This window comes from Lycorma delicatula, chromosome 1 (genome assembly GCF_047948215.1).
Source record: "Lycorma delicatula isolate Av1 chromosome 1, ASM4794821v1, whole genome shotgun sequence".
Taxonomy (NCBI): domain Eukaryota; kingdom Metazoa; phylum Arthropoda; class Insecta; order Hemiptera; family Fulgoridae; genus Lycorma; species Lycorma delicatula.
This window is the reverse complement of record NC_134455.1, coordinates 226,161,420-226,221,991: the sequence shown is the minus strand read 5'-3', so window position 1 is coordinate 226,221,991 and position 60,572 is coordinate 226,161,420. Positions and strand designations below refer to the sequence as shown.

The following is a 60,572-nucleotide window of genomic DNA, read 5'->3' as shown; positions in this document are numbered from 1 at the left end:
TCTGAAAGTAAACAGTTTTTGTGTGATCTCTCGTGAGGCAGTGTATGGGCCGTTCCTTTTTATGGAAATGACAGTAACCGCATGATATACCTGGATATGTTACAATTATGGCTTATGCCTCAGCTATTCAACGACTTCATTTTCCAGCAAGATGGTTGTCCTGCCCATTTTCATAACGAGGTTCGACAGTACCTTAACACAACATTACTTTGGCGCTGGATAGGACATGCGTCTGAAGAAGACCAACACATTATGCTGTGGCCACCAAGATTACCAGACCTCACGCCATGTGATTTCTTTCTCTGGGATTACATGAAAGATAACGTGTTTATCCCACCAATGCCGCACGATATCGCTGAGCTAAAAGATCGCATAATCAATGCAATCAACTCTATCAAAATGATGTGTTAGAACGAGTTTGGCAAGAGCTAGACCTTCGTGTTGATGTGTGCCATGTCACCAGAGGAGCACACATTGAACATTTATAAATTTTAACAATGAGTCCCTGCATCACCTCGTACAACTTTCATTTAGGTAAGTGAAATACTTTTTGTGTACTGAATTTTTTAACTCCTAAGAACATTATGAAACGCCCTGTATTTTGTGATGGAGTTTGAAATGGAACTTACTGAACAGAATTATGTGAATTTTGTTTAAAATGAATATCTATTACTGTTCAGAAAAGTATAGTTATTTCTAATTCCATTTTCTGTCACCTATCTTTGTGAAACTGAATTATCTGCTATGGTGATAGAATAAAATAAATTTTGCAATAAAATGAATCTTGACCCAAATTTGCAGTTAAAATTAAGTTCAACTGAACCAAATATCTCCCACTTATTTCAATGATGCAGCACCATCCTTCTCAATGAATTTTTAGTTCTCAACAATTTTGTAATCAATAATGAAAGTAAATGTATAATGTAATATTTTTTTGTTAAGTAAATAATTGCTTTTATAAAAAAAAAAATGATAAAAAAGAATGATATAAAAAAATTGTAAGATATAATTTTTTTAATAAAGTAATTACATACTTTAAAAAAAAGGAATTTTTTATTGCTTTATTATTCTGAGATATAACTGTATTATTATCCTAATGTCATATAACATATTTCATAGTTCAATGGTAAGCTATTGATCTGTAATTCAGAAGTACGGTACACAAAAAAAGTTTGAAAACCGCAAGTTATAGTAATGGAACATTACATCAAGGTCTGTCATTTCTTGAACCATCAAGATTGAATTTAAGTTTGTCTTATCTCTTTAGGTAAAATTTCAGAGATATTTTCAGTAAATGGGCAATTAATTGCTTGCTATTAATAATATTAAGGAATAAGTAATAACAGTAAGGAATAGTATGCAATAATAATGGTAAGCAATAACTAGACTTTAAACAACTTTTTTTAAACTTTTTAACACTTTTACCTTTTTCTGTTTCTTGATTACCTGTAAACACTTCAAAGTGGAATAACCAACTCCTTAAAATTCAAAAACTTACTTCAGAATACTTTTTTACTTACAAATCATAATTTTCCCTAGGATAATAATTTAACTTAATAAATATTTAAGTACTCTTAAAAAAACAAATAAAATACATAATATCAAACTAAAATATGTACAATATAAATTAAATTTTGTTACATAAAAATGCACAAAAACAGATAAATAAATATATAGTGGTAAAAATAAACAAATAGGACTACACTTTCTTCTTTGCTCTTATAATGGAGATATCAGGACTATGGAACAAATAATGTTGTTCTTTTTCAGGTACACTATAATAATCAAAATCTTTATCAAGTAACTTTAAAAAACTGTTCCAAATAGCTTTCTGCTTTTCACTATCTCTTTCTTCCTGGCATAATATTAATTCAGTTTTTTCACTACACAATTTTAAAGCTGTAGCAAATAAATCACTAAGAGACTGTAAAAAAATCACAAATTCAAAATATTACTGAGTAAATAAAAAAATGTATAAATATCTAAATTTAAGATTACATTAAAGAAAAGGACACTTACATAAAGCTGATAATCAATCAAATTCAATAAGCACAAGAGCTACAGGTAGTGCATACAAACAACTTATGGATTATTAATAAAACTATATCAGTAAGCCAAGTATAAACTGTCTTTTTAACCCAGAGTGTAATTGGATGAGTAATACTAATGAACCTTTACTAATGAGTCTTTTGGATGATATTCTGAGCTAATATCTTTGTAATAATTCCAGCATTTAACTCTTTAGAGATATTTAATATATTTTTTTTGAAAATTTATAATTTTTTTTAGGTGGTTGTGAAACAATAAATGTGTATGATTCTGTGGAAAATAAATTTTCACATGTATTTAAAGTTCATATCAATTCTCCAAAACTAATAAAAAAAATTACATTTTCCAGTAAAACATGTCCACATTGCTAACTGCCATCTTGGAAATACTCATGTAATTTCTAGGAGGAGTACAATGCTTGAAAAAAGAGCGAAGTGTAGTTTTCAAGATTTTTACTTCAATAATTAATTAAAAAAATATAAGTAACAAAAATCAGTCTGTAAACATGTAAATAAAATCAGAGTTGTAAGCTGGTTGCATGCATTATTAACATACGTTTTTGAAGAATAAGGCATTATAAGGCTTAGAGAGTGTTTTTTTTTTAAACTTACATTCTAAAAGTACAATTTTGACTACAAAAATTATTTACAGAAAGAAAATATGTAGTTAGCTTAGTTGTCTTGAACAGGTGTGAAACTGCTTCAATAAGTTAGTCTGTATAATGTTATTGAATAAGTTTGTTTGTATTCAGTAAGAGAATTTATATACAGGAACAATAAATATGATTGCAATGTAAAATAAGATTAAAAACTACCAGTAACTCTACCATTTGATCAAAGTAATATAATTAGCCACAGCAATATTTTTGAAGAAATTGAATTTTTTTTTTTTTTTTTTTCAACAGTCTGCTCTGATGTAAAATGATAAGCATTACAATTTTTATAACTTCTGGAGTTATAAATAAAATGCGCTGTCTGTTGTTGTAACATATGAGCTCTCATCTAACATTACTGGAATAAAACAGGGTCTACATTGGGTTCATTACAGCATATTCACTTAAATTAAATGAACGCTTTCCAGACATTCTAATAATGCAGATCACTTAAAAAAACAAATTAATGAATCTTCAAAAAAGTTGGGGGGGGGGGGGGGGGGTCAATTTTAGAATTTAATAATAAATTCAAAATCCAGACATTTGAAAAATAACACACAACCAAAAATACTAATTATACAGTTAATTTAATATTTTGTTCAACATCTACCAAGACTCATTCTATATAAACAATAATTTGTAAATTAAATAATAGACTATAGAGACCAGCAGAATGGTCAGAAAACCATAAAATAAAGTTCATTAAATAGCATCTGATAGCATTCAAACTGATTAAAAGTTACAAATAGCTCACTATTAAATTACCTGAAAATCTTCTTCCCATTTTCAAACTATTTACACAACTAACTCAATGGGTGCTGCTACCCTCCTCTCAAGGAGGAGTCGCATAAGATTCTTGGAAATTTCATTTTTGATGTTGAAAGTAAGTTCTTTATAATTTTTATTAATTTTAAAACAATAAGCCATTAATCAAACATAACTACTAAGAGCATGTTTGCACAATATGCAAATTCTACACAAAGAAAGTAAAAACCTTGAATATAATACAGTTTAAAAAAGGGGGAAAATATACACAAAATTTTATAGAGCAGTATTCAAATAAACAAGCAAAACACAGATCAAATATACTATTTAATTAAGCACTGAAAGATCTAGCTGCCTTAGATGAATACTGTCTGCGATAACCAAAGAAATAACTGGATTATATTCCTGCAAAGATGTGAAAGTTCATTTCCAGGTAGAAAAAAGAATTTTAACTAATGATTAATTATGACTAGAAAATCAAAAAAATTATAAAAAGAAAAATATGTCTGGTCTAATAGTAAAGTACCAAAGAGACCATTATAAATTGGAAATGAAAATTTTTTGCTGTTCAAAAAACTACTAAAGTAATAATTTTGGTAAAAAATCATGAATTCATAAGTGCTTTGTAGCAGATATATTCTGTCTCCAGTACAGAAAATGGAGGGATTTGTTTTATTTTTCCCCTGGCAAGGTTAAGAACAATGGTCTGTTCTGTCACCTATGGCTAATACAAAATAATTTTAAAATATACAGATGTCAGTTTCTGCTAAAAAAAAACAACCAAATAATCATTTTGACTTTAAAGAAGTAATAAAAAATTACAATATTTAAAAAACTAAACAAAATTAAAATAAAAACATTATTTAAATACAGAGATGTTCATAAATAATAAAATTATTGATAGTTATACAGATGTAGTCATATAGTTAATTATTGAGAGTATATCTTGGTAGTAACACTTTAAATGAATTGTATTTGGTAAGTTAATATAGTGTGGAAAATAGTGAGAAAACTATTCAACCTTATATACTGTTAATATTAATAAGCAGGACTCCTTCAAGGTTTTTTCTTTCTTCAACTTTCTTTTTAATTTTCTATAGAAAGCAGTGATGTACACATCTACTGGTAAGGTGAAAGTATACTGTATCTTAACATCTTGTGCATGCTGCAGTTTTGGCTGCATTAGTTCGGTATAAACTGCAATTGCATACATAAAGGTAATTAGAAGAGCCTTCATGAGATTCTATTTATCATCAAACGAAGAATTATACATCATCTTCTTTAACTGACCAAGTCTTCAGAATACAATGTGGCTTACCTAGATTATTTCCTTGTCCCAAGAATAGTCCAGAACCAATAAACCGTCCTAAATTCTTTGCCTGTTACTAGTACAATACTAGATCCTTGAATCATTACTGAAGGTATATCAGAAAAATTGGTTTAATAAAAATTCAAGGATTATAAACAATATAACTAATTATACTAAGCAGAACTGAGAAAAAGGCAGTGATTATCATACTAAATAATCAGATTTTCAGTTAGACATTCAGTAAGCCAAATGGTATATTAAAGCTTTTTAACTTTACATCTTGATACAACATGTAATTACAACTTTACAAATTAATTATCTTGTTGATATACAAAGGAAAATAGCACTGCTATCCAGTTCCTTAAGATACAGTTTCATTCAATTACATCAGATTCCTCGCTTAAAGCCATTCTTATTCTTTTGTAAATGATTAGATATATAAGCAAAAATAAAAAAAAAAACACAAGATCGGTCACATTTTAAATAATGCTACCCTCATCAAAGAATTCAAAGATATTAAGATGGCAACAGAAATTGTAAGGAAATGAGTTGAAAAGCATGTTGATGTTAATGGTGGGATTTTCAAACATTTATTGTAAATTATTACAAAATAAACCGCAGTGAGTAGTTTTTTAAAAGTAAATTTAAAGTATTTTAATTTTTCAAAGGTAAAATATTGTACTAAAAAAAAGTGTTTTTAATTTTTACAAACTCATAACATTTATCTATTAAGTTTTGTTTTTAATAATAAAAGTTGATTTTTTTTATAGATTTTATTACATCAATATTCTCAAAATTAAATTCTAAACAAGTCTTGATATAAAATTTACACATTTATTAATCATTTAACAGATTTATTGTACTTCAAATCTAAAAAAAGTGTGTTTTTCATCATAAATTTTTTCTGTTTTATGTTGGATATCTTGAACACTACAAGAAATACAGTTCTGAGACCTGATTTATTAGATTTTTCAGATCAAAAACATAAGACAAGTTTACCCCTTATATAATACTTTAAAAATTTCAGTATGACCTCATTTCACCATGGACCTGACATTCAGACAAAATTTTTCACCAGCTGAAACTTGCTAACAAAGTGTTTTCAGACAAACTCTTATGCTTGTAAGAATTTTTTTCTTAGTTCAAGCTCTACAGTCAGTTCCCAAATTATTTACCTTTCCACTTGAATATACCCTGTATTTAATAATTTTATCGTAGACAATCATACCTACACTTTTTTCTAGAGAACATAAAAAAATTAATAACTGCACTGCAAACACTAAGCCATTTTTCAGGGATACATTAGAACTAATTTTTATAAATTGAAATAAGCAAAACTCTTTTATATAAAGTTATATACAAGGTTGAGTACAAAAGAAAGGTTGAATTCACAAGCAAGTAAAGCTTGGCCATTTTTGGTGAAATTAAATCTATCCCAGCTGCTGATGAGGGTACTTAGCAATTGTGTTTTCACTTTTTAATAAGAACAATCCAAAAAGTTGTAAGATTTATGAGTTGTTAACAGTATATTATAATAATAGCGTATTATATTGCTTGAAACTTCTGGGTTGTAATGCTCTACAGAAATAGGAATTTAGTTTCTTCAGTTCAACAGCACGCAAAGTAATAGAGCTAACATTTTTCCGGTTCTTGTGACCAAATTTCTTCAAAATTTTTTAATATCAGAGGAGAAGCAAAAGGAATTTATCTTTTTTTTTATAAGTATCAATATCTTTTCAGAGTAATTTCCAGTTTGCAAGGTTTTTTGGTTATTTAAAAAAAAAAAAAAAAAAAAGAGAGAGAGGGGAGAGAGAGAGAGAACTCACACTACTGAATTACAACTAAAAACAAAATGGTATATTCTATTCAAAAGAACATGAAATTAGTAACTAAATACTATATTAAAAAATAAATCTCTTTGCAGCCTATGATAATAAGTATGAGACATCATCAATATATGAAATAAATTTTGCAGCCAAAATAAATAACCTTTGATAAGTGAGCCTTACTAATCTTTATATATAAGTTTATACTTTCCTGCTACAATTAGACACATACATACTTAAACAAAAATTATAAGAGTTAAAATAAAGATAATTACGCTGAACTAAAACCTGACAGCAGGTGGTTTAGAAGCTAGCTTTCCATACACCAACTGACTAATCAATTTAATTTAAATTTATACTACACATGGACTCATCTTTTCAGTTAAAATAGTTACTTTATTTGCATTATTAGATATGGCAACAAATCACATAGCTTACAGAATAACATTTTCAGAATCTGAACTATTGTAATAAAGACTGGAGATTTTACAGATTAATAAACAGAATTTGTTCCTTAAGTTTATATTCTGTAATGAACAGAAACATAAGTATAAAAAATAAAAAATGGAGATTCAACAGATTAAGCAACAGAATTTGTTTCTGAAGTTTGTATTCTGTAATGAACAGTAACATAAGTATAAAATTAAATATAAGCCTTTTACATGACATTAATCACAATATAGAAACTTTAAATGCAGCTCATAAAAACCTTAATCTCTACACACTTAAAATGAAATTTACAAACATATTAAATATGACAAAAACAACATATTACACAGAACAACATATGGTATTGAATATACAATTCAGTACAAATCATTGTTAAAAACTTCATGGCCTAGAATATGTAATGATTACAAGGAAGAAGACATATTTAATGGTGATGAAGCAGGACTTTTTTTAACATGGTTCCTGATAAAACATTAAAATTCAAAGGAGAAGAATGTATAGGTAATTTACGATTGAAAATTAATAGCAAATTAAAACTTATTATTAGAAATTTAATAGTCTTGAACAATTTTCATGAATCGCTGTATGGAGAAAAGTATGCATATTATTAAATAAATTTAATTTGATAAGGAATGATTTATGTAAAATTAAAAATGTGTAAACTGTTATGTATCTTTATTAAAAAAAGAAACGTGTTTAAAATCATAGATTTATAAATTTTAACCAATATGTATGAAGAGTAAGACAGTTATATCCAATTATGATACTGTTCCACAAACAGGTGCTGCTGCCCTAAATGCTGATAGATTAGTCATACTCACCAATTTGCTTAGAGAATGAAGCAAAGTTCACAGATATGCATGATAAAAGATGTAAATTACAATATTTTCACATATTTGCAAATATTCAAGACTGAAAAGTAAAATTCTTAAATTTAGGAAGTATTTATATACACACACACCTCTGAATAATATACACAGTCAGCCAAAAGCAGTAAGTCAGGTTGAAACCAATCATCCACTGAAAAGTTATGGCTCCATTTCAATGGTTTTGACACAGCTTTGCCACCTTTATTCTGCCATAAATCTTTATTGGCCATGATATTATATTCCAGTAAAGGCAATATCTCAGGTAAATCTGTCATAACAACATCAGCGCTGTAAAAATTTTAATGATAAAATTTAAATATTAAAAAGAGTAATTTTAAATGTGGTTTAAATTTTGTATTTAAAACTTAAGTAAATATGAATGATATTTTGTAAATTTTTGTATAAAAAGTTAAGATAACAAATTTTTTTTTACATATGAAAACCTGGGCACATAATAAAATATTACTTATGGTTGGTATTCATCCATAAATAATATTTTATTCCAGCATAAAAAAATCAAAAAACGATAGATATATAATATAACAATAAATAAAAAATCATATATGGAAATAGCGCCACTGAAGAAAATCCACACAACAATCAACTACACTTATGAAACATATAATGAAACTAGTAATCAGTTACAAACAAACAATACAAAAACATTTTTCATGTTTTTAATAAGTCAATTCACTATTTTTAACAAGTGAAATATGTGTTGAAGTGATACAGGTATATGGTTAGAATCAACCTTTTGTTTGGGAGTTTGATAACTCAAGTAGTAGTCAAATCAAGTTAATTTAAACCTAATAGTTTATTGGTACCCCAATCACCATTCGGTTGTCGGGTTCTAATTAATAACATATTCAAGACAAGCAATCCATGAATGTAACAGTTATATAAACAAATGTTACCCAAATAAGGGGTAGCAGATCCCAAAAGACCAAAAATCTACAAGTTGTACTTTATATCAGAAGACTAGATAAATTTGCTTACCTAAAGACACTGAAGACATTAATCATTCAATAAGTGTAACATACAAATTATAATTTTGTTAATGAATTTTAGACATTTGTAAAATGCAAATTTATGTCTTATACAGCTTTAAAAAAATTTCATTTTTCTTTTAAGTGAGACACTGAAAGTGTAGTATTTCATACCTTGTCAGCAACACAGGCACATAAAACATTTTTTCTTATTGAGGAGACTATCATAGCACTAAAATACATTATTAAACAATATCCATTTAAAATGAATTTTGGTGAAAGTATTTCCATTACTAAATGAAGTAAGAACCATACAACACATCATTTCCCACAAAAAAGAAAACGCCAATTTATATCTTTACACTGTCTAGTGTAGATGAATGTAAAATATGAGGTATGAGTGACATTAGTTAATTATAACTCAAGAGTTAATTGCTTTGAGGGTAATACATGTTTATTAGACACCCAGTCCCTGTGATTCAAGAGTGAGAATTTCCCAATTGTTGGGTTAAATATCAAGTAATATTAATGCAGTAGCTGTGATTCACAGGGCTTGGCGTTATGCAACATAATATTGTGTTAGACTCGTTAATGGGAAAAACATTTCAATTTTGTTGCCAAGTTTTGCAAGGCATGCTTTATTATTATTAAACGGAATGAGTATGCTATTTTCACGAGTGATTTATCTCTTTTGTAAGGTCACCCATGACTGTTGAATTATGGCACCCAACAAACACATCTGCTTTAATAAAATTAATACTGTAGGTGTTTCATTGTTAATAAGTGCCTTAGATAGAAGTCCTAACACTTTTCTATACAAAAACTAGATTTTGCCTGCAGCTTTGCTCATGTGGATTTTGGATTTGTACCTAGAATAAGTTTTCAAAACAAAAACATTAGACTTTTATTAAAATTCTATCATAATTTAGAGGTTTATTTTTAGTGGGCATACTGGCAAATTGGTGTATTTACATTGGTGAGGATTTTTGTCTTGTCAAACTGTTTCTAGTGGTTGGTTTTATCCAGCGAATGTTTATACATTACAAACTTTGTTGACCAGTGATGTTTAACATTCAGGGACGATGGGCTCTTTTAGGTAGGTGGAAAACACTAAAAAAATTGAATTCAGCACTTCTAAGCAAAAACTACATTAATGGTTCTCCCTTCAAGTGCAAGAATGAGAGTTAAGAGAGCTCACTCTTGAACAGGCCACATAAAACTGTTCATGAGTAAAGCAATATTCCTGTAGGTAAATTCCTACCAGCTGGTACTTGATAGTTATGGAAAAACATAGCTTTATTGAAAACTGAAGTTGTTTGAACTTAAAAGGATATTTTGATGCTGTAAGAGGGGTTTTCAGAATAATCACAGGCCCCTCTAAGTCACAACAACTTAGCTGTGTAGCCTTGATCACATTTCTACAGAGGGCTTTTACTTGTAATATGGTGCCACTGCACAGTTTTGGTGAATTGGGTTTTTGAAATGGGGTAAAATATGTGCCTTTTTGTTTACAAAGGAAAGTCTAAATACCAATTTTCCCTACTGCAACACCTTTGGCTTATTAGTTTCATGAAAAACTTGCACCTCTAAATTGGATTTTTGAAAAACGATGAAATACGCACAATTTTATTTTTAAAAGCCTATATAAATATTAAATTTTACAACTGCAACACTTCAGTTCCTGAAATATAGAATTTTCATAAAAAAACTTTGCCTTTCCCTTTGCCATCACCAAATATATAATTTTTCTTACATAGCGAAATGAAACTTATTTTTTACATAAATGCTGACCCATTATTGTTAAAAAAACAAATAATTTTACATTATCAAACTAAAAATTCTGTTGAGCCATATTTTATGTTCTCTAGTCAAAGACTGACCAAAGGAATAATTAAAATGATTTCCTAATTTGATATGAGCTTATTTTTATTTCATTTTATTAATTTATGTAGTTAACAAAATATCTTGAAGTAACCTGAAACTTCATTAATTTATAAAATTTAAGAGTGTAATGTTTAAAAAAAATCGAGTGAAACAAGAGTAAGTACTAGCCAATCATTTTATATTACAAACTTGGGTAGAATCAATTGGTTTTGTTTAACAATTTGTCCTTTCTACATTTAAATATTTAACCTGTGTGCAAGCTAAATCAATACCTTGCTAATGTATATGAAGTTCCAAGGTTTTATTAAGACCTGAGAAAAAATAATACAATTACGGTGCACTATTTTCTAAATATCTTTAATATAGTCTCAATACACAGTAATTATATGTATATATATATTCATAACTAAAATGGTAATTTCACTGGTTTTTAAAACTATTACTATAAAAGTAAAGAATTAACCAAACCACTATAATTTCTCAAAAAAACTTGTCATACTTTCCAATTCAACTTACCCACAACAAGCAGCTGTCAGACCAACACAACCTAAACCAGCACCAAGCTCGATAACCCTCATTCTCTTTAAATTAAGTTTATTTTTATTTGATAATGTTTCTATGTATTTTGATAAGACAATTGCAGCATCCCAGACGACACAACCAACATCGCCCATTTCTTTCTGGTGGATTCTCAGGGTAGTATTTATTGTTTCCAGTTGAAGTTCCCTTATAAAATCTCCTGTCATGACAGCAATTATCGACAAGGATGTAATTATTTAGTTAAGTAACAAAATAAGTTAGTAACAACAAAAAATTATTCAGATTAATATGTACGTTGATCTGATTTTAATTGTATAAACAATTTACTAATTATAATAAAGTACACCAAGTATATGAATTATATGATTATTTTATAAAATAATTCCTTAAAATGGTCAATTTCACTTACAAACTGTCGGACTGTTGCCGGTATTAACTTTAGCCATTCCGATTAATAAGGTTATGTTTATTTGGGGTCAATGTGAGAGCTTATTTGACAAGTCCACGTGTAGTGTAATATCCATTGAAATGTTAATCGTTGTGTAAGTGCTCCTGAGATAGTAGTGCATGTTTGCGTGTAATTTATTTCAATGCTTGAAGGGGAAGAGATTTATTGGCCTTTGAATAACCGAATATGTTTAAGTAAATCGTACATTCCAAATTGTTTTGGCATATTGCTCGTATTTTTTTTTTTTTTTGTGTAAACGGTTGTTGATGTAAGTAATTTTGATTATTGTTTGTATTAACATGATTTATTTTAGCAATTTAAAATAAATCATACCTGTACGTTAATTCATTTTTGTGATTTCTTAGTATAGCGTTAAATATCTCTATCTGATTTGTTTTTATTTTTTAATTTATTTACCATTCGTAATTTTTTTATATAGTTAAAGCTGAATTGTAAGTTATTCATAATTATGTGTTTTTTTAGGTGGCAGATTCCTTGCTTCATTTCTCACTATTCGTTTCTATTTCCAGCTCAACTTTTGAGTTCTTAAAAGTTCCCATTTTCTTTTAGATTGTCTATAATTTTTAATCATTTCTACCCTTTCTTCCAAGAATTTTCTACTGATTCTTCAAACATTGTTATGAACGATACTTTTCTTCTCACTATATAGTCTAACCATTCAACCTTCCCATTCTGATGAAAAGCCCCTATTCTAGTTGTTTTTCTACTTGAACATATGACAGACACTAACAAACTTTCTTTATCCTTTTATGCAGTGTTCATGTTTTATATCTGTAAAGATTTATTCATTAGCTGCAGTATTTTATAGTACTATTCTAGTATAATCATGTTGCTGTTTAATACTATCCTTTTTATTAAATACGTTCTAAATCACTGTTATTCTGAATTTTATTAACCTTTCACATTTGCAATTATTGTTTCATGCTTCCTAAGAGTTTGAACTGTTATTTTTTCAATTCTTAATTTTTTGTGTTGACATTAATTGGCTTATTGCCCCCAATATTCATTGCTTGTTTTCTTAACATTCACTTTCATACCATTTTCTGCCATAATTATCTTCTAGAAGTTTTATGTAATTTGTTCAATATTCAGTGATTTGATTTTTTAACAACACTGTATTATTTAAAGTTATTTTTTTCTTTATATTATTGATTACATGATCACAATAAATTACAATAGATTTTCCAATCTATTTGGTTCTTTAATGCTTCTTTTAGTGTATCCTGTTTGATGCAATTAAAACCTTTATCACTTATTCCTTTATCTTTTTCTATATATATCTGTTATCAAGTTATTAGCTGTCACATTCCTTGCCTCATATGATTTCATATTGTTTTTCAATTATTAAATATTGATATATTTTACTTTAGCTTAATATTCATGAGAAAAACATTTTTGTTTTGTGATACTTGTTAACATGTAGTAGTAGTAGTTTCTTATAAGATTTTAATCTCTCTTGATCACTGCTACTAATAACTTGGTTTAGGCAATCGTTTAAATATAATGAAGAGTACACTTAGATAACTGAAAATGGGTTTAATCTTAATAATGGAATGAAGTTAATTTATTAAGTTTTTAAAACCAGATTTAGTAATTACAAACTGCAAATATAGAGAAGGCTGTTAAAACTGCCAATACAGATAAGTCTGTTAAAACTGCCCATCATTTTGAAGCCATTTTTTTTTAAACTTTAGTGGTTTTTAGGTTCAAAGATTTATCTTTTAAACTTTATTTGAAGGTGGATAAGCAGCATGATTCAGCATGTAAGTTCTAAGTAAGGAAATTATACTGAACCTATTATGCATTGTGTGTATTAAAAAGTAGGTGTATGTTCTTAAATCTTTACTTTTTTTTGTAAACATAAAATCTTTATCTCTTTTCTGTTTAAGATAATAAGTTCAAAATGATGCTTTATTGTTTTGTTCAAAATTATCATTGGGGAAAAAAAGGAAGAAATAGTGAAGTAGCACTTTTGGCTGAAGGAAATAGAACAGATCTTCAAATAGATGAGGAAAAACCATATGCTGAGCTGTGGATGGGAACACATCCCAGTGGTCCTTCTGTTATTGTGGAAAGTGGTTTATTATTGATTGATTGGATTCAGAAGAATCCTAAAGTACTTGGAACAGATGTGCGTGCAAGATTTGGGCATCTACCATTTTTATTTAAAGTACTTTCAGTTGACCAAGCTCTGTCTATACAAGCACATCCAACTAAGGTATAAAAAAATACATAACATTAATAGTTAGCTATGCATAAAATACATGTATGTATTGTATAATACATGTATGTAAATATATGTATGTCTGAAAACCTTTTACATCACTAAAGAAATAAACACTTTTTACTTATTTATTCAATTAATTGCATATTACATTTTATTGGAAATAATTTCATACTTCAAAATCATATTAGAATTAGCTACATATACATGGTGTATATATATATATATATATATATATATATATAAATTTTTCAGACATTTTATTTACTACTATATCTAATAAAATAATTAATGGTTAATAAAGTTGATTGGTCATTCTTTTTAGAAGAATGCATCATTACAAAACACTGGTTATACAGACACAAACTGTTGTTTTTTGTGATTCAATTGAAAAACCTTCAAATGAAAATGATTTAAAATCAGGGACTAGCTACCATCTTGGATGCCCAAACTTACCTCAATACAACTTTTCAGGACACTGAACAGTCAGCATAGTCCACTACCTTTGCTATGATAATGTGAATCTGAAATAAATCCACTATATTTCTTCTTCTGGAGCAATATTGAAGTCAGTGTGCACATCTCCACTTACAGTTAAACACCATAAGAGATAGACCATTGTTATTATTGCAATCATCTGCTGAAGATGTTAGTATAGATAGAGTGTTACAACCACAAAAATTCTTAGGAAATTGTGGTTGTAATCATGGAAAATGGTTTTTTTTAATCAGGCAATGTTGTTTTAATATTTAAAATGATGTTTTTATAAAATTTAGTGAGTTGTAAATTCACTATTATTTAAGCATGTTGAGTTCCTTACTTTTTGTTGTGTGTATAAAATTAACATTTTTTTAATAATTTTTTTTACACTTAGCTGGGTTAATTTCTAGATTTTCAAGAGTTAATTGTGTTGTAGTGTTTTTGGGTGATTGTTTGTATAGTGTCTGCTCAATATAGAACGTATTGCAGTGACTGCTTTTTAATTTGTATTTTCACAGCTTCTATTAGTTTTATTTTTAGCCATAATATATTTTTAATTTGCATTTTATTTTAAAGCTTAACAAAGCATTTGTTCTATAAAGTTTTAACAATTTTTTTTTATGTTAATGTTTGCTGGTATCTTATTTCATTTTTCCTCCAAGGCGTATTTTTTATTTTCAACTGTACTTATGTAGCGTATAATCTGTAGATGTGCTTGTGTAACTTATAAAATACACTATATAATTTGCTGTGTTGTCAATTTCTTCATTGCAGTTATCAGCTGATGTAAGTAATAGATAACTTAGTTAAATGATAATGTTTGTACTATATGACATGATTTATTATGCAGTGTAATTAAAGTTAATACATTTTATTATGAAGTGTAAATTTTAATAGATTATATTACATAGATTGCCTTCTTACCTCCTTAACATCAGTTTGCATACATTTTGCTTTTCAAAAGGTCATCTTCAGTTATGCAACGCTTTTAATTTAAAAAAAAAAAATTAAGTTTTGTGTATGTAGTAAATGGTTTTGTTATATCCGTCAGAAATATTGGATCACTTAAGAATTCTTCTGTAAACTAAGCTACTTGTGTAATCAAATATGATTGTTGGACTGGAAAATAGGTTTACTACTTACTTAAGTAATTGTTTTATAGATATTTTTTGGTTAGTAGTACTGCTTTATTTATGGTATTCTTTTAAAGAGCAAAAGATGTATTTGTTAATGTTGAATGAGTTAACAAAATATAATATTTTAAAATTAGTTATAAGATTGTGCTAAGTAGCAAAACAAAAATGTGAGTTAGTTAATTAAGTAAGTTTTAAGTTATACATTATAATGACATTTATTAATATTAATTAGATGTTAAGTTTTTTAAATACATTTTAAACAAATTGTTTAAAGATTATAATAAAAATTTATTGTCTTACAAATTTAACAAAAATAATTTATCAATGGATTGTTTCCCAGTTACCTTAAGACTTTATTATTATTATTACTTGCCATTAGAAAAGTTCTGCTATTGATATAAAATTGATGGCTAATTTTGTTATTAACCAGATTTTCTAAAATAATTTCTCTCTTTTTTTTAAAAATTAAACAGTACAGACTTATGATATTTTGAAAAACTTATTAATAAATAAACCTTATGGTTTTAGGACAAAATTGCCTAGTGATACAATCATTCCCCAGTTTTAGAAAATATTTTAAGTAGCAGAGATAAGAAAAAAAAATTGTGTTTTGTTTGTTTCCATTTAATTTACTTATGCACTTTTTACTAATGAACTGCAATAACAGAGGGTGGGTGCATACAAGAGAGGCTTTCAGCTAATTAAAAATCCATAGCTTATTAACCATAAACAATTTTAATTAAATTTCAGCTTTAAATTTTTAATTTCAGTTTTCACGGAGAACGCTCATATAAAATGTAGATTGCTATAGAAAATGTTGGTTAATTGCACTATTTGTTAATAAAATACCTCAAAATCTCAAACCATTTATTGATAATCTTTTCACAGATGAATGGAGAAATCACTTATGATATTCATTTCTGAAGATAACTAGAAAATTCTTATTTAGTGGTTCAGGAAACTATTTTGTTATTGGATTGTAACTGTGTAACTTTGAATGTGGTTGTAATTGTTTTATTCAAATTACTATTGCAGAAAAAAAACAGAACATTTTTCATACACATTTATATGAAAAGAACTTTAGTATATAAGAAAAGTATTAAGTATATAAGAATTATGTTCTTTTCTTTTTTTTCTTTTACATGCAGAGTTATCAGGAGGAAAGGGAAATAATTAATAATAATTTGGGAGCTGATTATAGATCTTGAAATAAGGAAAAAAATTTGTATAAAAATTTGAAAACACTTTATTATCGAGTTGTGGCTAGTGAAAAATTTTGCCTGGATTTCAGTTCCCCCAGTGAAATGAGTTTATACTGGATTTTTAAGGATTTTTATATAAGGGGGTAAACGTAATAGATTTTTTTGTTGTTTTACTTCTAATAAAAATCTAATAAAACAGGTCTGAGAACTGTATCTCCCATTGTTTTCATGATGTCCAATGTGAAACAGAAATATTCAGTGATGAAAAAAGTTTTTTTAGGATAAGAGTACAATTAATTTGTTAAATCACTAATAAATACACAAGTTTTATTATTAAAACGTGTAGAGAGCTTAATTCTGAGAAGATTGATTTAATAAATTCTATGAAAAACCAAAAAAAAAAAGAACTTTTATTATTAAAAACAATCACTTTTTTCTAAAGGTGCTTTGAACAAGGTTTTACCAGTATAAATTTTTCTCAGTTATTTGTAGAGTTACATCTATTTCTGGCATGATCTATACTATCTATTATTATGTATTGAAAAAAATATAATATTTATTTATTTTATTAGTTGTTTTGTAGATAAGTTTGTTAAAAGGTTGTTAAAAGGTTTCTACACATTTTGGAAGTGTACTGATTTCTTATGGTATGGTAAGATTTATGAAATTGAATGATTTATTGTTTTTTTTTTTTTTTTTTATTCTATAGTGAACTTTAGATAATTTCTGTAGTGAAAGTTACAGTATAATTTATTATTGAACTTCAACAGTGTTATACTTTGTTTTGTGATGTCTTCATCAGGAGTACCATAATGCCAACATACTATCAGTGTAATGTTTGGCTCAGTGTGTGTGTATGCATATATGTATACATGTACAAAACTGAAAGGTATATATATAGATACCTTTCAGTTATGTACACGTTTTTCTAAATGTTGTAGAAGTACTTCAAACTAGAAACTATAAAGTATCATTGCAAAATTTTTAAATATTAAACATTATACTTTTAAACCAATGGAATGTTTTTTATCGGAGGCCTTTCAAAGCTCCTTTTTCAGTGGAATTCTAATTGCACTGTTGCACAAATCTTCAAAGGTTTAGGATGCATCTCCATGTATAATTAAATATTCTATTAACATATCTTCAAAAGTTTAGGATGCATCTCCATATATAATTAAATATTCTATTACTCTTTGGTAGGGTATTTTGTTTGATATATTTTTTTCAAATTTAACCAGTTGAATTTCCAAATGCAATTTTTTTTTTGTTATTAGTCTTTTATATGTTTTATGAAACATATTGCAATATGTTCCTGCTTTTTATTTACTTGTTTTTCTGTATACCTCTGAACTTATAAAGGAACTTGTTCTGATTGACTGACATTCATCAATGCCCAGCAAAAACTACTGAAGATAAGTTGATGAAAATTTTATATTTCTTCTTCTTATGGTGTAAGTGCACACTGAAAGGATTTTTTTAAATTCTGAGATTAAAGGGTTAAAATGGAGTGACAATGAAATTTACAATTTTTTTTAATTTCTCTGAAACAAATGAAGATATCAACTAGACTTTTGATGTGTATAATCTTCACGTGAATATCTATGAACTATTGTCCTGATTTTTTTTGAAATTCTGAGTTGAAAAAGTTAAAATGCATTTTGAATTTTTTTTTTCAATCTCGGCTATTTTTTTAATTTCTCTGTAACAAATGAAGATATCAACGTAATTATTGGTTTGTGATATTTTCATTTAAATCTTTAAAAACCAATTTCTAGATTTTTGAAATTCGACCTTGAAAGGTGGTGAAGAAAGGTAAAATACATCTTATCCTGTACTTTGTACGGTAACCTGTTATAACTATTATTTTTAAGATGGAGGCCGACGAATGTAGGTTTTGAAACTCACATTCTTAGCTCAAAGTTTTGAGCCCTATATTGAACAATCTAAAAGCTCTGAAGAAATTACAATACACAGATTTTTATAAATTGAACAGGCTTTAATTTTTATTCTCACAAGCATGAGTTTAATGAACACAGCAGAGTCCAAGGAGCAGACTCCCTGATTTGGTGGGAAGGGTGAACGAAGCAATCTGTGACTGGCCAAATATCCCCTGACCGTGATGGGAAACGCAAGTAATTATAAAGCATGGGCGAAGCTGCGAAGAGGATGTAGTTAGTTTATATTATTTGGCTGATGGTAGCCATATTTATATATCAGAAAATTTAATGATTTTATTATTTTCCAATTCAAAGGTAAAGATTTGATTTATTTAACATTACAATGAGTTTGTTTACTGTAACAGGATTGTAAAAAAATACCAAAATGTTACATACATATCTAAACTGTAGAATGTTATGTGCACATTCTATTACTGTTTTTCTTTTTCAAAATTTAGCTTGTATATTTCTGATAGTATGGCTTTCTTTTTCCTGTTTAGCCTCCGGTAACTACCGTTCAGATAATACTTCAGAGGATGAATGAGGATGATATGTATGAGTGTAAATGAAGTTTAGTCTTGTACATTCTCAGTTCGACCATTCTTGAGATGTGTGGTTAATTGAAACCCAACCACCAAAGAACACTGGTATCCACAATCTAGTATTCAAATCCGAGTAAAAATAACTGGCTTTACTAGGACTTGAATGCTGGAACTCTCGACTTCCAAATCAGCTGATTTGGAAAGACGCGTTCACCACTAGACCAACCTGGTGGGTTTCTGATAGTATGGCTGAAATTCGTGAACCTCACGCTGTATGTAATATTTACTATTAAGAGAAAATAATTTGATTAAAAATATTTCTGTTTATTGCAGTTATGTTGCTAACGAGGTTAATAATGTTTTTGGGATTTTTGATTGGGTTTTTATTTACTGCATGTTTTATTGAAATTTTCAAGTATATATTTTTACATCACAGCCAGTCTTTGTAATTTGTATGATTTTAATTTCTGTGAAACTCATTACCATTTTTTGTATTTTATTTGTTTTTAATCCGATTTTTGTTTGTGATTTTGACAATAAAATACACAGAAGCTGTTACAGTTTATTAAAGAATGTAGAAACATTTAATTTATGTATTAAAGTAGACCAATAAGTTTTGAGGCCGATGGTCTGTTTGGGTGTAATTTGGTGTGATATTTTCAGTTTATTTACACTTAGTTGCAATAGCTATTAATTTTTACATTTTTATTATTAACTGTTATTATTATTAACAGTTTTACCTTAACTGTCTTGAAAACATTTATCATAAAAGAATGTATGTCATAAAAATAAAATACTAGTCCTCATTATGTAATTTTTTGTTCTTTTAAATACTTTTAATGTACCAATATTCTTTAATGAAGTAAGCAGCTTGTTATACAAATTTACTCCTTTATAAAGTAGTGAAATACAATTTTTCTTGTAATAAATATCCATGTCATGCATGATATTTGTAGTATTATAACTATGTATTTTTTGATTTGTTATTAAATCCGTATTCAATTTTAGGGTAGTAGACTAATAGATAATTTTTGTATAAAAATCAGAACACTCTAGAGGATAAAATCTCATAATATATAAAAAATCAGTTATTGAAGCATTTAACCTGCATGATTAATAAGATGGATCTTTGTAGATTGTAAAAGTATACTTTGAAGTAACTGTAAACTTTCAATTTGAATATTATTAAATAATGCCAAAATTGAAGTATGTACTAAAATATTAATTGTACTATTACAAGGTAATTTTATTATTCTTTAGGCCTACTATAATTTTATTTTAAATGCATTCATATTTTTCTCTAAAGTCATGACTTCCAAGTATTTAGTAATTCCACTTTAATGCTCTAACTACATTTCCAGCTTTAAAGTTCTTAGTTTTTGTCTGTCACTTTTCTTTGTAATTATATTATTTGATTTGATTACTTTTTTTTTTTTTTAGAATTAATTAAATTATCCAACTCATTATATTCATTATAAGTGATTTATATTATTGGTAATTAGTAGAATTATTTTATTTTATATAATATAATAACCATTTTATGTTATTGTTACAATTAAGAATGCTTTTATGTATTAACAATAATATTAATGAATTCACAGGAAGAGTACAAGGAGGATATTTTTTTTAATTAGCAGGGTAGTATTAACATGACAGCAGCACTATTTTAATCTGATAATTTAGTTCTATTATATGTAAACTTTTGACAAAATAACATGGTTAATTTAAATTTTAAACTGTTATTTTATTACTCATGTTATTTTCTAAAAATTTTATATTTTAAAAAGTTTATTATTTATCTAACTTCAAAAATACTAGCAGACTACAACTGACTTGTTGTAGACTACAACTGGAACTAGCAGTTAATGATGTTAAAGAACAATTTAGATTCGGAGTAACAGTACAAGGTGAAAAGATAAAGATGCTACGATTTGCTGATGATATAGTAATTCTAACCGAGAGTAAAAAGGATTTAGAAGAAACAATGAACGGCATAGATGAAGTCCTACGCAAGAACTATCGCATGAAAATAAACAAGAACAAAACAAAAGTAATGAAATGTAGTAGAAATAACAAAGATGGACCACTGAATGTGAAAATAGGAGGAGAAAAGATTATGGAGGTAGAAGAATTTTGTTATTTGGGAAGTAGAATTAGTAAAGATGGACGAAGCAGGAGTGATATAAAATGCAGAATAGCACAAGCTAAACGAGCCTTCAGTAAGAAATATAATTTGTTTACATCAAAAATTAATTTAAATGTCAGGAAAAGATATTTGAAAGTGTATGTTTGGAGCGTAGCTTTATATGGAAGTGAAACTTGGACAATCGGAGTATCTGAGAAGAAAAGATTAGAAGCTTTTGAAATGTGGTGCTATAGGAGAATATTAAAAATCAGATGGGTGGATAAAGTGACAAATGAAGAGGTATTGCGGCAAATAGATGAAGAAAGAAGCATTTGGAAAAATATAGTTAAAAGAAGAGACAGACTTATAGGCCACATACTAAGGCATCCTGTAATAGTCGCTTTAATATTGTAAGGACAGGTAGAAGGGAAAAATTGTGTAGGCAGGCCACATTTGGAATATGTAAAACAAATTGTTAGGGATGTAGGATGTAGAGGGTATACTGAAATGAAACGACTAGCACTAGATAGGGAATCTTGGAGAGCTGCATCAAACCAGTCAAGTGACTGAAGACAAAAAAAAAATGTTGTTACGAGGAAGAGGAAGAATAAAATAATAATTTTTTTAAATTTATAGAAAAAGATCTTTTATAAGTTGTTGGAAATTAATATGTAGATTTTTCTACTCTAATTCTTATTTCTTATATGAAATATCATTCTTTTTTAGGAATCAGTAATTTATTAATAGTGGTTATTCTGCTGACAACATAGTTTTCTTATCAGTTACTTATTTGTTGCAATAGAAATAATAAACTACCTTTATTTTATTAGTTATTTATCTGTGTTTAATGCCAAAGGTTGTGAACCAGTTAAAACTGAATATGATTGCTGATGTATTTATGTTGAAAACAAACTGAAAAATAGAGCAATATGTATAATATGATTTATTATTTTTACATCTGTTTATTTGATGTTTATGTATTTTATTAATTATTTGTATTTTAAATTCAATTAATTTATAGAATCATTTTTGGATGTAGATGAGATACCCAGCTTAAGAATTGGTAGTTATTTTAAAGTCAAATAATTCGTGAAGTGATTATTTTAAAAATACACAATTTCTTTATATGAATTGTCATTTAGTGACAAAAAGTTTTTATAGAAATTGTGTATAGATAATTAGATGAATTATTCTGTCACTCAAGGAAGCTCATTATCCAGAATGAAATAAAAATTTGTCTGAAAAAATTTGTTTTTGCCATACATTTCTGTCTCTATTGAAAATTGAAGTACTGTGCTAAAATCAGAATCCTTGTATCGTAGTTCAAAATGCTAAAAAGTACGTAACACCTTTATATTATTGTTATTTCTATTTTTAGTATTAATTTCTTAGAGTCTAGAAATTCTGTGAAGAATCTCCTGACATTTCAAAGAGGTTGGATAATCGACCCCTGCCACAGTTGCTTTCAACTCTTAGATTTTGAATTACAGACCTGAATATAAACATTCATTTAAATTGAAAGATTTTGATTAAATTGTGAAAAAGAAAGTTGCTGGTTTATAGCTGATATCATCTGAGTTCCTTATCTTAAATAGATATTATCAGCATTGATTTAATCCTTAATTTTGCATGTAAAAAATATTCTTTTCGATTGATTAATTGATGTGTATGCATTATCACTTGATGTTAAAGCATCTAGCAAGCTTGAGCTAATAAAAATGTATTTATTAGAAGGGATTTGACAGTAGATGGATGTAAATCTTATGAGGATAACAATTTAAATTAATTGAAAGAGGAAGAATTAAAACTAGTATGTTTGAAGACAGTGGTGACATTCGCTATCACTTCCACTGTAATTTTGGATCAAGCAGCAAAATTCAAAATACCAAAGAAGCGGTTGATGTTCCAGAAATCCTTTTTAAATCTAAAATCACAATTAACACTGAGTCATATAAATTTATATGCAATTAAAAAGAATGATATAAAAAGTAAATTTCAATTTTTATTTTTTATAACCTATTTATAAATTTCAACTTTTGCAGCTTAAAAAAAAAACAACAGATGATCATCAGTAAACTTTCTTTAAAACATTAAATATCGAGTGCAGTTGTTTACTTAAGTTAGATACTTGTATTTATATAAAACATATAATCTACCTAAGAATATTTCAGGTTGCAATTTTTATATATTGGAAGTAAGCATTCTTACCAATTAACCAATAAATAGAAAAATTATTAATTAAATAACTCTTACCTTAATCTAAATAGATTAACTCTTAGTCTCTTAATCTAAGAGATTAACTTTTAGTATGCAAGTCAGTTTTATGCATATTAAGTAACAATCAGTTAAATGTGAATATTAATGATAAAGGATTATAAAGAATTTAAAAACACTCACTTTTTTAAATTGTTTGGGATATATTTTTAGAACTCTGGTACAGTTTCTTCCCATTAATGATGTCCATGAAGGTACAATTGTTAATGGAGGACAGTTAATATTCATCAACATGTGAGTGAAACGGAGCTCAAATTTTCCATTTTTGTAACTGAATTTTTCTTCATCTACATTTTATTGAGAGAATGCTTTATAGGATCTTTATTTGATCTCCACTAAATTCGGTTAAAAATAAATCCAAGAATATCGAAAAAATATATATAATAAATAGTAAAATTGTTTTGATTATATAATAAATAAATAAAATGCAGTAGAGTACAAAGGTTTAGCTTATAATAAATTAGTCCACAGTATAAGTAAGGAAATGTACAGTAAGTTGAGAGTTGGGTTTTGGTATAACCTTTATTATATTAGTTTCCAACATTGTAGCTGCAATACAATCTTTGGAATAATTTGATTTTGAAATTCAACTTTTTCATGTAGGACCTTATTTATTTTTAAAATGGCCATTTTATCTATTTGTGTCTTTTTTGTGTATATTACTTTTAATGTATGCAATATCAATTGTCATTGACACAATCAACTGAGAGTGTTTACTATTTTAATTTTTCAGGAACACGCTAAAAAGTTACATTCATCTAATCCAGATATTTATAAAGATCCTAACCATAAACCTGAAATGGCAATTGCATTAACTCGATTTGAAGCACTTTGTGGATTTAGACCTATTAATGAATTAAAAAAATTTTTACAAGGTTTGAAATTTTTATTTATTTGTACTTTTCTTTTTACTTAAATTTACTTACTTTCATGTTTTTGATTAATAAGTTTTTATTTTTTTATATTAATTTTATTTTCTTGAATATATTTTTAAATTAATGCTGTAATACAGTTTATTTGAGGAGTGCAGGAGCAAGGGGAAATAAATGTCCAAAATGGGGAATTTTAATGTTAAATTTCTGTGTAGTTAGTTAATACCACAATTATAAAGAATGCCAATACTGAATTGTGATCATTTTTTACACTTGGAGAAAATCCAATTGTATTAGTAAAGTGTGATATGGTGTTATTTCAAGTAGAAATTATGTTATTTAAATGGTTAAATTCCTTGTTAAATATTAATAATATTTGGACTTTCCATAAGCATCATATTAAAGTAAGTACCATATAAAAATTATATTAATATATCTCAACTATATTTTATTATATATTAACAAAATGAATGACTATTACACAGCAAAAATCAATTAAGTTTGTCACTATTTGAACTTTGCATTTGCAGTTGCCAACCTTAAAGGAACAGTGAAGTAATTTTCCTATCATAGACTATAATGATGGAAATTATTGGTTTGTCCCCTTCCATTACTTGTAATTTAGCATTTGATCATCAGATGCAATTCGATAACATCACAGTAATGGTGTTATCTTATTCTTTCATTTGTTTGAAGATATTAATGACTGAAAATAACTACTTGAACAATTGTTGATTTCAAGTAAGTTATAAGGCTAGATGGTAAATTATTTAAAGTGTACATATATTATAAGATATGCTTAATGATTGTTATCGTGTTTGATAACTTGATTTTAATAATAAATATATTGATAATAACAATTTATACTTATATATTTATATAAGATTAATTATATATAAGTTTATATAAGTATAAATATACTTAGTATCTAATGAATAATGTAATTTTTTAGAACTACTGTAAATAATAATTATTGTTTTGGTTAACTGATTAATTTAAATTAATTATTTAATATAATAATTTTTTTCTTTAAAGAAAAGTCTCTTTTAATTGTATATTTTGAATTTGAATAAGTCATTGATTGGTCTTTAAAAATAAAGAAGGGGTAAAATGTTAAAGAATAAATAAAAGGAAAAGTTAAAATATAAAAAAAAACATATTTTATAAAGTAGTTGTAATATATTAAAATATGAAATTATTGGAAAAAAAATTCTTTTTCTATAAAATGTTATAAGTAAAAATATTGAATAAGTTAATTGCTATTTTAAAAAGCAAGAACAACTCACAAAATTATCATCACATCATGTGGTATTCTGCCTGTTGGCAGGTTCCTGGCACCACAGTTAAGTAATTATACTAAATAGACTTGTTCAAACAGGAAAAATGAAAGTATGTAAAAGGCGATTTTTAACAGTCTGATTAATTTTATGGGACAGGCTATGGAAACTTGGATGGTATGGAATTTTTGGACTTTAAAGAAACATTTGGTAATATAGATTAGAATAAAACATTTATCTTAATAGAAAAATTAGTTTTAAATGTAGAAAAAGAAAATCATTATAATAATCAGGTAGTTGACACACAGAAGTTGAAATGAGGCAAACTTCTATATAAAAAGGAAAGTAAGATGAGGATTTGATGTATTCTCTTTCATTTTAAACATGAAATAATATTAACTCTTTCCAACCAACTGACATTCAGATGTGGCAGTTAACCGGTCAACACTCATATGTAGAAAACATGTTTATATTTTACATTGAAATCATTGTTTAAAATTTGTTGTCGGATTGTTGAGATGTGATTTTCATTATTGAATGTACTTTTTTTAAAAGCAAAAATTTTCCTAAAAATTATTTATTTCATGTTTCAGTATGTTAGTGATAATAATATTTAGATTAAGAATAGAATTTTTGAATTAATGCTTATTGACACTACATCCGTATTGTAACTGTTAACATGACATGTATGTATACATATTACATTAATCCGATCAACCTAAGTACAGAATTAATAAATAAATAAATAAGACAAAATAGGATGACACCTACCTTATTCTAAAATTCATGCAAGAGCGCTTTTGTAAGTTACTCGCATATGATTTTTTCAAATTATTCATATCAAATTACATAGTAAAATTGAAATTAAAAATCATCCTATACTACACTTAAGATTTAAAATTTAAAATTATTAAAAGATCCTTTTGTAAGTTAAAATCAAAAGAGAAATAAAACTAAAAATTAAAAAGATTTTTTTTTTTGTGATATATAATTTGTTATGAATGGTTTAAAAAAATGATATGGAACACCTGATGATGCGAAAACTTGTGAAAGTGCTCTTGCATGAATTATGGAATAAGGTAGGTGTCATCCTATTTTATTTTATTTATTAATTCTGTACTTAATTTAATATTTAAGTATATAATTTAATATTAAGTAATATTTTAATTTTATTCGGATTAATTTAATTTGTACAGTGCAGAGGAATATGATTCTTGAAAGGACGACTTCAGAAAAATATAAACCTATATATAAATAAATCTCTATTATCATGGTATGTTAAAAAAACTAAAGTCCATCCAAAAATAATTGAAAGAATTATATTACGTTATTGAAAAAAAATGTTTTAATATAAAATCATTAATGATCCAGAAATTTGTAGTCTAAATTCCTATACTTAACTATCACTTTTTATCTTCAAAAAATAACAGTACTATTACAGTGTAAACATTTAAATGTGTACAATATACTGGGAAAGTTCTACATATGTGTGTACTCATGTATGGGTACTTTTTTTTTTTTCCCCCCTATTCTCCCCGATCGGATATCTATTTAAGTATACTCAGTCGGGGAGAGTGTCCTTTTACTCTAAGGGAGTGTCCCCCGCCCACCGGTTGTACACCCGGCACGGCAGGTTAGCTCCCCTGGTCTCGAATCTTTAATTTTATTTTATTCGCCTGCCTCTAATCCCCTGCCTCAGAGACGGGGTATGGCTACGCCACCTCCCATCCCCTCAGCAGCGAACCGGGTCTCGGTCATTATGCCTTTGCCTCTAATCAGCAGCACCGACCCCACTAAGCACCGAGGCACCCGCAGGAGCGGCACCGCCAACCGGGACTCGGTCTTTTATTTGTCCCACACTCCCCAGGAGTTCCCCCTCTTCTTAGGAACCCGCACACCATGGCGTACGGGCCCTCCACAGAGGGACTGTCCTCCCTACCCTAATTTCACAAACCCCTTCTTCTGTCCTCTTCTTCCTTGGTGCGTAAGATTTCCCCGGCAAACCTACGGAACCAATCCCAGTTACCGTCACTACAGACCATCCAATTTAAGAGGTTTTCAGGTGTAAGTCCGTTGTCCGAAATTTCTCTTCTATTTGGAGCCCATCTTGGGCATACAAACACAGTGTGTTCCGCATCATCTTTCTCTGGGCAGTACACACATTGTGGGGTAGGTCTTTTTCCAATTCTAAACAGATAATGGCCGAACGAGCCATGCCCCGTCAACAGTTGTGTCGTATAAAAATCTACATTACCTAGTCTATTACTAATGTATGGGTACTTGCATTAACATATGCTTTTGTTGTGTAGTGACAAAAAGAAAATGAAATAAACAAAACTTTGATTTAAACAAGTGAGAGAGATGAGGATGTAGATCTGTTTCTTTTCATTTTAAACTTGTATATAGAAGAAGCGTTAATTAGTTATACTGTGTGAAGATTATTTGACTTTATTTTTTGGGGAGAGGAATTTCACTTTACTTTTATGATAAGGATTTATAAGTGAATTATAGTCTGTCAACAAGTTTCAAGTAAAAGTTTTCAGCTCAGAAAGTATTGCAAAAAGTTAAACAATTTCAGAATTATATTAAAAAAAAAAGAACAACAACACTGAATAGTATTCAGATCTTTTCTACATAATAGTCAAACTTTTTACATTTTTATATAATAAAAATGTAAAAAGAAACCATTTATCTGCTTTTGGGTAAATTCCAATCATTATTTTGGACTGCATTAATATTTTTATTATTTATTTTAATAACTTTGTTATTATAATGTTTTACACATTTTGTAATGGATCATTCCTAACTTTATTACATTTTTCTTATTTTTGGCCAGAAACTCCTTGAGAGCCATTTAGCTTAATTAAGTAGTGTTCGTATGGATAGTATGGAAGGGTTAATGGATCTAAAGGAAAATTTAGCAGTGGAATTACAATTTTAGGAGAGAAAAAATTTTACCATGTAAAATTTTAACTTGTTATTTTAACAAGAGCTCTAGATGAGTACAGTAACAAAAGATTCCATCGATTGGGAAAATATACATTAAAAATAAGAGAAATGGGAAAAACAAGAATGTAAATGAGTCAAGTATTAATAATATTAAATGAATGTAATTTACTAGATTTTGAAGCACTTTGTTATTAGACATTAAAATAGATTCCATTAGCTGATTGAGTTACCTTTCTGGTCTTATCCATTTCTGTTTTTAAAATTTCTTTCAGAATTTTTTTTTTAATTGTGGACATCACATGACTTCCTTGTATGCCTATTAAATTACATATACACATTTTTTTTTTTAAATGAAAAGTATATAAAATTCTGTTTCATTAATAACTTCTGATATTTTTTCATATTTTTTTTAAATTGTTATTATTGAATTATTATTTAACATATTTTTTTATAATCAGGGGTTAATAATTATTAACCCCTGATTAATAAATTAATACCCCTGATGATTAATAAATCAATATATTTAAATTAAAAAAATAAACTTAAAAAAAAGGAGATGTATGATTCGAACCGATGTGCCTTCCCCTTGTAAAATTAAAAGGTAATTATTTAGTTGAGGTGCCTCACCCTGAAATCACAAAAAAACATATCAAATTCATTAAAAATAAATATTTATTCATTTAGTGATGTATTTTGGGTGTTGGAAAGTAGAAAATTAGTAAAAATTTACATAGCGATAGAAATAACACATAGCACAATGAAAATCGAAAAAAATACTTATATCGTAGTGAAACATATTTAAAGATATAAACATGAAAATAAATAATATAATCTAACCAAACTTAACCTATGCTCGCTTTGCTTGCTAACCTTGACTAATCAACTAATGTTTTGATTATTTAAGTAATAAATAATTAATTAGGTTAGGTTCAGCTCTTGATGATTACGGTTGTGTTTTTCTTGCTCGTGGTTATTATTGCAGTTTTCATTAATAGTTTTGTTACTTTTTCATTTTGTTGTTCGTTTCTAGTTGTTTAGTGATGTCTTTAGTAGTTCTGTTGCATTTTTGTTGTTTTTGTTTTCTTTTTATTAATTTGTATCACTGTAAAGTTTTACTAATTTTCTATTTTCCAACACCCAAAATACATCATTAAATGAATAAGTATTAATTTTGAATGAATTTGATATGTTTCTTGTGATTTTGGGGTGAGGTACCTCAACCAATAAATAATTACAGATTAAAATATTTCATTAATTAAAATTTTATTTGGATATAACTCTGGAACCAATGAAAGTAAGTAACATTTATGATATATCATTGAAAAACTCTCAATGAGGGCTTATTACTGTAGTTAAGAAAATGTCCAAAATCAATATTTTTTTTTTGATTGGGCTTTTTTGGACACTTTTTTTTCAGTCGATTGCAATCAAAAGGGGAGGTGCAAAACTAGATGTTACAACAGACCTAAATCCAAAATTTCAACATCCTATGGCTAATTGTTTTTGAGTTTGTGAGATACATATGTATGTACAGACATCGCATCGGAACTATTCAAAATGGATTCAGGGATGGTCAAAATGGATATTTCCATTGAAATCTGAAAACTGAAATTTTTCACAATCACAATTATACTTCACACAAGGAAGTAAAAAAAGGATCCTTATACATTAAAAAATTCATTCAACGTACTTTTATTTCTTTGGCATCATCCAATAACTCTACACCATTTCCCGTTCACTTCCTACCTTTAAATTACTTTCATCTCTGTGGCATTCCAGATTTCTCAGAACAATTAAATTTCCATAATCTTTTACAGCCTTGATATATCATCTGTTCTTTATCTTTCATTATGGATTTTGGTGTTGGCAGATTACTGCCAACTGCAGATTACTGTTGGCTAGGGCTTTGAATTGATTGTAACTAAAATAATTGCAGTGATATTTATAATAACATTATCACTTATAAATAAAAATTTTAGGATTAATTAACAATATTGTTAATTTAGCAAAATTATAAATAAGTTGGATTAAATAATGAATTCTGTGCATGTTCATTTCTTGAAGAGAAATACAATATTTGAAAATAATGTTAAAACAAAGAGGGAGGTAGAAGGTATGGTATTATTTATTATTCTTGTTCCTGCTTGCTGCGTTTATTGTTAAGTGATAAGTTTTGGTTATAACAACTCTCTTACATGAAGTCATGTTCTTTTCACTTTACCTCATAAACTTGAACTGTATGCAAGTATACTATCAGACTTAACTAGTCTGATAGTAAAGTGGATAATGTAGTAGAAGAAGACTAGAATAAGGATTATTAATTATTTCTCTTTAATGTACTTCCCAATGCACTTACTCATACTATAAAATTAAACTTCTTTTACAATAATTTCTTTAGCTTAGTTGTAAATGAAAGTAAAATGCTGTATTTATATCATAAAATAGTTTTTACTGCTCATCTAAGTTGTCTATTGCAGGAGTTTCCTGGAAAAGAATTTATTAATTATAACAGTAAACAAATGAAAATGTAACTCTTATTTTTCATTTCAGAAGTAGGGATTTATCATTTTTATCTGTATAGTTATAAATAAAACCAACAAAAATAAAAAATAAAAAATAAATTTCTTCACTATTGATAATTTGAAGATTATAAAAATATTCTTAAACACAGTAATGCTTAGTGAAGTTATACATTATTGTTGATAAAGAATTAAAACTGTATGCAAATTATCCATATGAATAAGATTAATACATGACTTGTCATGTTATACTCATATTATTAAAAAAAATTAACACATTTAAATATGAGTATTCTTCTCACCTCAGATAAGTAAAGAAAAGTGAATCAATCTTCGGAAGGTAACAATAAAATTATGAGATTTATTACCTGCAACATAATGTTTTATTAGATTAACTTTATGAGTTCACCAGTTACTGTTGATATTACAAATATGATTACATTAAGTACATATTGCACTTCCCCATTATTATTTTACATTTTTATTATTCTATTATGTTAATTTTTAAAATAAAACTGTAATTTTTATCATTTTAGTAACAAAAAAAAAAATGTATTAAAAGAAAAATGTATTATTTCCATCTTTGTTATTTTTTATTTATGTTTATTATTTATCAACAGTTTAATTTGTTAATTGTTTTATCTCTATAATCAGTTATTTACTTTATTTTGCTTTAATATCACTAATAATAAATTTCCCTAGTGTTATTTTTTAGGCATTGAATATTTATATGGGAAATATTAATTTTAGCATAGTTAAAATTTTTAGAGGAGAGGATCAAAGTTTGTTATGTTAAGAAGACTAAGATCAGCTTGACTGTTAAAATAAATAAAATTTAATTTTTGTAATAACCCCATTGAGTTGGTCTAATGGTAAACTCATTATCACAAATCAATTTTCAAACAGCTGATTTTCAAAGTTAAAGGTTGAAATCCTAGTAAATGCTAGTTACTTTTATTTTATTTTATTTTATTTTTTTGTCTTCAGTCATTTGACTGGTTTGATGCAGCTCTCCCCTATCTAGCGCTAGTCGTTTCATTTCGGTATACCCCCTAGATCCTACATCCCTAACAATTTGTTTTACGTATTCTAAACATTGCTTGCCTGCACAATTTTTTTCTTCTACCTGACCCTCTAATATTAAAGGGACCATTCCAGGATGCCTTAATATGTGGCTTATAAGTCTGTCTTCTTTTAACTATATTTTTCCAAATGCTTCTTTCTTCATTGATTTGCCGCATCACCTCTTTATTTGTCACTTTATTCACCCATCTGATTGTTAACATTCTCCTATAACATCACATTTCAAAAGCTTCTAATCTTTTCTTCCTAGGTACTCTGATCGTCAGCTTTCACTTCCATGTAAAGCAACACTCCAAACATAAACTTTAAAAAATCGTTTCCTGACATTTAAATATTTAAATTAATTTTTTATGTAAACAAATTATATTTCTTACTGAAAGCTCATTTCACCTATGCTATTCGGCATTTTATATCGCTTCTGCTTCATCCATCTTTACTAATTCTACTTCCCTTTTTTTTTTTTGTCTTCAGTCATTTGACTGGTTTGATGCAGCTCTCCAAGATTCCCTGTCTAGTGCTAGTCGTTTCATTTCAGTATACCCTCTACATCCTACATCCCTAACAATTTGTTTTACATATTCCAAACGTGGCCTGCCTACACAATTTTTCCCTTCTACCTGTCCTTCCAAAATTAAAGCGACTATTCCAGGATGCCTTAGTATGTGGCCTATAAGTCTGTCTCTTCTTTTAACTATATTTTTCCAAATGCTTCTTTCTTCATCTATTTGCCGCAATACCTCCTCATTTGTCACTTTATCCACCCATCTGATTTTTAACATTCTCCTATAGCACCACATTTCAAAAGCTTCTAACCTTTTCTTCTCAGATACTCCGATTGTCCAAGTTTCACTTCCATATAAAGCGACACTCCGAACATACACTTTCAAAAATCTTTTCCTGACATTTAAATTAATTTTTGATGTAAACAACTTATATTTCTTACTGAAGGCTCGTTTAGCTTGTGCTATTCGGCATTTTATATCGCTCCTGCTTCGTCCATCTTTAGTAATTCTACTTCCCAAATAACAAAATTCTTCTACCTCCATAATCTTTTCTCCTCCTATTTTCACATTCAGTGGTCCATCTTTGTTATTTCTACTACATTTCATTACTTTTGTTTTGTTCTTGTTTATTTTCATGCGATAGTTCTTCCGTAGGACTTCATCTATGCCGTTCATTGTTTCTTCTAAATCCTTTTTACTCTCGGCTAGAATTACTATATCATCAGCAAATCGTAGCATCTTTATCTTTTCACCTTGTACTGTTACTCCGAATCTAAATTGTTCTTTAACATCATTAACTGCTAGTTCCATGTAAAGATTAAAAAGTAACAGAGATAGAGAACATCCTTGTCGGACTCCCTTTCTTATTATGGCTTCTTTCTTATGTTCTTCAATTGCTACTGTTGCTGTTTGGTTCCTGTACATGTTAGCAATTGTTCTTCTATCTCTGTATTTGAACCCTAATTTTTTTAAAATGCTGAACATTTTATTCTGGTCTATGTTATCGAATGTTTTTTCTAGGTCTATAAATGCCAAGTATGTTGGTTTGTTTTTCTTTAATCTTCCTTCTACTATTAATCTGAGGCCTAAAATTGCTACCCTTGTCCTTATACTTTTTCTGAAACCAAATTGGTCTTCTCCTAATACTTCCACTCTCCTCTCAGTTCTTCTTTGATTATTACTGTTGCTGTTTGGTACCTGTAAATGTTAGCAATCTGTCTATCTCTGTATTTGAACCCTGTTTTTTTAAATGCTGAACATTTTATTCTGGTCTATGTTATCGAATGTTTTTTCTAGGTCTATAAATGCCAAGTATGTTGGTTTGTTTTTCTTTAATCTTCCTTCTACTATTAATCTGAGGCCTAAAATTGCTACCCTTGTCCTTATATTTTTTCTGAAACCAAATTGGTCTTCTCCTAATACTTCCACTCTCCTCTCAGTTCTTCTGTGCAGAATTCTAGTTAAGATTTTTGGTGCATGGCTAGTTAAGCTAATTGTTCTGTATTCTTCAGATTTATCTGCTCCTGCTTTCTTTGGATCATGACTATACACTCTTTTTGAGGTCTGATGGAACTTCCCCTTTTTCATAAATATTACACACCAGTTTGTATAATCTATCAATTGCTTCCTCACCTGCACTGCGCAGTAATTCTACAGGTATTCCATCTATTCCAGGAGCCTTTCTGCCATTTAAATCTTTTAATGCTCCCTTAAATTCAGATCTCAATATTGTCCCCTTTCATCCTCTTTGACTTCCTCGTCTTCATGTATAACACCATTTTCTAATTAATTTCCAACGAATATATTCCACCCACCTATCAACTTTGCCTTTTGTATTATAAATCAGAGTATCAACTTTGTTTAACACACTATTACATTTTAATTTATGTACCACAAAATTTTCGTTAACTTTCCTGTATGCCCCATCTATTTTATCAATGTTCATTTCTCCTTCCACTTCTGAACACTTTTCTTTAATCCACTCTTCTTTCGCTAGTTTGCACTTCCTGTTTATAGTATTTCTTAATTGTCGATAGTTCATTTTACTTTCTTAGTAGCATTCTTATATTTTCTACGTTCATCCATCAGCTGCAATATATCATCTGAAATCCAAGGTTTTCTACCACTTCTCTTTGTTCCACCTATGTTCGCTTCTGCTGATTTAAGAATTTCCTTTTTAACATTCTTCTACATTTTCTACCTTATCTTTCTTACTCAGACCTCTTGCGATGTCCTCCTCAGAAATCTTCTTTACCTCCTCTTCCGCAAGCTTCTCTAAATTCCACCGATTCATCTGACACCTTTTCTTCAGTTTTTTAAACCCCAATCTACATTTCATTATCACTAAATTATGGTTGCTATCAATATCTGCTCCAGGGTAAGTTTAGCAGTCAATGAGTTGATTTCTAAATCTTTGCTTAACCATGACATAATCTATCTGATACCTTGCACTATCATCTGGCTTTTTCCATGTGTATATTCTTCTATTATGATTTTTATACTGGATGTTAGCAATTACTAAATTATACTTCGTGCAAAACTCTGTAAGTAGGTCCCCTCTTTCATTCCTTTTGCCCAGCCCGTATTCACCCACTATATTTCCTTCCTTGCCTTTTCCAATGCTTGCATTCCAATCTCCAACTGTTATTAAATTTTCTTCTCCTTTTATGTGTTTAATTGCTTCATCAATTTCTTTGTATACACACTCTACCTCATCATCATCATCATGGGCGCTTGTAGGCATATAGACGTTTACAATCATCAGTTTAGGTTTAGATTTTATCCTGATTTCAATGATTCTATCGCTATGCATTTTGAAATACTCTACTCTCTTCCCTATCTTCTTTTTCATTATGAAACCTACTCCTGTCTGCCCATTATTTGAAGCTGAGTAAATTATTCTAAAATCACCTGACCAAAAGTCATTTTCCTCTTCCCATCAAACCTCGCTAATTCCTACTACATCTACATTTATCCTATCTATTTCCCCCTTTAAATTTTCTAACCTACCAATCTTTTTTAGACTTCTATCATTCCACACTCCGACTCATAGAATGTTATTTTTTAATTTTCTGGTGACCCCTTCCTTAGTAGTCCCCACCTGGATATCCGAATGGGGTACCTCCAGAATTTTACCAAGGAAGGCGCCTCCATCATTGCTATATGAAAATGTAGAGAGCTACATTTTCTTGGAAAAAAACCAGCTGTAGTTTTCCATTGCTTTCTTCTGTGCAGTACTCAGAGAACTGATTGATGTTGATACAGCTGTTTAAGTCCTCCTGACCTACCCCCTTAACAACTACTGAAAGAGCTGCTGCCCTCTTTCAGGAATCATTCCTTAGTCTGGCTCTCAACAGATACCTCTCCGATATGGTTGCACCTTCGATCGAGCTACTCTGTATTGCTGAGCACTCAAGCTCCCTCACCAACGGCAAGGTCTCATGATTCATAGATGGAGTGTTACATTTATATGGATTTGAAAGATATTTATATTTATTTTCTGATTTTATTCTTTCTTGATTAACCTGTTTGTGTTTGATTTTAATATCATTGTTTTATAGAAATAAAGTTATTAATAATCAATTATTGTTATGTTTAAGAAATATCTGAACTAAGATTTATAATTGGAGAAGAATTAGTTGCAAACTTTTTATCCAGTGATGAAGCTAATTTGCAGAATGCTTTACGTAAATGTTTTCGTGCGTTAATGTCTGCTCCTGATGACGTAGTTGGAAATGCTATAACCAGTTTTCTTTCAACATTAAGTACACTAGGTAATTAACATTTATTTATTTTATAATCTGTTGATAACTTTCAACACAGAATTTTGTAGAAACTTTGCGTTTTATAAACTTATCATTATGTAAAAATGTTATGTTTGAAATTAAAATTAATGCATTATTAATATTTGGTAGCATTGTGTTTGTAAAAATTTGTTTGTTTTTTACTCGAAAGAGATTTAATTTTGAACAGTTTTATTGCCAAATAAATGATATCATTGTCATCGTGTATTTGCAGAAATGAATAAATAAATAATTATTTGCAGAAACACAAAAATTTCAAAGAAAAGTTAAACAGATTTGAAACAAATAAAAATCATATGTTCTGTCATTAGCACTGGAGTGGTCTAGTGGTAAATTTTTCATTGTAAATCAATTGCATAATAGCTATTTTCAAAGTTGAAACTTTTGATGTTAAAATCCTAGTAAAAGTTAGTTATTTTTATATGGATTTGAATACTAGACAGTAGACACTGGTGTACTTTGGTGGTAGGGGTTCAGTTAACCACACATCTCAAAGATTGTAGGCCTGAGTCTATAAGACTATACCTCATTTACATGTCATATATATCATTCTCAATTCACTTGGCCATGGGGGAGTTGCTTATATTTCACTAGTTGAACAGATTGCAACGTACACATTGGGAATAAAATAATATTTATTTTGTCATTATTTTTTTTTCAAAATGTAGGTAAAAATGAACCAAAAAGCAAATAAAATCAAAGGAATAAAGAGGTATTTAAACAACTGATTTTTTCAAAAATTGAACATCATTAGCTGTTGAATTTTTATTTTATAACTCATATTTTTTCCTGGTTCCATAATAATTTGTTGTACAGTTGTTTAATGACTTTAGAAAATAATTATTTTTAAGCAAAATGTAACTCTTGAAAGGTTACTAAACCTAGTTTTAAAAAATTATGAATTGTTAGAATTACCTTTGAGAAGTTATAATTTTTTTTTTTTTTGCTGTGCTTATTGTAGTCAAATGCAGTCAGCACCAAACATAATGTTTTAGGAGTTGGAATTTTCATTTCATTGTGGACAGAGGAAAAAACCCTATCAATTTTGTGTAATATTTTATAAATATTTGGCAGCATTGGTTATTGAACATTTCATGTGTTATGAATTGTGTTTAAAAAGTGATAATGTTAATCTGTAATCTGTTGAAGATACTAGTTTGAGAAATAACCTGATTGTTTTAATTTTATATTTTACTTTTTCAGTTTTAGGAAGAAAGTCATTTTTTGTTTCCTAAGAGTTTTGTTAGAAGTTTACAAATAGTTATTGCTTTATAATAAAAGTATATTGATCAATAAATTACTATCTAGATGAACCTACTCGTGAGTCTCTTCATGCTGATCTAGTGGAACGACTACATTCTCATTATCCTGGTGATGTTGGAGTATTTGGTCCATTCTTCTTTAATTATATAATTCTTAATCCTGGAGATGCAATTTATCTGCCTGCAAATGAGCCACATGCGTATTTATCTGGAGGTAATTTTGATATTTTATTTTCTTGATTTAAAATTTTAAAAACTTATTGTTAAGTTACTGTTTTAATCAGATTTTGCTATGTCCATTAATTTTCTTAAGTTACAAAATTGAGAGTAGTAATCTCAAAGATTATACAACTTAGTGACCCAAAGAATTTAGTATGGAACATGTTTTCTGTACATTGCTCAATAAGATTGCAAGGTGGTGTTAAGGTTTCCTGAATGAGATGAATTTTTTGTAACTCAAGACTTTATTGTCAGTGTTTCTCATAATTTATTTTTTGTTATTAATCGCTATATGATTCTGAATATAAATTAGAGAAAGGAGCTGTAAGAGTACCATTGAATTGACAGAAAGTGGCATTTTAAGGAATTCCTGAAAAACTTATACTGATTAAGCATAGATATAAATTATGGATTATGATTATAAATTAAGAATGGACGTAAATTATTCGAACCAAAGTATTTGAACCAAAAAAAATCAACTATTTGCAAGTCTTGCAAACGTATTAATTATAGTTATTAATATTTTTATGAAAAAAAATTTCAAGTGAATAGTTTTATTGAAACATCTAATAAGAGAAAACAGAAATTCACCAATTCTTGTTTATTCACGATTGATATATTTAAAGTAAAAAAATAACTGTTAAGAAATATTTCAGTATGTTTGATGTTATTCTGATTAGTATGACTCTCTGATAATGAATATATAATGGTGTAAAATATTATTCCAAAGATTAGTCATCTATCTTTGGAAATGAGCTTACCCTTATGGTTAGGAACAACAAATTAATTTCTGAATCTCGGAATCACAAAACCAAATGAAATAGTTTACATGAAGAAAAAAAAATGGCAATATGTAGGTACAGCATAGCTTAACTGATGTAGTTGGAATTAGTCAGATTTTGAGAGGCTCTATAAAGGAATAATTCTTGAAACAGGATGCTAATTGTTTGCTTATGTGGTAGTCATACCTCTATTACTGAGGATATTACTATTAATAATAATAATTACAGTCATCATTTATTTTTCAATGATCAATTATATGAAATAGATATTGCCATTATACACATTTTGCACATATTTTATGAAATAAAAACCTTATTAAAATTGCCAGTAAAATATATGTATTGAACAATTAATTAACTTGTTTTGAGCTATTAGCCCATGGTCTTCCCAAATTTAGATAGGGACATTGATTTTATGGATTGTTAAATTGTTAAAAAAATCTTAGACTCAGAATTGTAAGCTCTTGGTTATTTTATTGAATTTAAACTTAAAAAGATCAATCATATTTGTGTTATTCCTATAATATGAATCTATATTTGTACTTAAAAGAAAATTATTCTGATTTACTCTAACATCAAACAGGAGTCATAAATATGAAATGAAAATCCTCATTGTATTTGATAAATAGAGGTTTACAGTGTTTGTAAAAACCTAGCTTAGCTATCATCCGGACTGCCTTCTGTTGGAAGAGAAGAAACTGATTTTGAACTCTAGTTGAATGCACCCTTAATAAAATACCTTATTGTAAATGACAGTAGAATAGTGAAAAATACACCATTTGTAGTGTTTCAAAAGACAGACACTGAACTAGCTATGCAATTTAAATGTGTGTATGCACGTTAACTTCATATCTGAGTTCAATTAATGTGATTTAACATATTCAGTTTTAAACTCAAATTATTTAATACTAAACATTACCTTTTCTGTTTTCCCTTTATTCAACAGTTACTTATTAGATAAAAAGCAGATTTAGAATTTTGATATTATTTTTTAGATTGTGTTCTGAACCAATCTATCAGTTTCATTTGAAATATTTCTTTTCCAGATTGTGTTGAATGTATGGCTTGTTCAGATAATGTAGTACGTGCTGGACTTACCCCCAAACTGAAAGACATTGATACACTCTGTGAAATGCTTTCATACATCTGTGAACCTGCTGATGCTAAACTCTTCACTGGAAGTAAAGAAGATGATTATACAACAGTTTATAAACCTTCTGTGCCTGACTTTGCCTTAATAAAGATAGAAGTAAGTTGTTGATCAGAATATATATTTTTATTTAGATGGAAGGAAATGTAGCAAAATATTCTTAAAAATAGAAGAAAAAAAATGGGTTCAGTTTTTCAGTCTAAACACTAATAAATTGAAGTCTGTTTAAAAAGTATCAAAATTTAAAGAGTTGTTAAAAAAGAATAACAGTTTCATGATTAAGAAAATCTTATGAAACAGCTTATACTTTCATGATTAAGAAAATCTTATGAAACAGCTTATACTGATTGATTACCAGTGACATTTTCTTTATGGGTAGACTAGTTAGTGTGCAGTTCAGAAGACATTTAAACAGTAGTGGATATGACTGAACTATATGAATGCTTGTAGCACATTTATACAGTCTCTTTTTGTGATACAGGCATCGACTGCTGTGGTCATTAGCTCTTTTCCCCAAAAAAAAGAAAAAAATTCTTTCCCTCCTTGATAAAATCACAAGCGAACTAGTCAGAAGACTTGTCTTGTCAGACAGATCATCCAGAAATAGACTTTGTCATAGGACATTATAAAACTCCAAAGATGACAAGGGTGTACAGGGCCCTTGCCACTTAAAAGCATACTTTCATTTCAAAGAATTATCATATCTGTTAAAATGAGCCATCATATCATATCCGTTAAATAATCCTGCAATTTTTAAAAACTTATCCTTAATGAAAATTCATCCAAAATACATTCATATTATCTGTTACCTAGGTCTACCTTTTAGGCCATTCGTTTTATTTTTTTTCAATCTTCCTGACTGCCTCCACCTGTGGTTCCAGGGTGTCCAAGACCTCATGGATGGAATCTACCGATCTTCCGCAGTAATTCACAGAGGAGAGGTAAACATTGCAACAGAGTCAAGATTTGATGTACCCTCTGCTAAAATGTTTTGGGTGGCTCAGGTGCTCACCCCCTCTTTTAGAAGCCTTCCTGCTTTCAGGCACTCCATTGTTTCTTGTCCAATACTATCTTTATCATCTATTTTCATTATCTTTTACTTCTTGATTCCCTGAATAGGGATTTTCTCAATATGTCAAGCTACAGATCTTTAGATGCATTTGGTTCATCTTTCCTCTGAGCTCTAGCTTCATCTTAAAACTGGTCGAAATGTCATTCCTTGGTGGAGAAGAAATTTTTGTTGTAATAACATCTGTTGTCTTCTGTACCGATTTTTGACTGGTTTTTTCTAATTTATCAACTTTTCAGTTTCTCATTAATGATCTGTTTGATTATGCTTGTTAGAATGGGTACCAGTTCAGAGTTTACCCCTTTTGGTTTAAATGAGTTGCAGCAACCTAAGCGACCTTTGGCGATTTTCTAAGCACAATCTTCTTAGAATTGAAGTTGCTGTACTTTTGTATGGTCTTCATCTCTTGAATTGCTATCTCTTCTTTATTAACTAGACAGTTTTACAATCTTGCAGAGTGGTGCCCATGACAATTGACACAGACAGTTGGATCCCTGCACAGGTCATCAGCATGCAATACCTTGCACAAACACAGATTTGCTTTTTCATACATTGCACTGCTGTGTATCAATTTTCTGTCATCCAAAACACTTCAATGGAGTAGGGATGAAAGGACAAGCATCTAGTCTATGAAAGCCAGCTGTAATCTTCTCAGGACACTTGGTTTTGTTGAAAGTCAGGTTGTGTGACATGGAGGGTATAACTTCTCCATTGTGGTGACGTGTGTTCAATTGTTGACAAGCAATAATTCCTTGTCCATGGAGTTTAGCAACAGTTTCGTCTTCTATGCAGTTCAGTAAATCCCTGCATACAACTACTTGCAAAGAGGAATTTAGCATACAACCATGCGATACAACCTCAATTTCTATTAGTCTCATCTTCTTGGCATTGAGTAGCTGTAACGATTGTAGATCTTTGACGGTTTCATCAAATAGTTCCATAGCAGTCTTCTTGTCTCCTTAACAGGTCCTCCTGCAGCTTCCATGATTTCTCGAGCAATCACAAAAGAACTGATCTTAGTAAAATCCTTTTCTTTCTTCTTCATCACCAAATATTTTGGCATCACTTCACCACCTTTTGGTCGAAACTTAGTTCAGTCCTTTTCAATATCACAAAACTCATCACTCTTCCTTTGCTTCACGTGTGAAGATAAAGGCTCTCCTGAATGAGGATGTTTTATGTGACAGCTTGAAGGAGGATTCCTAGTAGACTGCATGAATGAGGTATACAAGGGGATCTCCTAGCATTTATCAGGGTTTTCCTCCGTAGTTGGTCCTTTCAAGTTCAAGTTGATACAACAGAATCTGAAAATGTTACACTAGAAAATGGAATACATAGAAAAGTGTCCAAAGTGTTACCTTGTTTACTGTAGCCATAAATAAATACTATAACAAATCGTGTGTGAAAATGATGATGATGTAAATTAAACATACCTTTTTCTTTTGATGACCTAAGGTATGCCTTGAATAATTCACGTGACACTTCCTCTGGAAATGATAATATCAGGTTCGGTATGCTAACACACCACCCGGATACTGTATTGCATCTTTTATGTATCTATAATAGAATACTTTCTGGTCAGGTTTTCCAGATTCTTGGTCAGAGGCATTGATGATTTCTGTACTGAAACCTGGTAAAGATAAATCATGCCCCTCAAGTTATCATCCTATCTCCTTAACCAGGACCTTGTGCAAGTTGATGGAATGAATAGTAAACTCTTGTCTATTGTGTTACTTCGAGAGAAACGCCCTAATTGCTCCTGAACAATGCAGTTTTCGCCAACATAGATTGTATATCGATCATGTAGTTGCTCTTGAATCTATCATTCAAAATTGCCTTCCTACTTTGCCAAAGCCGAAGTATACTGTATTTTTCTATGTACAAAAGGCATATGACATAGCTTGGTGGAGAGGAATCTTAAATAAATTGCATGAATGGGGTGTAAAAGGGAACTCCTTACATTTATCGGGAGTTTCCTCAGTATTCGGTCCTTTCGAGTTTGAGTTGGAGCAACGACATCCGAAAATTTCACACTAGAAAATGAAATACCACAGGGAAGTATCTTTGTTGTAAGTGTTACTTTGTTTGCCATATCCATAAATAGTATAACAAAATGCGTGCAAAAACCTGTTATGTGTTCTGTATTTATAGATGATTTTTCAATTTTTATTGCTTCTACAATTTTAGCTACTGCCAAGAGGCTTCTCCAAAACACAATAGCCCATTTAGAATTATGGTGTCAAATGATAGGATTCAATTTTTCCTGGAGAAAACAAAATTGATTTGCTTTTCCTAGTTGAGGTAACATGTTGATCCTAAATTGTTTTTATGAAGTGAACCACACACACGGGTTAGATGTTTAGGATTGTGGTTTGAGGAAAACTGAGCTGGGTAACAATTTAAAGGAGATGATAAAATATCTAAAAATGGTAGACATGTGGAGAGAGCTGATCAAGTGTGCAAGTTGTACTTCTACCAAACTTTGATTAGTTTCTGCTTGGACTACAGCTGCATGGCTTATACATCCACACGAGCCACTGCTCTTAGGATGCTGGACATAGCATTCTGAAAGCCATCATTCATTTATGTGTATTATTACAGGTGCATTTCATTCAAGCCCCATGATAAGTCTACTAGTGGACAGTGGTGAGCCATTTTTTTGGAGTAGACAAAACCAAATAATGATCTGCTCCCTTGTTGCTCGCATTGAAGCGCAACCAAATCATCCTACCTTTGATGCAGTGTTCTCTAACCAGCATATGAGGAACTGCCAAAATGAGGAACAACCAAGTTGCTGCCTTACTAGCCATCAACCTCATTGCCTTTTCTTACCTCTAAATCTAAATTTACAGTTACTTCCAGTAGCTCCTGTTACTCATTGTTGTTACACCTCTTGGCAGCATTATTTCGTAAATTATTGCTTTAGTCTTGGATGATATAAAAAAAAAACACACAAATCTGGTTATCTTATGAGAATTCTTTAATATTGTAAATATAGTGTGATTCTGATGCCACAGAGTATACAGACAGCTCTAGACATGATAATTCTGTTGGTTTGTGCTTTTGTGGTTGGCAATAGAACATACTTCCCAGTATTGCCAGTGTTTTCATTGCGGAACTGTGTGCTGTTAACAAGATCTTAAATATACTTAGACCAACATTCTGACCTGTACTTGTCTTTTCAGATTCCATGAGTGTCTTGCAGATGATTAGTGATATGTACTTCAGACACCCTGTTGTTTGTTATTTACAGTGTTATCTCTGAAATGACTCAACATAACACAACTTTGAAATTCTGTTGGATCCCTAGTCAGATTGGAATTTCAGGCTATGAGTGTGCTGATCTTGTAGTAAAAGAGGCTTGTTTGTAAACTCCTTTCACTAATTGTGTTGTTTTGAATGACATTGTCTGCTTTCTGCAGAGGGTGGTTCGTGATGAGTGGCAAGTGAGTGGAATGTTACCATCAACAATAAAATAAACTTCATCCAGTTAAGAATGCTGTGTCAATAGAGCTCCTCATGCTGGAATAACTGTTGAGAGAAGGTTATTATTATCTGATTTCCTGTTTGCAAATAGGGCACACTAAACTTACTTATGGACACCTCATGAATCAGATCAATGCACCTGTCTGTGCTCTCTATGACTGCCAGCTAATAGTATACCGCATCCTTGCGGTTGTGTGTTAAGCGATATTGTGTCAGAAGTTTAAATGGGGTAACATCTGAAATATCTTAGGCAATAATGTATCAATATTATTTAATATTCTATGTTTCTTAAAACCATGCATCTGGATTCAAATATGATTAAAATTGTAATACGTTTGCCTTTTGACATATGACAATTTTGTTGTTTTATGTTAGATTTTTAATATTGTTTTAATTTGGTTTTATTTCGCATTTAGCTTACCGCATAGGCATTTTACATCCATTTAATTTTAAGGTAAATTTTAATTGTAAATTTCTAATTATTTACTACAGTAATTTTGTGACCTGGATGCTGATAACATCACCTCGTTGTGTACCCAGGAAAAAATCTATGACTAAACTTATCATAATTTTTTATTGAAACTTTTGCTGTAGGAAAAAAAATAACTGGTAAAGTAGTGTAAAATGAGATAATTATTGATTACATTTTTGTAGCAGTTTTTTTCCCTAAAAATACAACTTCAGTAGAATGTTGGTGGGGATCTGCACAAACAAGTTTAATTTTATGTAAATTACAACAGTTAATAATTTTCTCAGTTATTAATTTTGCCCTTGATAAAATTTTCATGATTGAAGAGTACCAGCTAGAAGGCGCTTAAACATGGTTAACATTACTTGTTCCTAAAACAGTAATTTGAAAAAAAATGGTTAGAACATTTTTTTTTCATAATTTTAAAATAGGAAAAAAATATCAGGAATTTTGAATAATTTGTAACAGTAGCAAATTTAATTTCAAGATTTCATATGTTCATGAAAAATGATTAAGGTTGGAAATCAAGTTTCTCACAAAATTTTATTTTTTTTTATTAATGAAGGGGCTTAAGAAATTTAAGGGTACTTATGGAGGGAGGTCAACACATATAGCTCAAACTTTTAATATCATATTTGGATTTTTATTGACCCTAAGACATATGACACTTAAAAGAAAGGATTGAATATTCAAGCTTTCAGTTTTTGATAGAAGAGAGCTTGAGGCCCTTGCAAGGCCAAGGTGATAAGCTCTTGAGCAGTATTATGTTTAATTTTTTTGAAAGGTAGAATTCATTTTACCCACTTTCAGTACTGCCATATTTATTTTTGTTAATTTATGCGGACTGGCAGCATAAACTCTCTATAGGACAAGAAAGCATAATCCTCCTCCATCTTCTTTAGAATTTTTTAATGTAGATGTTTTTAAAAATGAATAATTCAAATATCAAGGTTTTAAATTTGTAATTAATAGTTGCTGGAAGGTAGAGGCTTATGGGGAGCAATGAAGTCTGAAGCTTCTGTGTAATATTGTTTATTTAAATTTTCTTCTTACGGTAGAACATATTTTGAAAAAATAATGTTGGAACATTGCAATGTTTTAAGTTTTATTAATTGAGGACTAGAGTCATTTGGGACCAAATCCTCTGGGATATATATTTCATTTTTTAAATATTGTTTTGAATTTTACAATATTTAAATTTTTGTTAATTTGGGAGATTAGAGGGTCAGAAGCCTGTGGAGACAAGAGATCTTGAAACTTATAGTCGCCGCCATGTATTTAAAATTTTTATGATGTACATTTTGAAAAAACTACTTGAAATTTCATGATTTGTTATTTGAGAGTGGCTAAAGAGTATGAACCCTTTGGCAAGCCAAAAGATGAAAACTTCTTTTCATATGTAATTTTTAATTTTTTTAAATGTAGAATGTTTTTTTAAAAACAAACGTTTAATTATAACAGTGCTTCCATTTTTATTCATTTAGAGATTTTGGAAGGTAGAGACCCATGAATAACAAGGGAACCTGAAATTTTGAGCACCATTATAATATTTTTGTTCTTAATCCATTTTGAACATTTTACATTTGAAGGTTTGCTAATTTAAGATGTATTGGGGGCATAAGAAATTGTGGGAGTATGAACCTGTTCTCCTATTATATGGCTTAACTGTTTTAAAAACATGAAGAATTGATGGTGATTAGAAGATTCCCTTTTTGGGAAGAGAAAGGCACAAATCTCTTCTTTTTGTGTATGATTTATCTATTTATTTAAGATAAAACTCATTTTGAGAAAGAAAAGTTTTGTATATCAACATATTTTAGTTTTATTAATTTAGGGGACTAACAACAGCATGAGCCTTTAGAGGGAAGAAAACATGAACTTCTTGTTTTTTTATGATTTATTATGTTTTTTGAAAGCAGAACACATTTAAAAAAATTGATTTATTATTTATCTGTTATAATGTTACTATGTATTTAAAATGAATTAAGACATAATGATAAAAAAAAAAATTCAGTCTGAAAATTTGAAAAATTCAACCATTCAGGTAGTGGAAAGAAAACAAAGGAGGAAATCATATTAAATAAAGGGAAGAGATAGAAGGGGACACTTAGACTCAGCTTCAATGGTAAGCAACCACATATCTTATAGAAAACTGCAATAAAGAACACTTTATATTATTTTATTGTGGGTTAAATCCATTGATAATATTCTGACTTACAACTCTTATTAAAAAAAATATATATATACTTGTTATGAAAATCCCAGTTTTATATATAATTTGGAAAATAATAAAATCATTAACTTCCTAGGAGTAAAACCCCAGCTAATCTACTAAATAATGATAACTACATTTACAGGAAACAAAAACTTAACTATTTATATTACATAAATATTCACATATGTTGATGTCAAAAAAAAGCAGGAATTATGTTCCTGCTTTTTTTTGACATCAATATGACATCAGATCATATTTCATAGAGCGCAAATGTACACCTAAAATAACAGGAAAAATATGGAAATATAACATAAAAATCAATAGCTGAACAAAATCATTGTGAATATTGCTAATAAATAATTAATCGAGAAAATAGATCACATACCTCAGAGTACATTATTCAACATAAAATAATGTATCATTAAGGTAAGAATATCTCTATGAAAAAAGGTATATTTACATCATACATATACCAATAGTTCAAACTATGTACATGTGATATGTATTATGTAAAAACTTCTTTATTGCATAATATGCATTGAAGAAGTATATTAATGCAGTGGCTAGAGATTGAATAATTTGATTAAATGAAAAAAGCCAAAAAAATTTGGTCTCTTGTTTTTATTTTTTTTATAACATGTTTGATTTTTTATCTGTAATAAATACTATTTTAAAAAGGGTAATAAAGAAATATGATTTCTTTTATTCAACTATTTTTAACAAACTACCAGTTTGTTATAGAATTCTATATATATGTGTGTGAACACTTTTTGTCTTGGATTTTGATTTTGATTTCAGATTCAGATTAAGCATCATTAGGGGATTACAAAAATACATAAATGGCTATGATTGGCCATCACGTTCATCTCAAAATGGCCACCAAAATTAAACTTTTGTAATCATAACACAATAACGGTGTAAGCTATAAAGTTGGTGTTGAAATGCAATAATGTATGGTTTATTGAAATGCATACAATATATAAATATCAAATATTTTAATCAAGTGTAAGACCTCAAAATGCCAGAATAACTAACTTTTTAATAATTGAAAAAAAAAAAAAAATGTCATAAAATTGTCAGAACACAAAATAAATAAATTATATTAACTTATGCAGCATAAGTAGTAATTAGAGATAATAACTTTGTTAGAAATGAAATCAAGAGAACAGGAATAAGAATAAGAATCTTCACTTAGGAACGTTTTACTAGACTTTTAATTGATAACTGGTTTTATTTTTACATCAAGTTGTTCGGTAAAGTGACGCCGGTAAGAGTTTGTCTGACAGTGGAAACACCAAAGACTTATTTACTCTGACCAACTCGCAAATCAACATTTCAAAATTTTTAAAATATAAAAAAAAAAACATTGCAGAAAGAGATGTTCTTAATGAATGTATTTTTTTTTTTTTTCTTGATAAATATGTGATAATCTTTGTGTTTTTTAATTTGAAAATGTGAAATTTTTGTTCTTCTAACCCTGAGTTTTTTCCTAACCCGTTTACGAAATACATCGCTAGATAGCAGTACTTAATAGTGCTAGGTAGTGTATACTTGAAATAATAAAATTTAAAAGAGATTAAACCAGTTTTATTAAAAAAGGAATAAATAAAACAGAAATAAATTGGAAAAAACTTTTATTCTACAATTAGAACTATTTGGTGGCACTGGGGTTGTGATATTTTGAAAAATTGTAATTATGGTCTGATTTAGCTCATATTCGGAATATATAGTAGTTACATGAAAAGACATATTTTTACAAAAAAAATAGAAAAAAGATTTTCATTCATAAAGAGTACTTTATTTGATGAGAATTTTGAATATTAACAGATGAATACTTATTGACTTGACTTGATATATTGTCCAATCAACCAATTGCATTATTTCAGATTTAGTTTATTGCTGTTTTACTTGAGTGGAATTTTTCTCTTTAACAGGTTAAATTTTTTTCTTTAACTTAGGTTAAATTTTTTTCTGTGCATTTGGTAAAATCTTTTCAACTTGATCATCAGCTACATGGCATAAGTTTCATAGGTAATTTGAATTATAATTCTGAAGCTCTCATTCGTAACAGTATTAACACAAAACAAAAATACTTTTTAATAATAGCTTCAGTGCAACGTAATTTATCATTTGAAGTTCTTGGCTTTGAATAAATAAGTAAATATTAATAATGAGTAATATTTAATGCATTTTAATTAGGTCCTTATTAGGTAGGTTGCTATTGTACATAGTATACGACCAATTAATATTTTTTCAAGTAAAAACTTGATTATAATTTTAAAAATCAATTTAGTGATATAAGGCTAAACTAAAACACATTCTTAAAATAACATCATTATAAAATGAAATACTTTCTATCAACTAACATAATTTTAACATTTTTTTAGTCATTAATAGATATTATATATTGTGGTTAAAAAATGTCTGCATATGATTGTAAATTTTACAATTTGATGTTCAACCTGAAAAATACTATTACAGTTTATTGTTGTTATTCAAACCCTGGAGAAAGTCAAAAAAATTAAAAAGATGGATACACCACACATACAGAGTCATTTCAGAGTCTACAACATAGTTTACCAAAGGCAATGACTTACCATGAAAGACTATTGGAAATTCAAAAGGCTTTTGAGCATATTGAGGAAATTATTAAAAATAAAATAGAAGCGTACAAAAAAGTCGGAAATAATCGATGAATCACTAGAATGTTTCCCTATTGAGGCCAATGAAGCGATGAAAGATTACAGAGAAATTGACAACTTGGAAGATTTTGAGATGGACAGTATTCTTGTGCAATTAAATGAAGATCAGAAACATATACTTGATATAGTAACAAAATCCGTAGAAAACTATAATGATCAAATTTTAAGATTTTTTGTTGGTGGTGAAGGAGGGACCGGTAAAAGTTTTCTTATCCATGCAATAAGGTGTTGGATTAAACAACAATTGAATAAAAGTGTTTCTGTAACTGCTCCAACTGGTATCGCTGTGCACAACATCAAAGGACCAACTATCTACTGACCTTATCAACTGCCTGTAGAACATGATGCTACTACAAAATATAGACCATTGTCAGACATGGCATTGAAATCAATACGAAAAAATTTGAAAAACACACCTTTAATCATTATTGATGAAATTTTGATTATATCTAACATAACTTTCATGTATAAAATTTAAGTGAAATATTCGACACTCCTGATGAACAAGATGGTTGGTTTGGAAAACGACACATTTTGTTATTTGGAGATTTGTGCAACTTCAACCAGTGCGTGATAATCTAACTTACATCAAAATTAATGAAACTAACTAATACTTAGGATCATTTGGTTTCTTTGATTTAAGGAAGATTCTTTTCCATTACAATGAATTGGCTATCAACGTGCAACAAAAAAACGATTGCTGTATTCAAAAGTGCTATCTAGAATTAGAATCTGTTAGTTGAACAATGACGATCTAAAACAACGTAATTCTAGAAAATTTGTTTTTACAAATACCGACTACTATAAGAATTTGCTCGAATTGTGCAATTACATCGATAAACTACCAATAGATACATTATGTCTTCTAGCAACCTGTTACATGTGTGAAACATTAAATAATGAAATGTTAAGATGCATCTTTTCTGAAGAAATTGAATTAGGTGATTATGATTCATTAGACTGTGCAACCTATTTGAGGGAAAAATCAATATAGTTTTAAAATCAGATGATAAAAATTATTCTAAGACTGGAGGTCTTCTCAAGGTCATTACCATAAAAATTGGTGCTCAAGTCATGTTGACTAGAAATATCAATGTATCCAAATGATTTTTTAATGGTATAGTAGGTATTGTAAAAAGTATTAAAAAAAAAAACTTTATTTTCTGAGGAAGAATGTACAGTTGAAAGAATAAGTGTTAAATTTAAATTTATGGACAAAGTTTTCGTCATGCGGAAACAATTTCTTATAAGTTTAAGTTATGTTGTCTCCATATATAAATTACAAGGAATGAGTATAAAAAATGCCTTTGTATATGCTGGTTGGTAATAATATTTTTTCAGTTGGTCAAGCATACGTCGCTTTTTCAAGAACAGCGTCTATTGAGGGATTGTATTTTATCAATTTTGATACATCCACGATTAAGGCCAGTTCTGAAACAATACATGAATACAATAGATTAAAAAGTAAATGTAGGCCTGATCTTCTAGTTCTTGAAGAGGAAAAAATGAATTTAATAAAAGTCAGGTATGATATTTGGGTTATGCTTAAACATATCAGTGAGTGCCAAGAATCTAATGATGCAAGTGATATAAATCACGCAAAATATAGAGAATTGCAAGGATTATCTAAGTATTCAGTTTCATGTTATGTAATTCAGTTATTCAATGTTTGTTTAATTGTGTATTATTAAAGAATGAGATCCTGAAATTACCAAAAATTCATATATTACATATCACTTAAAAATTATATAAATAGAACAAACGTAACCCATCGGGTTGGTCTAGTGGTGATCGCGTCTTCTCAAATCGGCTGATTTGGAAGTCGAGAGTCCAGCGTTCAAGTCATAAAGTCAGTTATTTTTATACGGATTTGAATACTAGATTGTGGATACCGGTTTTCTTTGGTGGTTGGGTTTCAATTAACCACACATCTCGGTAATGGTCGAATGGAGACTGTACAAGACTACACTTCAATTACACTCATACATATTATCATCCTCATTCATCCTCTTAAGTAATATCTTAATGGTAATTCCCGGAGGCTAAACAGGAAAAAGAAAATAGAACAAACATAGACATGATAGCAATAAGAAAATTTGTACGTGACAATTTCAATATTCTACTATAAGATGCTGTTGAATTTTTCACATATTCCAGTGGCAAAGTTGAACCTTTCAGTAACATCACACCACACAATACACGATTATTTGTGCAAATGATTAATGTAAGTATGCTTCAGAGCACAAAGAAAATAATTTAGTTTAACACAGATAATAAAACGGATAGTTTAAAGAAAAATAACATTTTAAGTCTTCAAGATTTAATTTATGATTTTAGTGAAAAAACTCGTCGAATTTCTGAATGTGGAAACACAGATTTCATACATAGAATCGAAATTCATTATTTAGGAAAACTGTGGATCATTCAAATAAAGTTATTCGAAAACGACCCAGTATGTTTACTCAAAATAACTTAAACAAAAGGAATAAGAAAAGTATCTAATGATGCTTGCAAACTATTCGGGAAACAATATAAAGTTATAATATTTCGTTACGGGCAGTCAATGAAAGGATATTATAGTAGCATGATCAAAATTGGAATGAAGCTAATGATTTATTAATGGTAAAAAAAGTTCGCCACGAAATTCAAAAAAACCTTGATGTTTTAGTTTTAGAAAAAATTTGATTTTTTATTAAATACGTGAATTATTAGCAACACGACATACCAGAATTTTTATAATTATAAAAAAAAAGAGTTTCAATTTAATGAATGAATAAAAAATAGTTGATGTCCAAACTCCCAAGGTAATAAAATTGTTATGGTTTCGACGAGAGTTTGCCGTTAATTGAAAACATCGAAAATCAAAATTCAACTATTTATTTAAAGTTCTTCAAAAAGACATTGTCTGAATCAAAAAAGTACAGATATGTATGAAAGGCGAGATAATAATTGTTAAATATTTTTTCTACTTCATTTTCTCAAACACAACAACAATATACAGCATAAATATTTTATTCCTGTATATTGAATATTAAATATTTTATTCCTCTACTTTTTTAATACAAAACAATATGAAATCGAGAAATAATTGGAGATAAACAATTTTTTTTATTTACTTTTCACAAATCATATAATAAAAACTTCGTCAAATTTTCTCAAATATGTTGATTGAAAATGCAAAAACTCTTGCCGGCCCGATTTCATACTTTTAAGAACGAATCTGAACGAAACTTCAGTATTTTACGCTTAACTTTTTTTTTCTACGCAAATGCGATACGATCTCAAAAATAAGTTCAACTTTATCGTTTAGGGCGAAAAAATTCTATAAAAACTATAATCAATTTCTGATTTCAATAAAAAGATCACTTAATGAATATATCAAGTGTTGATCAAATATCAACAGTAGGGCAGTACGGGTTGTGACAATTTAATGTGAATATTACACACCTTATGTGAACTAGTTATTATTCGTAGGTTTCTATTGTTATATTTATCATATGTTCCTATGTTAAAAAGTCACACAATGTTAATCATATGTAATTTTACCTTTAATAAAATGTTCCCTTGATATCAAATTCAAAGTGACGAAATCATTTCTAATGTCACCTTCACTTTAAAGTTTTCATACTACTAGTACTGCTAATTGTACATTAATTAGGTTGAAAAAAATTAACTTAATGAATAAAAAAAAAATATTAAAACTTATTTCAAGTTTGTGAACGAAATTTACGTTTTTTTTTGTATTTTGAAATTATACATTTTTTCTAGAATAGAATTAATTTTTGAAACAAAGAAAATTACGAACCGTTATTCATGAATTAAAAATAATAGATCAAAATTTTTTTCATTAACTTTAAACATTGTCAAAAATTCAACGATAAAAAAATTAAGTATATTTTCAAGAAAAATTCGAAAATAATTATACCAATTAAGATGCACATTATTTTGCATGCTACGTCCGAATTTCATAAAATTATTTTGTACCATATTAGTTCTTATAAATGACTAATTAGGATTTAGAACTAGAGAATATGATCATAGGATCAAAATAATCGTAAACCAAAAATACAGGATGTCCCATATAAAACGCAACCCAACCTTATATTGGTAAGTATTGAAATAATAAAAAGGCAAATGTAAATGTAATTTTTATTATTACCATCCATTACCTTACATTTAGAATAAATGTTCGAAGTGGCCGCCATCTTCTTGAATACAAGCTTCAATTCTTTTTACAGCGTTTCTTGCAACTTTTTTCAAAGTTTGTGGCTGGATATTTAATACAGCTTTTTCAATACTGACTTAAAATTGTTCAAGTGTTCGTGGTTTGTTGCTGTAGGCTTTTTCTTTGAGGTAACCCCATAGAAAAAAATCTGCCGCAGTCAAATCTGGAGATCTTGGTGGCCGCAAGCCTCGACCGATAACACGATTACCAAAGAATTCTTCAACGAAATCAGAAGTTGAACCTCCTTAGTGCGATGTCGCACCGTCATATTGTAGCCAGCAGTGTCGCAGTGTCTGTCTTCATCTTCCAAGAGTGCAATGAACTGAAATAAAATATCCTGATATCGTTCTGTATTAATGGTGTACTCGAAAAAAATAGGACCGACAATTTTCTTCCGCGATATCGCGCACCACACGCCCAACTTATGCGGGTGTAATTGTTTTTCGTGATAAAACGTGGGGATTTTCAGCACTCCAAATTCTACTGTTTTGGCTGTTTCCGTAGCCATCCAAATGAAACCGTGCTTCATCTGTGAAAAATAACGAATCCATAACATTAATTCCCTCACGCAGAAATCGATGGAACCGTTGACAATATTGTAGCCGTTTTTCTTTGTCGGGCTCAAGAAGTTGATGAACCGTTTGAATGCGATAAGGTCGTAATTGTTTGGTCGCCCGATGAACAGTTGATTTAGACAAATTAATTTCATCAGACAAACGTCTGATCGATTTATTTGGTGAGGCGAGTAATCGGTCTTTGATTTCAGTTCATCTAGCGAAAACACAATCTTGTTTCTAGCAATACACTGAACGTTATGATTGCATTGTTGTTACTATCGTCGCCGCGATGTTCAGATGTTGGACGAGTCCATTTCAGTAACGAGTAGGGGAGTAAGGTTAACTTTTGAAATTTCATGGATGAGTGATTGATGCGTTGCGTTTTATATGGGACACTGTATAATCATATGATTTGCATTGGGAATTATCTTTCAAAAACAAGTAAAGAAGTAGAACACTCATTTATGGATCATGAATTATTAGGATTTACGAATTTGTTTAAAGTATGAAATTAAGCCAGCAAAAGTTTTTGAATTTTCAATCAACATATTTGAAAAAATTTGAATTTTTTATTATATGATTTGTGTTATTAAGTATATACACAGGTATATAAAAAAATTGTTATCTACAATTTCTTGACTGTTTCATATTTGTATTAAAAAAGTTCTATCATTTAGTTACAACATTAGTAGAGGATAAAATATTTAATATTCAATATATAGGAATAAATTATTTAATGTTGTATATTGTTGTGTTTGAGAAATTGAAGTAGGAAAAATATGTAACAATTATTATCTCGGCTTCCATACATATCTGTACTTTTTTTAATCAGACGTCGTTTTCAAGAACTATAAATAAATAAATAGTTGATTTCGATTTTTGATGTTTTCAATTGATGGCAAACTCTTGCCAAAACCTTAACAATTTTATTGTTTTGGGAGTTTGGATTGTGTTCACTGTGCATGCTGTAATTTATTTAATGTTTTTTTATAGGAACTGTACAGATATATTTTACTTTTGGATTGTTACTCTACTTCATAATAGTGTTTGTGTAATTGCTTTAGCAATCAACTACTAGGAAAGAAAGTTTCTATACTTTGAAAGAAGAAGTATACTAGGAAAGAAAGTTTGTATAAGCTAATTTTGTTAATGTCAGTCTATATCCCTATGCTGATTTTTTTTTTAATAGTTTAATCTGGTTTTTTTTTTATTTGCAGATTTCCACTAAAATGGATTACTTTCTGACCCCTCGGCGGTCAGCATCTATTTGTATTGTAATCGAAGGAAAAGCAAAATTGGGTAACAAATTAATTCAACGAGGTTCTGTTTTTTTTTTTAAAGCGTCTGAAGAACCCTTTATAAAAATTATTGAGAGCAATTTCCTTTTGTTTCAGGCTGTAGCTAATGTTTAAAAATTTCTGTTTAGTGGTAAACTACACATATGACTGCATAAGATTTTTCTATTTATTCACATAATAAATTATATTTATTTTTATTTGTGCAAAGGTGTAATTTACGTGTAAAATTGTATACTCTTAATGGAAACCTGCTCCTGTACAATGTTATATACTTTTATTTACAATATCTATTAAATAATTCTATTAAGTTTATTTTATTTTATATGAAATATGTCAATTCTCAATGCTTTAGCTGTTGTCAGTTACTTTTATAGCTCAAAACTGTTAACAAGTTTTATACTGAAATTTGTTGTATTGCATATTCTTAAGACCATTCAAGGATATAAAACATTACGCATGTTATAGCAAAGATAATATCTCGGCTCTTATTGTTTTAAACCTATAGCACTGTGGTAAAGAAATACGTTATTACATAGTGATAATAGTTTTTTTCTTTGATTGTGTATTTTTTACCATACATCTTTAAAAAAAAATTATTTTTATTCTTTTATTAATTTTCTCTTGCTAGCAAAAGCATTTCTTTGTTTTTCTATTTTAATATCATATTTTGTTGAAAATCTTGAATTTTTCTGGAACATGATGGCTCCTTATAAAATCTGTCGACAGCTAAATTACTTCATTATATTAGTAATATACTGTCTATTGTTGGAGTAAGTTTACTCTATGTAATTATATGTCAAAAAGTGTAATTTTACATCTTAACTGAATTTGTAAAAAGCATTCATTTTTTAAAAATGCTCAAATAATTTTAAAGAATGATAACTATTAAACATTTTTGTATAGCATAATCTTTTTATATTTTAATTTCATTATACTGCGTATTTTAAAAAGATATTCTCCTTTTATTGATTTATGGTGTATATGATTTATTGTGTAGTATCATAAATAATTTATTATATAAAAGTACAAAAGCAACCTTATACTACTTTGAGTGGGGATATATATATTTATTCTAAAAAATATATATTTCATGATTTTATTTAAGAAAATCTTTGTTTTTCTTGTTAATAATCTTAAACATTTTAAAATTATCCATTTTAGTAAAATTAATAATTAAAAATATTGTGAAGTTTCATTTATTTATGCATTTTTATTGGAGACGTAATAAAATAAATGTAATTTTTACATATATAATAGGTGATAGATTGATAAAATATACTTTGAATATCAATTATATAACATAACATTACATCAACCATCAAATATTACTATTATCTTGTCCTTTCATCTCGGAGATGTTTCACATCTGGAATATGAGGGGCCATCGGAATTTCACATTCGGAATATGAGGAGCCATCGAGGCATACCTCATTCAGTGCTGTGGTATTTAATTTAACACATTCTGTACAGTCCTACATGTCTCCAGAATTACTGATCTTTAAGCTTTTGGAATTTGAGTTTAGGATTCAGGCCAACCTTTTCTATGCTTTTCTTCAAATTTTTATTAATTAATCCATTGACTGTTATCACAATGGGAATGACTTCTACTGAGTTCAGTCTGTAAATTTCCTTATACTCTATTGCCAGAGGGTTGTACTTGGTTACTTTACCTGCTTCAGCCTTATTAATATTGTGATCAGATGGATGAGTGACATCAATGAGAAGAACAGTCTTTTCTCTAATGTTGTGGAGAACCATGTCTGGCCTATTTGCAGCAATAAATTTATCAGTATGCATGGGGCGTCTATAGTGTTCATTTTCCAACACTGGTCTAGCCTTATACCCACCGGTTGGCCTAATGGTGAACACGTCTTCCCAAATCAGCTGATTTGAAAGTTGAGAATCTCAGCGTCCTGAAAATCCTAGTAAAGGCAGTTACTTTTATATTGATTTGAATACTAAATTGTGGATACCGGTGTTCTTTGGTGGTTGGTTTCAATTAACCACACAGCTCAGGAATGCTCAAACTGAAATTGTACAAGACACTTCTTTCACTCATACATATCATCCTCTGAAGTAATACCTGAATGGTAATTCCCAGAGGCTAAACAGGAAAAAGAAAAAAGGTCTGGCCTTATATTTCATAATAAGGACACTGGACTGTCATCCATGAGTCCAAATTTCAATGCCAACGCCTGATGAATAATGTTTACTGTAAAATAGTGGTTCAAAAACTCTTTTGTAAATCCTTCGGATAAAGGGATACTCCGTTTAAGAAGCGTAAAGGAATGGATAATTCTCAGCATAAATGACTGAAATAATTTAATAAATATTTTGTTCACGTAAAGAAAATTGAACTCTCTCATTCCTCAAAATTGAAAGCATTATAATTCAAGAGAAGCAGAAAAACATACTCTGTATTTTTAGATACTTCACTTATTACATGAATTTTCATTGAAACTGTCAAAAAGAGCAAACTTGTCTTTTAATACCTTCTTGAACCTTGAATCTTTAAGGTCTGAGATCCAAAAAAACACTCCCGCAAAATTCTATACTTTGCAGTATACATTACTCTCATTTATGGACATTCTAAGTGATTTAGCACACTAAAATATGAATAGAACAATTCTAAAAGATGGTAACTAAAAAATATTAAAAATTAGTTATATAAAAAAATATTAAAATAGTCATCAAACATATTTAACACTTGGAGAATAAACTTTTATAAATTGTTTAAATAGTATCTTCCAGTTGATAGTTATATTCCGCAGCAAAACTGGCTATTGGAGGGGACATTTGAGGCCTGGTTTATGTGGCACACTTCAGCCATTAGGCTTGTGTAACTGCTCAACAAGAAACACACATTATAAGCCTGTCCACAAGCAGTCCCCTACTAGAGTTCCATCACCGGATGGACTGATTGTTCATTTCTTGGCATCCTCAGCATGGAGAACATAGGATCAGATTTGCATTTGTAGAATCAATAATAGATATAAGAAGGGATCAGGGATAAGGAAAAGAGAACAATCTACTCTGATGATTAGAGCTAATTTGATAGATTTATGTCATCTTGTAGGTTATCTCATTGGTTTATTGTCATGCCTAAACTACTTTAATCTACCAAAAAGGTAAATTACAAAAAGTGATAAAATGAATATAAAAACTGCACTGTGGAAGAAGAAATCTTATGAAGCGGTAAATAGAAATTACTTCGCAAGTGCATTTTTCATAATTGTACATGCACACCCCTAACTTATATCCCGAATATTAGAAAAATTTATCAGAATATATCATTGTGGATTATTTATTGGCCTCACAGTACTTGTGATCATACTCTAAATAATGTACTTACTAATTATAACATAGCAGGACTTAAATTTTATAGTAAAATTTATAGAGAATTATCTTATGGAGTATATACTCTATTTATAGAGTATTAATCTTATGATTAACATTTTTTTTTAACTAAGGAAAAATAAAAACTTATTCTAAAATAAGTTAATGAAAAGTTATAGCTTTTAAACTATACTAAGGTATAACTGTAATTAAAAGCATATTACATTGCATTACAATAGTCTTGAGTCATTTGAACAAAAAAAAAAATCTTTGTGTTTTTGCATATAATTTTGTTGGCAGTGATATCAATTTGAAATTTAATTTTTTGTAACAACACACAGCCAAACTCTAAATAACATTTGAAGAGTACAGAAGAAAAAAGTATGATTACTATTCATACCTTGAATATGATAAAAATATGAGATTGATCAATAAAAGAAGTCACAAATAGAATATCCAACTGAGTGGAATATGGTTATAGAAAATTATTGGGCAAAACCAAATACATTTACAGTTATATCTTATGAAGACCAAACTGTTTTTAGGGCTTGGACACAATTTTCTCTCAACAATATATGAAAAAAGGATCCATTTAAAATCAGGCCTTTGAGAGAAATTCTGGCAAACACCCCCCAGGGATGTTATTGCATCTATATTTATTCAGTGGACCAGTAACTGACAATGTTGTCACCAAGCTGAAGAGAAAGACATCTTCCTTATCAGAAGATTGTTTTATGCTTCTGAACCTGGCATGTGAGGGACCTTTACCACTTATACAAGCTAAGTATGAATATACAATCTCAAGAAGTTTTGTTTCAATGAAGCTCAGGACTATTTCAATGACTGCCAATGTTGTAAAATATGCTTAACATACATCCCTTTAGTATGAGATACACCTACTTTTTTTAGAAACAAAAATTTAATGAGCCGTTTCTCTTTCCATTGAATAAATTTATGCTAAATGCCCTCATCTTTCCCTTAGGTTATTTTTATGGACCTTCAACTTTCTTGTACAATAAGCTGAATGTTGTATAATTTTAATTTTTTTATACTTATTTATGACATTCTGTATTAAAC

General features: G+C 28.9%; 2 protein-coding genes across 5 annotated transcripts; one reads left to right on the top strand and one right to left on the bottom strand.

Moving 5' to 3' along the window:
• Nucleotides 1-1,065: 1,065 nt before the first annotated feature.
• On the bottom strand, nucleotides 1,066-11,864 carry LOC142329319 (protein N-lysine methyltransferase METTL21D-like). Of its 2 annotated transcripts, XM_075373811.1 has the most exons (4): nucleotides 11,740-11,864; nucleotides 11,307-11,529; nucleotides 8,013-8,208; nucleotides 1,066-1,924 (listed from the first exon to the last, which is right to left on the bottom strand). In XM_075373811.1, the coding sequence occupies exons 2-4, from the start codon at nucleotides 11,462-11,464 to the stop codon at nucleotides 1,700-1,702; spliced, it is 579 nt and encodes a 192-aa protein (XP_075229926.1). In that variant the 5' UTR covers nucleotides 11,465-11,529; nucleotides 11,740-11,864; the 3' UTR covers nucleotides 1,066-1,699. The 2 variants fall into 2 exon arrangements, with proteins under 2 accessions (XP_075229926.1, XP_075229918.1); XM_075373803.1 differs by lacking the exon at nucleotides 11,740-11,864 and having other exon boundaries at nucleotides 11,307-11,536.
• A 42-nt stretch (nucleotides 11,865-11,906) lies between these two features.
• Mpi (mannose phosphate isomerase) lies at nucleotides 11,907-57,358 on the top strand. Of its 3 annotated transcripts, XM_075373785.1 has the most exons (8): nucleotides 11,907-12,046; nucleotides 13,689-14,017; nucleotides 24,453-24,594; nucleotides 36,522-36,695; nucleotides 38,034-38,201; nucleotides 40,035-40,237; nucleotides 47,207-47,287; nucleotides 56,079-56,216. In XM_075373785.1, the coding sequence occupies exons 2-7, from the start codon at nucleotides 13,703-13,705 to the stop codon at nucleotides 47,240-47,242; spliced, it is 1,038 nt and encodes a 345-aa protein (XP_075229900.1). In that variant the 5' UTR covers nucleotides 11,907-12,046; nucleotides 13,689-13,702; the 3' UTR covers nucleotides 47,243-47,287; nucleotides 56,079-56,216. The 3 variants fall into 3 exon arrangements, with proteins under 3 accessions (XP_075229900.1, XP_075229892.1, XP_075229910.1); XM_075373777.1 differs by lacking the exon at nucleotides 47,207-47,287 and having other exon boundaries at nucleotides 56,079-57,358; XM_075373795.1 differs by lacking the exons at nucleotides 47,207-47,287; nucleotides 56,079-56,216 and adding an exon at nucleotides 48,176-48,696.
• The last annotated feature ends 3,214 nt before the right edge of the window (nucleotides 57,359-60,572 follow it).

What these genes read in the sequence shown, in the direction of transcription:
- Mpi (XM_075373777.1), top strand. Translation starts at nt 13,703, where the DNA reads ATGATGCTTTATTGTTTTGTTCAAAATTATCATTGGGGAAAAAAAGGA. An exon ending in TACAAGCACATCCAACTAAG is followed by an intron (nt 14,018 to 24,452) that starts GTATAAAAAAAT and finishes TTAATTTTTCAG; the next exon opens with GAACACGCTAAAAAGTTACA. An exon ending in TTCAACATTAAGTACACTAG is followed by an intron (nt 36,696 to 38,033) that starts GTAATTAACATT and finishes ATTACTATCTAG; the next exon opens with ATGAACCTACTCGTGAGTCT.
- LOC142329319 (XM_075373803.1), bottom strand. Translation starts at nt 11,536, where the DNA reads ATGACAGGAGATTTTATAAGGGAACTTCAACTGGAAACAATAAATACT. An exon ending in CTGACAGCTGCTTGTTGTGG is followed by an intron (nt 8,209 to 11,306) that starts GTAAGTTGAATT and finishes AAATTTTTACAG; the next exon opens with CGCTGATGTTGTTATGACAG. An exon ending in ACTGTGTATATTATTCAGAG is followed by an intron (nt 1,925 to 8,012) that starts GTGTGTGTGTAT and finishes ATTTTTTTACAG; the next exon opens with TCTCTTAGTGATTTATTTGC.